We start from the raw sequence: 72089 nt of genomic DNA on the forward strand, positions 1-72089 counted from the left end.
TATTATATATATATATATATATATATATATATATATATATATATATATATATATATTGTAACGACCCAATTTTCACGACTAAAAATTACTTTTAAAACATTACTAAAACCACATTTATAAAAACCGTATCATAAGTCATAACATAATTTCATAGTATTAATTTCAACATAAACTTATTATCAGAGTAAAACGTCCCAGGCTAACTGACTATGGTGTGTGCACTACAACCTCTCCGAGCTCCTCTTTTGAAAGCCGAGTACTTGAAACCAAAAACTGAAACTGTAAGCACGAAGCTTAGTGAACTCCCCCAAACTACCACATACCATACAAACATATAAAGCACATATTGGGCCTTGCCCACTGCATCAGACCAAAGTCTGGAACTGACTGGGACCATGTCCCCTACATCGGACCGAAGTCCGGACTAACTGGGGCCTTGCCCCCTGCATCGGAGCGAAGTCCGGAAACTGACTGGGACCTTGTCCCCTGCATCGGACCGAAGTCCGGACTAACTGGGGCCTTGCCCCCTGCATCGGACCGAAATCTGGAAACTGACTAGGACCTTGTCCCCTGCATCGGACCGAAGTCCGGACTAACTGGGGCCTTGCCCCCTGCATCGGACCGAAATCCAGAAACTGACTAGAACCTTGTCCCCTGCATCGGACCAAAGTCCGGACTAACTGCATCGGACCGAAGTCCGGAACTAACTAAACATAGCATAGCATAAACATATCAACTAGCATGAACACATATATTGCATACTGCATCGGGCCGTAGCCCGGAACACATAACACATAAACCCTGTCTGAGCTACGAAGGCATCAAACATACTAACTACTGCATCGAACCGAAGTCCGGAAACTACTGCTAACTAAACGGGTCGGCATTGTGGCCTTAGACCCGTTCCTACTAGAAGGAAACTCACCTGCACTGCTGAAGTTCTTGCTGATACCTTTCTGACCGCTATCTGACAACTCCCGCACTGCTACTCCAATAACTCCCCGATCTACTAATACCAAATATAACACTTAGTCCCAAACTGCCCTTCAACAGTCAACTAAGTCAACTCTGGTCAAAGTCAACCTTCCAGGTTGACCCTACTCGCCGAGTCAGCCTACTGACTCGCCAAGTTCATAAGCTCAAAAACCCTTTCCTTCTCGACTCGCCGAGCCAGCCCATGACTCGCCGAGTCTACTGATTTCCGAGTCCAGTCCTGTCCGACTCATTGAGTCTCCACTCAACTCACTGATTCGAGTCTTAACTCGAAGGGTTTGGAGTTTCGCGACTTGACTCGCCGAGTCCAAGAACAGACTCGCCGAGTCCAAGGCAATCTTCAACAGACTCACCGAGTTGTTCATCCAACTCGTCGAGTTCATCTCCATCTTCATACTACTCGCCGAGTCCACTCGAAGGACTCGTCGGGTCTATTCAGTCCTTCATACATTCAGAGGCTTTTGAGTCATGCAGGGACTTCAAACTGTAGATCCACTCTTCCAAAGCCTATTCCTCACGTAAAGTTGCAAACTTTACGTGTAGCTAAGGAGTTCTAGGCCCAAAACACTCCAAACTAGGGTTTAAGGCAACCATGCTTCACTTACACCCCCCAAGACTGATACTTTATGACTCTCTAGACCAAAATACACTTAGATCTAAAGTAGCAACTTCAGATTTGGGCTCTAACTTCGAAATGGTTCTTAAACATGGCATAAAAACCCCAAATCTCACAAACAAGGGAAAACTATATTCAAAAGAGTGAAGGTAACGACTTATTACCTTCAAATGCTCTGGAAAGGCCCTTAAACTCTAGATCTACTGCAAATCCTTGAATCCCCAATGGTGTTCCTTCCTTCCTTCTTCTTCAAATCACCCAAAAATGGCAAGAAACTTGAACGAGCAATAATGGAGGCTTAGGGTTTTGGGTGCTAGATGAGAGAGGCTATAAGGAACCCTAATGGAGAGAATAAGATGCATAAATAGTGCCCAAAGTCCTGGATTTAGGGTTTCCCTCTTCAGACCGGACTCGCCGAGTCCATGAGGCCGACTCGCCGAGTTGGTCACTTACCCGATCCCCCGGTTCCCGCTCCGACTCGTCGAGTTCCTCCTTGGACTCGACGAGTTGACCCATTTGACTTAGGGTTTTCTTTCCTTTCTTGGTCTTTCTGATTCTGGGTGTTACATATATATATATATATATATATATATATATATATATATATATATACACACAGACACATCACTATTGCTTCAAATGCATCAATAACTAATCTACTTTCATTTTTCCCTATTATAGCATTGAACTTCGAAAAATCTTTGTATTTATAGCAATGTCATCATCATACAAGGCAATTTTCATTACTATGGTTGGATAGCCCTTTCATTAATAAGAAACATTAAAAGTACAGAGAATTTTCATTATGCAATGCCCTTATTAAGAAAAGATTGAAATTACAATGTTGTTAGTAGTGGTAGATGGTGGCGGTGATTGTGGTACATGGTGGTGGCGTTGGCAGTGACCACAGGTGGTGGTGGTGGTGGCAGTGGCAGTGGTAGGTGGTGGCGGAAAGTGGTGGTGGAGGTATTGATGGTAGGTGGTGGTGACGGTTGGTAGTGGTGGCGGTAGTAGTGGCGGTTGTGGTAGGTGGCTGGTGATGGCGATGGTGGTAGCAGTGGTAGGTGGTGGTGGTGGTGATGGGTGGTAGTGATGGAAGTGGCGGTAGGTGGGTGGTAATGGTAGTGGCGGTGATGGTAGGTGTTGGTGGCGGTGATGGAGGTAGTAGGTGGTGGCGGCGGTGGTGGTGATGGCATTGGCAGGTGGCAGTGGTAGGTGATGGTAGTGGCGGTTGGTAGTAGTTGTGGCAATGGTGTTGGTAGGTCACGGTTGTAGTGGTGGCGTTGGCGGCTGTAGGTGGTGGTGATGGTAGTGGTGGTGGCAGTGGCGGCGGTGGTGGGGCCAGGTGGTGGTGGCGATGGTGAAGGAGGTGGTGGGGGCCAGGTGGTGGTGGGTGTTAGTGGTAGAGGTTATGTTGTGAAATAAAGCAAGGGTAATAAGGTAAAATGCCACTTTCCTTCGTAGAAGATAATTAATTCCATCATTTTCTTCAAGGAAAGTGTTTTCCCCTATTTGATGGAAAGTTTTTTCATACAAAGCTGAACACATTGGAATGTGATGGAATTGGATTCATTTTCCTCCGAATTTCATTCCATTCCAACGAACCAAACGCATCCTAAATTGATTCCAAATTCAATTTGTAACAGCCCGGATTCCTAGGTATTATTCATTCTTATATTTTTGGTATTTTGAGAGGATACTCGGCGAGTTGGAGCTCAGACTCGCCGAGTATGATCGCGGTTTGGATGCGGGTTCGCACCTGGACTCGGCGAGTCCAAGGAGTGGACTCGGCGAGTCCATGCTGTTTAATGAAACCCTAAATCCCCGGGTTCGGAGCCTATTTAAGGGCACTTATAGCCTCCCATTGCGGCTACCAGTCTCTTGAGAGAACCCTAAGAGAGCTATTTCGTTTTGGGAGAGAAGAAGTCACTTTTGGGCCTTTGTATTCCTTGTTTAGCAAGAAGAAGGTGGCAAGAGCAAGGAGGAGGTGAGATTCTAGCAGATCCAGAGTCCAGAGGCTTCATTTTGAGGTAATGATTCGAATCTCCTTCAGTTTTAGGGTTGATCTTTAGAGTTAGGGTTTTATAATCCCTTTGAAGAGTGATTATGTGAAGCAAATGGTCCCTCTTTGAGTTTGTGACTTGGATCTGGACTCAAAGAGGTCCAGAGACCTTAACCCTTGGGGCTTTTTGGGTTATTATGGAGTTATTAGACCTAGGTGGTCATTTTTGGGACCAAATCATCTTTTGATGCCTTGTGGGGGTTATACAAGCATCAAGTTCCAAACTTTACGTGACATTCATGCTTGGGGAGGCTAGATCTATGGTTTGGGAAAGCAGATCTGACCTCAGAAGGTCAATAGATTTTGTGCATGGCATGAACTCGCCGAGTTGTTCTTGAGACTCGGCGAGTAGGGTTAGGGTTTCACGTAAAGTGTTCATCGAGTGGACTCGTTGGGTTGGGGGTTGACCCAGTGAGTCAGGGAGAGTCATTAGGGGGCTGAGTCAAGCCTGAACTCAACGAGTTGTTCTTGAGACTCGGCGAGTTGAGTCGTGGTGGCCCTGCGATTCATGCCAGGTGGAACTCGTCGAGTCAGGGAAGCACTCGACGTGTCAAGGGAGGATTCTAGGGAGTCAGTGAACACGTATAGACTCGCCGAGTCGCTCTAGTGCACTCACCAAGTCCGGTTAAAGTTGACCGTTGACCAGAGTTGACCAGTGTTGACTTGATAGGGGTAGTCAACCTTAGTTGTAAAAGTGTTAATTAGAGATATATTGTGTTATAGGAGGATTATAGCTCGGAGGATCTAGCGCGAGTGATTTCCGGGATTTGCGAGTTATCGAGATACGCGAGGTGAGTCTTCTCACTATACTTTACCTTGAGTAGGTAATCAGAGTTATGTGACAGAGTATTTGTATGCTATATGTATGTTATGTGTTGTACTGCATTATTTCTATGTGATTTATGTTGTGCATGTTTATAGAGTTGGAACCGGAAGGTTCCCAGAGTTAGAACCAGAGGGTTCACAGAGTAGGGTCTACGGACCCACAGAGTTACAGCCTTGAGTGGCTAATATGTGTTATGCGTGGTATTTTGGGGAACTCACTAAGCTTTGTGCTTACAGTGTTGGTGTTATTTGTTTCGGGTACTAGTGATGACCGTGGGAAGGCGCCGGCTTGATCAGTACACACACATGGGATTTTTATGTTATGTGATCTTGGGATTCTTTGTATGACATGGATTGGAGTTTCAAACATTGATGTTTTTATGGAAATTAAATGAATATGTTTTTATATTATGCGAAAAATTATTTTGAAACTCACGGTGTTACAAGTTGGTATCAGAGCCTTGGTTTGAGGGATTCAAGTACACCTTCGGGCGTATTTGAACTCAAACTGAGGATTTGAGAAGTATTTTCAAAAATAAAAGTAAAAGATTTTTTGAAGAACGCAGAGCAGAGTTGTGTGTACGATCAGTCCGCGCCCGAATGGTGATTTCCCAAAATACCCTCATGTTATGTGATATTGATATTGATATGATGTATTCTCATGCTAGAGTAGGCTAGGTACTCCTATTAGGACTAGAGTGGCCTGATTTGTGATGCGTTAGCCTAGGGAGAGGTGAGCTGCTATGAGATGCTTGAGAGTGAGTAGGTAGCAGCGAGGGGCTTATGAGAGATCTGTTAGAGAGTGGATTATGCATGATAGAGTACTTGGAATTTGGGATCCGAAGAGGAGGACTTGGGGTGTATTCTGATACGGTGCGGACAGTAGTATTGGGCCCGTACTACTGAAAGCACCGGAGCGGTGTACAACCCAAGTAGGAATCTTTGGAATGCCAAGGATCAAGGAGGAATGAGTTGTCGAGTGTGAGTATGCTCGAATGGATTCTAATTTATCGTATGTTGTATTTCAGAGGTAGATCATGGTGAGGACGCGTCTGATGCCTGAGAGCAGTGAGACCAGTGATGAGGAGATTTGCCGGATCATCCATGAGGAGGTGGCTGCGGCCATCAGGGCAGAGATACCAAAGATGTTCGGGTTTATTAAGACCACGTTGATTGAGACCTTCGACGAGCGTTATGCCGCTCTTTCTGAGGCTGCTGTTGCAGCTGCCACCGCAGCTATTGCTGCCGCGAGGCCGCAGGGTGGTGATGCGTTGCTGTTCCGAGAGTTCAGCAACACAAAACCGCTACAGTTTGATGGGACCCAGGACCCGGTGGCGACTATGAGATGGATTTCTAACATAGAGGGGTGTTTCTTCACTTGCTCATCTCCTGAGCATTTGAAGGTTCGGTTCGCAGTGAACCAGCTTCGCTTGGGAGCGAAGGACTGGTGGAAGTTTGTGACGGCGCACTTTACACCTGCTGAGCTTGCGGCAGTGACCTGGGAGAGGTTCACTGCCATGTTCCAAGATGAGTACGTTCCCCAGGTGGAGAGGGAGCGTTTGGCCCAGGAGTTTCTGACCCTCCAACAGGGTACTGAGTCTGTTACGGTGATTACCAGGATGTTCCATGAGAGGGCGATGTTCTGCCCTGAGCACGTGTCCACTGAGCAGGCACGTATGAGCCGATATTTGAGTATCTTGAGGCGAGACATTCGGGAGTTCGTGGCGAACTCCTCGTACCGGACATTTGCCAAGCTTCAGGAAAATGCCCGGAAGAGGGAGATTGAGCTAGAGACTCAGGACAGGGAGGAAGCAGAGTCTCAGGGGAGGGATCGGCGACCGGCGCAGTCTCAGCCGGCAGCCAAGCGGGCCAAGCCCGCTGATCCCAAACCAGGGAGCCAGAAGGGCCGCACTTGTGGGAAGTGCGGCAAGGGTCATGACGGAGTCTGTAGAGCGGGATCTTCCTACAAGTGTGGCAAGGAGGGGCATATGGCCAAGGACTGCCCCAAGGGGTTTGCGGTGTGTTTCCACTGCAACCAGACTGGACACCGGAAGGCAGAGTGTCCGCAATTGCGAGGATCATCTCAGGGAGCACCTCAGGGACCTGCCCCTGCCGCCATCAGAGCTACCGAGAGTCGGCCAGTGAAGGTCGAGGCGCCGAGGGCACGAGGGAGAGCTTTTCAGTTGACCGCGGAGGAGGTCCGCGCAACGCCCGATGTCGTGGCTGGTATGTATTCTTTCGTGTATTTATTTTGATGTTGAGATATTATGCTTATATTATGTTATGCGTAGGTACTTTTCTTGTGAATTCTGTACCTGCCTTGGTGTTATTTGACTCGGGTGCGAGTCCGTCTTTTGTATCTTTGGCTTTTAGTTAGCATATCAGTGTTAGTCGTGAGGCGTTGAGTCGGCCTCTGAGAGTTTCCATAGCTGACGAGAGGGTGATATATGCCACGGAGGTTCTCCGAGGGTGCGTAGTCGATATTTTCGGTGTTGAGTTCCCGATTGATCTGGTTCCTATTGCGATGGGTGATGTCTGTGTCATTGTGGGCATGGATTGGTTGAGCAGATTCGGTGCGGTTATCGACTGCGAGCGACAGCTGGTGACCATACGAGACCCTAGTGGGGGAGTTCTTGCGGTGTACGGCGAGGGTACACGTTCTGGATCAGCGTTTTGTTCGGCCACTAGGGCGAGGCAGTGTCTACAGCAGGGTTGTAAGGATTTTGTGGCGTATATGATGGATACGTGGGTGGATTCCGAGAGACCGCGGTCAGTTGAGGAGGTTCCGGTAGTGCGTGAGTTCCCGGATGTGTTTCCTGAGGAGTTGCCGGGTGTGCCTCCTGTGAGGCAAGTGGAGTTCAGTATCGATTTGGTGCCGGGGGCCGCGCCTATCGCTAAGGTGCCTTATCGCCTTGCACCTCCAGAGATGCAAGAGTTACCCTCGCAGCTTCAGGAGCTGCTGGGGAAGGGGTTTATTCGGTCGAGCAGCTCGTCATGGGGAGCGCCTATCCTGTTTGTCAAAAAGAAGGATGGTTCACACCAGATGTGCATCGATTACCGGGAGTTGAACAAGCTGACGGTCAAGAACCGTTACCCGTTGCCGAGGATCGACGATTTGTTCGATCAGTTGCAGGGAGCATCTTGGTTCTCCAAGATCGATTTGAGGTCTGGATATCATCAGGTGAAGGTGCGAGATGAGGACGTCCAGAAGACAGCGTTCAGGACGCGTTATGGGCATTACGAGTTTGTGGTGATGCCTTTCGGGCTCACCAATGCCCCGGCAGTGTTCATGGATCTCATGAACCGAGTGTGCAGGCCGATGCTGGATCGGTCGGTGATTGTATTTATCGACGACATTTTGGTATATTCGAGATCTAGAGAGCAGCATGAGGAGCATTTGAGGGAGGTTTTCGGAGTTCTGAGATCGGAGAGGCTTTATTCCAAATTCTCCAAGTGTGATTTCTGGTTGCGAGAGGTCCAGTTCCTAGGGCATCTCGTTAACCAGAAAGGGATATTGGTCGACCCGGACAAAGTTGAGGCAGTGATGAGTTGGGAGGTGCCGAGGTCACCCTCCGAGATCAGGAGTTTCTTAGGGTTGGCAGGTTATTATCGAAGATTTATCAAGGATTTCTCTAAGATCGCAGTGCCACTCACCAGGTTGACCCGGAAGGGTGTCGCTTTTTCATGGGGCCCCGAGCAGCAGGCCTCCTTTGAGACGCTTCGTCAAAGGTTATGCGAAGCCCCGGTGTTAGCCCTCCCGGAGGGGATGGAGGACTTTGTGGTATACTGTGATGCATCGATTTTGGGGTTGGGAGCGGTGCTGATGCAGAGAGGGCATGTGATAGCATATGCATCGAGGCAGCTGAAGCCTCATGAGACGAGATATCCCACACATGATCTAGAGTTGGGGGCAGTGGTGTTCGCCCTCAAGATTTGGCGTCTCTACCTGTATGGGGTTCGGTGTACGATATACACGGACCATAAGAGTTTGAAATATTTTATGGATCAGCCCAACCTAAATATGCGACAGAGAAGGTGGGTGGATGTGGTCAAGGATTATGATTGTGAAATCCTGTACCACCCAGGCAAGGCTAATGTGGTAGCCGATGCACTGAGCCGCAGAGCGGGATGTATGTTTGAGATTGACTGTGATAGCTCCAGTGTTGGACGCCATTCGTGGGGCACAGGCCGAGGCTGTGCAACCTGAGATGCAGAAGAAAGAGCGGGTTGTTGGTTTGGTTTCAGAGTTCGTTACCGATGGTCGGGGGCTTATGACATTTTAGGGGTGTATCTGGGTGCCGTTTGTGGGAGGAACGCGTGCCATTTTGATGGAAGAGGCTCATCGGTCGAAGTTTTCGATCCATCCTGGGGCCACTAAGATGTATTTGGACCTGAGGAAAGAGTATTGGTGGTCCTGTATGAAGAGGGATGTTGCATAGTTTGTTGAGAGGTGCTTGACCTGCCGTAGGGTTAAGGCCGAGCACCAGAGGCCGCATGGTAAGTTGCAGCCGTTGGAGGTTCCCGAATGGAAGTGGGAACAGATCACCATGGATTTTATCACCAAATTGCCAAGGACTGCCAGGGGAGTTGATGCAATTTGGGTGATTGTGGACAGGTTGACGAAGAGCGCTCACTTTCTTGTTATCAGCGAGAGTTCTTCAGCAGAGAAATTGGCAGAAGTGTACATGAGGGAAGTGGTATCTCGGCATGGGGTGCCGATCTCGATTGTGTCAGACCGTGATGTGCGATTCACTTCCAGATTCTGGAAGAAGTTTCATGAGGAGTTGGGTACTAGGCTGCATTTTAGTACCGCATATCATCTCCAGACAGACGGTCAGAGTGAGCGGACGATTCAAAAGCTCGAGGACATGCTCCGGGCATGTGTGTTGGATTTCGGGGGAAGTTGGGATGCATATTTGCCCTTGGCAGAGTTTTCCTACAACAACAGCCATCATTCGAGCATTAGTATGCCGCCCTTTGAGCTGTTGTATGGGAGGAGGTGTCAGACCCCCATTTGTAGGGGAGAGGTTGGACAGCGTGTGATGGGCAGTACAGAGATCGTGCTTCAGACGACAGAGCAGATCCAGCAGGTCAGACAGAGGTTGTTGACCGCTCAGAGTCGTCAGAAGAGCTATGTAGACAGACGCCGGTCCGAGCTTGAGTTTCAGGTCGGCGACCTTGTACTCCTGAAGGTCTCCCCTTGGAAAGGAGTGATTCAATTCAGGAAGAGGGGCAAGTTGGGGCCCCGATATATTGGTCCATTCCGAGTGATCGCGAGGGTAGGCCGGGTAGCCTATCGTTTGGATTTGCCAGTGGGGTTGGGGCAGATTCACGACACTTTCCATGTGTCGCAATTGCGGAAGTGTATAGCCGATGAGTCGGCAGTGGTTCCATTGGAGGATATTCAGGTGGATGCGAGCCTGAATTATGCAGAGAGACCAGTGGCAATCAGGGATCGGAAAATCAAGGTTCTGAGGAACAAGGAGGTACCCTTAGTTTTGGTTCAGTGGCAGCATCGGAAGGGGTCCGAGATGACTTGGGAGCCTGAGCGTGAGATGTGCGAGCAGCATCCGGAGTTATTTGCAGAGCGGGACTTCGAGGACAAAGTCTAGTTCTAGTGGGGGAGAGTTGTAACAGCCCGGATTCCTAGGTATTATTCATTCTTATATTTTTGGTATTTTGAGAGGATACTCGGCGAGTTGGAGCTCAGACTCGTCGAGTAGGATCGCGGTTTGGACGCGGGTTCGCTCCTGGACTCGGCGAGTCCAAGGAGTGGACTCGGCGAGTCCATGCTGTTTAATGAAACCCTAAATCCCCGGGTTCGGAGCCTATTTAAGGGCACTTATAGCCTCCCATTGCGGCTACCAGTCCCTTGAGAGAACCCTAAGAGAGCTAATTCGTTTTGGGAGAGAAGAAGTCACTTTTGGGCCTTTGTATTCCTTGTTTAGCAAGAAGAAGGTGGCAAGAGCAAGGAGGAGGTGAGATTCTAGCAGATCCAGAGTCCAGAGGCTTCATTTTGAGGTAATGATTCGAATCTCCTTCAGTTTTAGGGTTGATCTTTAGAGTTAGGGTTTTATAATCCCTTTGAAGAGTGATTATGTGAAGCAAATGGTCCCTCTTCGAGTTTGTGCCTTGGATCTGGACTCAAAGAGGTCCAGAGACCTTAACCCTTGGGGCTTTTTGGGTTATTATGGAGTTATTAGACCTAGGTGGTCATTTTTGGGACCAAATCATCTTTTGATGCCTTGTGGGGGTTATACAAGCATCAAGTTCCAAACTTTACGTGACATTCATGCTTGGGGAGGCTAGATCTATGGTTTGGGAAAGCAGATCTGACCTCAGAAGGTCAATAGATTTTGTGCATGGCATGAACTCGCCGAGTTGTTCTTGAGACTCGGCGAGTAGGGTTAGGGTTTCACGTAAAGTGTTCATCGAGTGGACTCGTTGGGTTGGGGGTTGACCCAGTGAGTCAGGGAGAGTCATTAGGGGGCTGAGTCAAGCCTGAACTCAACGAGTTGTTCTTGAGACTCGGCGAGTTGAGTCGTGGTGGCCCTGCGATTCATGCCAGGTGGAACTCGTCGAGTCAGGGAAGCACTCGACGTGTCAAGGGAGGATTCTAGGGAGTCAGTGAACACGTATAGACTCGCCGAGTCGCTCTAGTGCACTCACCAAGTTCGGTCAAAATTGACCGTTGACCGTTGACCAAAGTTGACCAGTGTTGACTTGATAGGGGTAGTCAACCTTAGTTGTGAAAGTGTTAATTAGAGATATATTGTGTTATAGGAGGATTATAGCTCGGAGGATCGAGCGCGAGTGATTTCCGGGATTTGCGAGTTATCGAGATACGCAAGGTGAGTCTTCTCACTATACTTTACCTTGAGTAGGTAATCAGAGTTATGTGACAGATTATTTGTATGCTATATGTATGTTATGTGTTGTACTGCATTATTTCTATGTGATTTATGTTGTGCATGTTTATAGAGTTGGAACCGGAAGGTTCCCAGAGTTAGAACCAAAGGGTTCACAGAGTAGGGTCTACGGACCCACAGAGTTACAGCCTCGAGTGGCTAATATGTGTTATGCGTGGTATTTTGGGGAACTCACTAAGCTTTGTGCTTACAGTGTTGGTGTTATTTGTTTCGGGTACTAGTGATGACCGTGGGAAGGCGCCGACTTGATCAGTACATACACATGGGATTTTTATGTTATGTGATCTTGGGATTCTTTGTATGACATGGATTGGAGTTTCAAACATTGATGTTTTAATGGAAATTAAATGAATATGTTTTTATATTATGCGAAAAATTATTTTGAAATTCACGGTGTTACACAATTAATAGACCCGATTTATAAAAACTAATTTACTTTTACCACTATTTTTCAAACTAAAATATTTCTATCATTGTTTTTTAATAAATAAATTCTTAGTCAGTGTATATATGGAATAGATCCAATTGTATCTGTATAATATTGTATAATCCTTTCCATAGTTTCAGGATCCAAATGTATATTTATATGGTCATTGTTTATTGAGAAAATGACGTTGATCTTTATACTAGTTCTTTATGTTCCTTCTGCTTACCAATATGCAGACATCTTCATAAAAGGTTTACCTAGACAGCTATTCCTGGATTTCAGAGACAGTTTGAGCATCCGACTTCCTCCCGCTCAAACTACGGGGGACTCTTAGTCAATGTATATATGGAATAGATCCAATTGTATCTGTATAATATTGTATAATCCTTTCCATAGTTTCAGGACCTAATTGTATATTTATATGGTCATTGTTTATTGAGAAAACGACGTTGATCTTTATGGTATCAGAGCCCCTGTATCATCATCTCTTCGACCTCTTTTCTTTTCTTCTTTTTCTTCTCCTGTTTCTTTGAATCAATCATGGGTGAAGGCGACACATCCATTCCCAAAACCAACTTCCACCCAGCCTTCACAGTTGGTAACATCAAGAATGCCATACCCCTCATCCTCAATCAAACAGACGATCACTATGCATCATGGGTAAAATTCTTTAACATTCACCTATGTGCTTATAATGTCAAAGATCACATCGATGAAGAAGCAGAAAAACCAACCGATGTTGACAACGCTACATGGGATCGTCTCGATGCTCTTGTCAAACAGTGGATCTATAGCACTATCTCTACTGAACTTGCCCACACAATCATGAAACCAGGTGCCTCGGCCCTTGATCTATGGAAACGCCTTCAAGAAATTTTCATCAATAATCGAACCGCTCGTGTTGTTTACCTTGAGGAACAATTCAATAATAACCGCCTCTCTTCCTTCTCCAATATCACAGATTATTATGCTCGACTCAAAAACCTTGCAGATCAACTGGAGAATGTTGGGCACCCTGTATCCAAAACCAAGATGGTCATTCAACTCGTTAAGATCTCACCAAAGGTCACTATGTCACTGTCACCACTATTATTCAACAGGCCGATCCCCTCCCCACTTTCAACAAAGCGAAATCCTCCCTCCTTCTTGAAGAAACACGACGCAACAAACCCAACCTGGAAATGGCCTGGATGGTTCCCACCTTACCCTTGGGCTGCACCCCCATCCCCGTATCCAACAGCACCCTCTCAGGCCGGAATCATGGGCTCTAGACCCATTTACCGCCCACCAACACCCCAACAACAATCGGACCAACTTGTAGCGCATGCCCACTTCACCACAGACCAACACTCGGCCCATAGCACCCCGATGACACCCACTGAGCTCATCGCAGCCTTCCACACCATGCAGATGCATCCTCCTAATCCATTTTGGTATATGGACACGAGCTCTACTTCGCACCTCACAAGCGATGCGGGTAATCTCTCAAACTATTCTCGTTTCAATAATAATAATTATATTCTTGTTGGTAATGGCACTCGAGTCCCAATTCTTGGTCGCAGAAACGCTATCACCTATTACCTTAACCATCCTTAAAAGCTCAACAATGTTTACTATGTTCCCAACATTATTAAAAACCTTGTTTCAGTCAAAAAGTTTAACCGTGATAATAATACATCTGTTGAATTTGACACTACCGGTTTTATTGTGAAGGATCTAGCCACGAAGACACCTATCACCCAATGTGATAGCCCCGGTGACCTCTACCCGCTCACACCATCCTCCATACCCGAGCATCCTCCAACTGTTCTTCTCACCGTGTCTCCCAACATCTGGCACACCCGTCTAGGACATCCTGCAGCTTCAACTTTACAACATTTAAATTCTTGTCTTTCATTATCTAGTATTAAAAACAATTTGTTTTCTTGTAATTCATGCTCGTTGGGAAAACATTGTCGGTTACCTTTTGATGATTCTGTTTTTGTTACACATTTACCGTTTGATATTATACATGCCGACATATGGACATCACCCATAACAAGTAAACTAAACCACAAATATTACCTTGTTTTACTTGATGACTTTTCCCACTACATATGGACATTCCCTTTAAAAGCAAAGTCTGAAACCTTTCTTACACTTCTTCACTTTCAAAAACAGATTCAAACCCAGTTCTCCACCACCATTAAATCTTTCCAATGCGACAATGGTCGCGAATTCAACAACGGACTGTTCAAAGATTTTTGTAAAAACCATGGTATACAACTACGGTTTACCTGTCAATATACATCCTCTCAAAATGGTAAAGCCGAACGTCTCATCCGAACTCTAAACAACATGATCCGAACTTCCCTTATACATGCCTCTCTTCCTCCCTCCTACTGGAATTATGCCCTTCATACTTCTACTTACCTCACCAATATCTTGTCATCCCGAGCCACTAAAAATCAAACACCAGCAGAAATACTTTACCTACGCAAACCAACATATAAACACCTACGCACCTTTGGTTGTTTGTGCTACCCGAATGCCTCCACCACCGACCCACACAAGCTCGCACCACGCTCCCAACCATGTGTGTTTCTCGGCTATCCTGACAACCATTGAGGTTGTCTTTTCCTCTCTCTATCTACCGCCAAACCTATCATCTCCCGTCATGTCACATTTCACGAGCATATTTTTCCATATTCCGATCTCACCAAATACCGAGCCGAATCATATGACTTCCTCGACACCACTGATCCATCTCCATATCTCACTTACCCTGACCTACTACTAACTTCAACCCCCAACCATGGCTCTTTAGTTGTTCCCAACCCTCACCCTTCACCTCCACCTATTCCACAAACCACTACCAATACCCCTTCAACCGATTCTCCCACCACCCCTCCCCGTTCACCTCTACAATCACCATCACCACCACCAACATCATACATGCAAACACGATCAAAAAGTGGGATTGTCAAACCCAAAACCATATTTACTCTACACACTCAACACATTTCCCCTATACCCCCAAACCCTAGGGTTGCCCTTATGGACCAAAATAGGCTCGATGCTATGCAAACATAATATAATGTTTTATTGAAACAGGGAACATGGGAGCTTGTGCCAAGACCAACGAATCACAATGTACTTCGTTGTCATTGGCTATTTCGCCATAAGTTCAAGGCAAATGGCACGTTGGAACGATACAAGGCACGCCTCGTTGTAAATGGAAAAACACAAGAAGTTGGGATCGACTGTGATGAAACGTTCAGTCCAGTAGTCAAGCCAACCACAATAAGAACAGTTCTTAGTCTTGTATTGGGACGAAATTGGGACATTCATCAATTGGATGTTAAAAATGAGTTTTTACATGGGAACTTGCGTGAAACGGTGTATATGCACCAACCACCTGGATTTTTTTATTCACGCTATCCTACTCATGTTTGCAAATTGCGCAAGTCTCTTTATGGTTTAAAACAAGCACCATGTGCTTGGTATCAACGTTTTGCGTCTTATCTACTAACTATTGGCTTTGTGTGCAGCAAAAGTGACAATTCTTTGTTTATCTACAAACAGGGCAATGACATCGCCTACCTACTTCTATATGTCGACGACATCGTCTTGACCACCTCCTCCACTACACTCAAGTTACGTCTCATCGTCGGATTAAAACAAGAATTTGACATGACTGATCTTGGCCCCTTGTCTTATATTTTAGGCATCTCTGTCACTCGAACCAACAACAGCATGTTCTTGTCACAATGCAAATATATTGAAGAGATACTTAGACGTGCAAATATGGAAGCGTGTAAGCCTGTCGCTACTCCAGTGGACACCAACTCTAAGCTTAGTCTTCATAATGGCGAACCGGTTTCTGATCCATCCCTATATCGCAGCTTAGCAGGTGCTCTGCAATACCTCACATTTACACGCCCTGATATAGCCTATGTTGTTCAACAAATATGTCTGTTTATGCACGCCCCAAGGCTCCCTCATCTCAATGCACTAAAGCGCATTCTTTGGTATCTTCAAGGTACTCTGTCGCACGGTCTGACATTGCATTGTTTTCCTACTACGCAACTTGTCTCCTATACTGATGCTGATTGGGGCGGTTGTCCCGACACCAGACGCTTGACTTCAGGCTATTGTATTTTTCTTGGCGATAATCTCATTTCATGGTCTGCTAAGCGACAGACCACTCTCTCTCTCGATCCAGTGCTGAAGCAGAATATCGCGGTGTTGCAAACGTAGTTGCTGAAGCGTGTTGACTCTGTAACCTCATGCTTGAGCTACACACTCCATTACAGCGAGCCACCATCGTCTATTGTGATAATATTTCCGCCGTCTATCTATCCGGTAATCCTGTCCAACATCAGCGCACCAAACACATAGAAATGGATATTCTATTTGTTCGGGAAAAAGTCGCAATTGGCCAAATACGAGTTCTTCATGTTCCTTCTGCTTACCAATATGCATACATCTTCACAAAAGGTTTACCTAGACAGCTATTCCTGGATTTCAGAGACAGTTTGAGCATCCGACTTCCTCCCGCTCAAACTATGGGGGACTCTTAGTCAATGTATATATAGAATAGATCCAATTGTATCTGTATAATATTGTATAATCCTTTCCATAGTTTCAGGACCCAATTTTATATATATATATATATATATATATATATATATATATATATATATATATATATATATATATATATATATATGGTCATTGTTTATTGAGAAAATGACGTTGATCTTTATAAATAAATAAAGAACTTACTGTAAGTGTGAGGAAACCGACTTTTAGAGACTCAAAACTTAAAAATCAAACTATACAATTGATTGGACTATATCCCTACAAGCTAAGAAACAATATTGTGGAAAAATATGTGTTTGATTAAGTTGTGGTCCTATTTGCACATTAAATAAGAAAAGGATATTGATTTTTCCACTTAACGATTTTACTCATCCACAGAAAAAATTGTGAATAGACATTTATACCCTTAATTTAATTACTAGTAATTATTGAAGAAGTTCACATCTTCGTCTGTCTCTGATTCCTTGTATTTTATCAATCCTATTATTAGTTTTCTCTGTATTTTATAGGGTTTTACCCTGTGTTTTGCGTTGTATTCTTTGAGCATCCAGTAGTGATTAAAATTGGTGTAACAACAGTAACTTATACGGTAAAATACTAAAAGTTATAAGTTGCTTGGAATAAAATTAGGTAAATATTGATGGTTAATTTCCCTTGGAAAATCTGAATCGGGGCTATTGGAAAAGTTTAGTCATCATGGTTGATTAGATATCAAGGTTTGTCCATATATCCTGATCATTGATGAACATAAATTTAACAAATCAAAGAGAAAAATTTGTATTAAAATGTCTGATTACTCAAATACATTAGAAAAGAATATACATAAGAGAGAGCAGAGTGATTATAAGGCATGAAAGAAAGTAAAAGTGAAAGAAGGTGGCAGGAGGCATTGGTGGCTGGGTAATTAAAGGTGAGATCTTTGCGCTGAATTCAAGCACTTGTTAAATTTAGCACACCTAATCAAAACAAACATATCACAAGAAACCTGCAATTGCTAATAGAATTTGGGATTCTGCTAAGTGATGGAGATGGAGCATTTTTAGTAAATGATAATTAAATGGAGGGGTATAAATGTCCATACACACTCTTTTTCATTGTATGAATAAAAAATCTCAGTGGAAAAATCACGACCCGAAGTAAGAAGAAGCAGTCGTCGGGTCTTCGTCTCTTTATGTGAATGTGGTGTATATATAAAAGCCGAATAGATGTTTGATAATATTCATTCACAAAAATAAAAATGGGTTTCTCTGTTAAGAAACCAATGGCAATGGTCCTCCTTTTGACTATCTTTCTTCTGATATCTTATGCGTATGCCCAGGGTGGTTATTCCAGGTAGGATAACTACACATCGATCTGTCTGTATTATTCTCGTAATCTTGTTATAAACAAAAGTATATGATGATACTTCAGTTGCTAGTTTATTCTTTAATTTCTTAATGGTATATATAAATAAATAGTAATAAAGTTTAAGGTCTGACTTAATTGCACATCGATCCAATACTACTAATCAACTAATCTGTGTCTAAATAATCTGCAGGGGCCCCCCCGTTTATGAGACGGCGCCTGATTATCCTGGAAGTGGTGGACAGTATCCTACACCCCCGTAATTATATGGATGTGCAATTCCCTTTGTATTCTGCAAATTCCAACACGTCTGCTTATAGTCTATATATATATATATATATATATATATATATATATATATATATATATATATATATATATATATATATATATATATATATATATATATAATTTGTGTTGTATTTGATCATCAGATTCATAACAACCATTATATATTATACGTCATATGTGACAGCATTCATATTATTATATATATAAATGAAAATGAACTTGTAATAATTAACCATGCATTCAGATTTATATCAAGCTTTTTATACATGTGAAAACTAATCTATAAGAAAGAAAAACAGCCGATTATAAACGGAATATTAAAAGAATAAGAGAAGGACTTCATATGACCACTTGTTTTTAACATTTCAACCCACCAAAGACCACAACATGTGGCACTTCCCTTCCCCGATGTCCCAATTCGCTAAATAAAACCAGACTTCTTAAAATAAAAATAAAATAAAATAATGACTAAATAACAAATATCTTTTGTAAAGAATTACCAGGCATACCGAATAAGTTTATTCTGAAGGCGTTTTCCATGCAATATTCAACATCTTTTTAATTAGCACATTGTTTTCTGAAGATAATAAATAAGCACAAATTTTAGGAACACGAGATTATTTCTGGAAATAAACAAGGTTAGAAGACATAATCACCCAACACAACACCTTTATTTGAGATTTAATGGTATTACTGTATATTTCTAGGGTATTTAATATATTACCTAGTTAAAATATTGCTCCAAAATTAGAAGATTGTAATTCTCTATTTTATAGCTATATCCCTGTATATATGTATGATTCTGTTGTGGAATGAAATCAAGGCAGAATTCAATTATGTTCAAGTGGAACTAAAAGTGAACCTTTAAACATTGACAGAAAAGCTAACTAATAACACAAAAAGAATTGAAGTGAAAATTATGTTAAATGCCGAAACACCTTTTAGTATTTTTTTATAAAATAATAGAATTGCTATTTACTGCAAAAGATTTTATGTATGAAACAATTATTAAGCGCTAATTATATAAACATCAAACTACATGCTCTAATTTCATAAACATTAGAAAAGGTAACATGACATTAAAAAAGATGTATGAAGAAAAATAAATAATTGACTATAAATATAAACATTATAGAGTTGTATATTAGGATAAATTAGGGGTGAGAATAAAAAAGAATGATTAATTTAGTTTTTTTAACAAAGAAATAAATAATGGAATTTTAATTCTTCCCTAGGAATGATTAAATCCTTTGAAAACAGGTTTTGGGGGAATTTGATGAGATCCAGCTCCATCCATTTTGTCAACCAAATGTGTAACTGAAGGAATCTCCCATTCCAATTCCTTCAAATTTCTATGGAATCCATGAAATATCAAACACACCCTAAATATCTCTTGGGATTAAAATAGAAAAGGTAGGAAAGAAAAACAACATGCTGATTTTGAACATTTCATGTTAGGAATAATATCTTTGCATGATAGATGTACTGTTATATAGCCTTAAAAAATTCTTTTTTTTCCAGAAAGAACCTCATCCACATCCTCTTTGTTGAGTAAACAGCCAAGATGCTGACTATGAGAAGCATTAAACATTTGTCAAAAAAATCCAAGTCATTCAAGTATTATTTTATAAAAAGATGGAAACAAATTATATATTCATGAAATGCACTTACATAAAATTCCCATGGATTTTGTTGATGATCAAGTGCCCCATCTTGCAATCATTTAACCCAATTGTGCTTCTCATTTCTGCCAATATCTTACTTGCTCTGTATCACATACAATTATGAAATTCACATATATATTTAATACTTTTTACATCATAATAAATTTGATAATTCAGAAATGCAAAAACCTCTCTGATATCATAAAACAGAAAAGATCCATCTTGCTGATAGGAAGGAGGATCCTTGTTCATTATAATTAAAACCATGTAGTTTTAAATGGGAAAATGAGTAACAATGCACTTTAAAAACTTAACAGAGCGATCAAAGGCTTCATGGACTGAAAAGTTCTTTATTGAAAAAATGGAACCATGTTGGTGCAAAATCAGGTTGAGAATCAGCAGGGGGCGAGTAAACAAATAATTTTAAAAATGATAAAGTTTAAACTCTTACAGCTGTGTGTAACTTTCACACAGTATAATTAGGTGAAAAACTTACACACAGGTATAGTTTCTATAAGTGATGGCTCTATGCATCATCAGTAATAATAATAAAAAAAAAACTAAACTACTCCAAGGTTTTAAATCAAACAGCTAACACTAAACAGATAACTTTATACCTAAACTGATAAATATATACATCAGCATTTATACCTCAACATTGTAACATGTGATGAATTAAACAATAAAGATAGATAAATGTGGTTGTCAAACATCTAAGTATAAGAGATTATGAACTAAACAATAAAGAAAGTTTAAGAGACCGATTTCAATTCAAAAACTAAACAATAAAGAAAGTTTAAGAGATTATGAACTAGCCAGAAGTGGATTAACATGCTACAAGAGTATGATAATAGTGAAATACCAACCTACTTTCATTTTTTTTTACTATTATGGCAATGTCATCAAGATACAAAGCAGATTTCATTGCTATGATTGGATAGATTTTTGAAAGTATGATGTCCTTAATACGAAAGATGAAAAGTGCATAATATTGTCATAATGTAATGCCCTTGTAAGAAAAGTTGAAATTACAACATTGTAAAAGAAAGAAATGAAAGTAGGATGCTATAATTAACAAACTAAACAAAATTGACTGGAAGCACCAAAGAGGACATCATTTAGATTTTAAAAGTAGAATGTAGTAAAGATACAATCTCTTACTGATTTAGATTTTGAAAACATAATGTTACAGTAATGAGTACCATGCTACAATTGGTTAGGCTTCGAAAAGAAACTAGTAGATTTTCTTAATAATAAAAAATTTGAAGTTATAACGCTATAAATGGCAACCAAAAAACAAACATGCACAGTTTTACAAAGTACAATGAGTTGATACAAAAAATATAATGTAAGTACAATGTCTAAATTGGTTTTGATTATGAAAGTATAATGTAATAATTGAAAGTAAAATGCTATAACTAGTTAGATATTCAAACTACAATGCGTTTATCAAAAATTAAAATTACAAAGTATAATGTTAACCAATATTACAATAACAAACCTTGCTAAATTTAGAATCTCAATGTTATCATATAAGAATTTGGCCTAAACAAATTGAATTGAAGAAAATACCTGAGCTTCCAAGTCCAAAACACTCTTACTTTTTGTACTAGATCCAACAAATGTTATCTATAACATATTTTCAATCATATCTTGTATTAGATAAAAATAAAATAATTAGATATTATATTTTCAAGAAATACTGAAACAAATGTGACATGAACTTTAAGCATACCTACTCTTCTTCCTCAATACCCCGAATCAACTCTGCAGCCTTAAACATCAACTTTGTTCCCGTTGAAAGAAATGTCACTACTCTTCCAATTGAGACACACATATTTATTATTTGAGACATTAATTAATTTGATATTATATTAATACTAATTTGATTAGAATTATAAATAAAGCATGCTTTACCACAGCTCTAGCTACCTGTACACCTGGCATATCTTTTCCATGCTTTGCCAGCTTGTAATTGGTGGATAGAAAAAAAAGGCATAATCACACAAAAACAACACCCTTATTTCAGATTCAATGGAACTAAAATTGTGCCTTTAAACATCAATAGACATTAAACACTAATTATATAAACATCAAACTACATGCTCTAATTTCATAAATATTAAAAAGAAGTAACATGACATTAAAAAAGACTAACGAAGAAAAATAAATAATTGATTATAAATATCTACATTATAGAGTTGTATATTAAGATAAATTAGGAGTGAGAATAAAGAAGAAGCATAAGTTTAGTCTTTTTAATAAAGAAATAAATAATGGAATTTAAAGTCTTCCCTAGGAATAATAAAATCCTTTGAATACAGATTTTGGAGGAATTTGATGAAATCCAGTTCCATCCATTTTGTCAACCAAATATGTAACTGAAGGAATCTCCAACAAATCAATCCTAAGGTTAAAGTGAAGATGTTTATGCCCTATTTCAAAACTTTAAGCCATAATTGTCTATTTACATGAACAAGAAGATTAATTGTCCATTAGAAAATTTAATTTAATTCAAGATTCCAACCACTAAAGACTTTAAGCCATAATTGTCTATTTACCCACACAAGAAGATTAATAGTAAAAAAGATATGTTTTACAGTCAACACATGTTTTAACCTCATAAACAAACCAATATACTAAATTATGGTAAACCTAACACAGATGAATACTATTGTCTAGTTAAAATTTTAAATTATAAAGTTGCATTTTGTAATTGCTACAAGAAGAATTTACCATTTTGGATCAACTTATTGTGGCTTCTCCTTAATCTACTTTGACAACCGAAGAATCTCAGGGGTCTGCATGTTTAACGGATCATAATATTGGAATGATAAACTGATAAGAACAAGTATAAGTGAAAATTAGGTAAGTTCAATCCACCTATGTAACTTCTGATACAGAGATAGCAATAGCTGCTTTAGCATCCTTCTTCAATGGAGCATTTCCTGAACTCCATGTGGTTATAAGTTAAAGTCCCAGCATAATCATCTCAACCTAACAAAGTTCCGAGTTCAAATTTGATGTAGAAGTATGGGCTTCAACTGATTTCTTAGGCATTTCATCGAACAGATGGAGGTTGAACATTTGTTTTGTTAGGATTTCGAGTATTTGGACCAGAATCTTGGATTCTTAGGCATAGATAGCTTCTGGTATTACAGGGGCACATCCCAAAATTAAGGGCAGCTGAACACCATACCAAGAGAGCTATCAACTAAATGACATTCAAGCCTTCAGACATGAAAAAGATAGAATATATTTGTTAGCCAAAGTAAACACATAATGATGCAATTTCCAATTTCAACATTTATATGTGAAAATAGGTCAACTGGTAAATAAAGAGATATCATACCATGGCTACCGATGATGTTTACTCTGACATTCTCTATGGATACTCCCATGATTTATGAATAATGAATATGAAGTAAACCCCCACCCAAACGATCAACAAAACTACATAAACAATATATGTAGTTTCCTTCTGTTTTTTAAGTTGCAGTTAAGAAAAACAGGGTAATACTCGAAGTCCCAATTTTAAGAAAAACAGATGAGAAGAAAGAGAATTCAAAAAGAAACAAAACCAACCTTCTAATTTTTCTTATCCATATATACACAGGAAATTACAACATCTAAATTAGAGAAGAACCTTTGAGAACTAATACAAAGGAGAAGAGAAAAACGATAAGAATGAAAACTTACAGCGATCTTGATCATTTCTTTGGATTATAGACACGGTGGTGAGTGTCCGGCGAATGATGCGGGTGCTTTGGTCTCTGAGAAGTGGAGTTACAGAGATCGCGGTGAATCTCTCCGGTGGTGTTTGGAGAGCGGGATGAATGCAGAGTGGCGAGTGTAGAGAAAGAACGTATATATAACTTGCGCCAATACACCGACCCAACCTTTCGACCTCCCAAATGTAACGGTTTTTTTTAAAACCTTTTCCTAATTTACAGCTTATTATACAATCAATATAATATACATTGTTTTTTTTTTCTGTATAAAACAACTTGAATGTATATCAAATTATTTAATTTCTATTTTGTATAAAAGAACTTATATTTATGATTATGTTATTTATCTATCTTTTATATTAAAGTTAGTTTTCTGAGTATATTTGAAATTTGGTCCTTAATGAATTCTTTGGATATGAATTTGGTCTTCATTTAGATTGAAAATACTACTTTTTTGCTTATATTTTATATTTTTTAATACTTTTTTTATTATTTATTAAACTATAGAAAAAGAAACACATACCCCATCCTTAAGACTCACATTTCCTAACCATCATTGAATCTTTCATGAAGTACGTCCTTCTTCATCTCTTCTTTTGAGTTTTAGATATGTTCTTTTTCCTCTAGCTCTCATTTTCTATACGTTGTCGGTACACCAATCATCATATCTCTTGAAACTTAAGTTGATCAACTCCCTTTTGCCACTTATTATTATTATTATTATGGTTCTCTTTATCTTTCACCATCATCCCACTAATGTTGCCCACTCACTTGTTTTTCTCTCATATCCTACTTAACTTGTTGTTAAGTCAAACCATGTAATTTGATGAGTCCATGGGAACTCCCATTGCCTTTTATATTTGAGCTGATGGTATTAGCGTATGTTTACGCTGCTGGCCACAACGTATGATTCTGAAAACCCGGCAGCGTGAAGTCTAACTATTGCACTACAAGCATAAAATACTCCCAACACCTGCTCTACCGCGAACAACCGCACTAAAATACTTCCTAGGCTCTTTTAGGAATCCATCCCCACCTCCTCTACCATCAACTGCTGAAGAACCCCTACCAATGCCAGCTAACCACTTCATGAATACAATTACATGCAACAAAGCTTAAATAATCCTTCGACTAAAGGACTCAACCCTACCACGATTGGACTTAGACAAGAGCTGCGCAATAGGTCCAAGTCCTTCCTTCTAAGATTATTTAACCTTCATAGCATGTAATTTAATGTGTTCATTTGATGGTTAACTCTCATCGACATAGGTCCCACAAAGCACAAAGCAAGCATCATTCGAGCAGAGGAGCCAACTGGCACTAAAACACCATAAAATCAGACATATTCTCATACGAAACTCTCGATCTCAAACTCCCAGCATCTTGGGCGCACCTTCGCCCTGCCCTCACTCTCTCAAGAACGATAAGCATCACCCTCATAGAACGACAATGACTTACCTGTCACTCCTTACCTTAAAACCAAAAAAATAAAACACATAAATAAAAAAACCATATTTTATTTTAAATAATTTGAAATTTGAAATTTATGGTCATTTTCATATCAAACCTCTTTTCCTTTCTCTAATTTTTGTAAACATTTTAGCCTGTTTTGTGGAAACTCTACATGACGAGCATCCAAAAATATAATCCGGATGATAGAAGTTGAAGAGCAAAATAGTCAGTTGCCTGGCTTTGGTTTTTGATAGTCATGTACTCCGATGGTTTAATTGAGACAACATACTGCCTCTCAGATTATGAATAAAAATGTCCACGCCTAGTCATTAACAGATTTATTTAAAATTGGCCAAAAGGGTAAATGCGTAAATTGTATTGAAATATAAAAAAACCTCTTTTCACATGCCATGTTCCACTCCCCCGACATTTGGTCACTAACAAATTTAGTTAAAAGTAGGCAATGTACGTTACTTTTTACACATACAACGCACCTATTGTTTTTTAACATAATAGAATACTTATATTTTCTACCCATAATATAGGCAATGTATTTTATTCGTTACAGATTGGCATATTGCTATTATTGGAAAAGAGATCTAAGTATGTTGCCATAAACTGTAATTAAGTGTGATGCTTTTATATGTAAAGAAATGTAAGTATGTTGCTATTGTAGGTAAAAAGTAAAGTATATTATTGCCTACATAGGTAAAAAAATAGTATGTTGCCATTTAATGAAACTTTACCCTATAAAAAATAAAACAAATGCATGTTACCTCTTTAATCCCCAAAGGATGCTATCGTGGCTTTCCCCATGCCAGTGATAATTTATCAAACTACCAAAAACAAAGAAAAATGATATCTTTGTCATGATAGAGTAAACTATTTTGTTACAAAAGTAGCTTTTCTTAATTTATTTTTTGATATATGCATTTCGAGCATAGGTTTGATGTTTTTCTAGTTGCTTTATTATTATTGTTTATTGTTTTAGGTTGTTATAGTTTTATATTAATCACAACACGAATTACTTCGAGAGGGTGAGAGGGTGTCCCATTTGCAAGAGATCGTGGAAGCTCCAATGAAGAAAAAAATTATTTAAAGAGGGTCTTGAAAGTTATTCATAAGAAATACATCTGACGATCTAAACAAAAAATGACTTATTATAAACAACAATAAATTTTAAACATATCAGACATCATCAGAAGCGACTTTTTAATGAAAGAGGTGAATTTTTTTGGGGTTTTAATTATGTTGCTTGAACATGGAAACAAATGAGACGAAGAATACAGAGGCAAAATGGTCATATTCAAATAGTTAACATCCGTGTTGTTAAAGTTGACAACCCATGGACCCAAAACATTATGAAACAAGTACCAAAATTTCTTTTTTAGAGAATCTTTTTAGGGATTAGGGTACAGTTATGCTCCTTAAATGTTTATGACAGATAATTTTTTAGAAAAGTGAAGAAACGAGCACCTCATTTTCAAAAAGATTCTATTATTAAGGATTTAGGGTCAGGTTATGCTCCTTTAATATGACAATAGTTATTAAGGAAAGAGAGAAATTTGTTTGAAATTTCATCATGCTCCTTGAAAAAGAGAAATGAAAGAGATAAAGATGACCGGGACAAAATGGTCATTTCATAAATTTAACATCTAGGTTGCATAAGATTCCCTTTTGGACCTAAACCACCACAACTTGACAAAAAAGACATGTTGTTTAACAGTATCAAGAAACGCTTGGACTATCCTACCTTCCACCTTTTTGGGAGGGATATAAAATTGTAAATTATGTCCCAATGACATCAGTCTCAATCTCAGTCTACTGATACATGCCAAAAGAAGAAGAGAATAAAGGAGAGGGGGTATTGGTTCATCGTTGGATGTATACTTTCATGTAAGGAATATCCACAAGGTTTACTTTTGAAACACGAATATTATATATATACATCACTATTGCTTCAAATGCATGAAAGTGGCGGTAGGTGGGTGGTAGTGATGGAAGTGGCGGTAGGTGGGTGGTAGTGGTAGTGGCGATGATGGAGGTAGTAGGTGGCGGCGGCGGTGGTGGTGGTGGCATTGGCAGGTGGCGGTGGCGGTGGCAATGGTAGGTGATGATAGTGTCGGTTGTTAGTAGTTGTGGCAATGGTGTTGGTAGGTCATGGTTGTAGTGGTGGTGTTGGCGGTTGTAGGTGGTGGTGATGGTAGTGGTGGTGGCAGTGCCGGTGGTGATGGGGCCAGGTGGTGGTGGCGATGGTGAAGGAGGTGGTGGGTGGCGGTGGGGGTGGGTGCTAGTGGTAGAGGTTATGTTGTAAAATAAGGCAAGGGTAATAAGGTAAAATGCCATTTTCCTTCGTAGAAGATAATTAATTCCATCATTTTCTTGAAGTGTTTTCCCCTATTTGATGGAAAGTTTTTTCATACAAAGCTGAACACATTGGAATGTGATGGAATTGGATTCATTTTCCTCCGAATTTCATTCCATTCCAGCAAACCAAACGCATCCTAAATTGATTCCAAATTCAATTAATAGACCCTATTAAAAAAAACTAATTTATTTTTACCAATATTTTTCAAACTAACATATTTCTATCATTGTTTTTTTAATAAATAAATAAATAAAGAACTTACTGTGTAAGTGTGAGGAAACCGACTTTTAGAGACTCAAAACTTAAAAATCAAACTATACAATTGATTGGACTATATCCCTACAAGCTAAGAAACAATATTGTGGAAAAATATGTGTTTGATTAAGTTGTGGTCCTATTCGCACATTAAATAAGAAAAGGGTATTGATTTTTCCACTTAACGTATTTGCTCATCCACAGAAAAAATTGTGAATAGACATTTATACCCTTAATTTAATTACTAGTAATTATTGAAGAAGTTCACATCTTCGACTGTCTCTCTGATTCCTTGTATTTGATCAATCCTATGATTAGTTCTCTGTTGTATTTTATAGGGTTTTACCCTGTATTCCTGGTGTTTTGCCTTGTATTCTTTGAGCATTCATGTTCAGGATGATTATCTAGTAGTGATTAAAATTGGTGTAACAACAATAACTTATACAGTAAAAGACTAAAAGTTATAAGTTGCTTGGAATAAAATTAGGTAAATGTTGATGGTTAATTTCCCTCTGGAAAATCTGAATTGGGGCTAATGGAAAAGTTTAGTCATCATGGTTGATTAGATATATATCCAGATCATGATGAACATAAATTTAACAAACCAAAGAGAAAACTTTATATTAAAATGTCTGATTACTCAAATACATATTAGAAAAGAATATACATAAGAGGGAGCAGAGTGATTATAAGGCATGGAAGAAAGTAAAAGTGAAAGAAGGTGGCAGGAGGCATTGGTGGCTGGGTAATTAAAGGTGAGATCTTTGCGCTGAATTCAAGCACTTGTTAAATTTAGCACACCTAATCAAAACAAACATATCACAAGAAACCTGCAATTCTAACAGAAACCTGCAATTGCTAATAGAATTTGGGATTCTGCTAAGTGATGGAGATGGAGCATTTTTAGTAAATGATAATTAAATGGAGGGGTATAAATGTCCACACACACTCTTTTTCAGAGTATGAATAAAACATCTCAGTGGAAAAATCACGACCCGAAGTAAGAAGAAGCAGTCGTCGGGTCTTCATCTCTTTATGTGAATGTGGTGTATATATAAAAGCCGAATAGATGTTTGATAATATCCTACCAACCACCTTTTTGGGAGGGATATAAAATTACAGCAGTTTGACTTGTGTGATGCTCCAATTTTGGTCAAAAAAGAAGAAATTTTTTATTCAAGCGAAATGCAACATAGCTTCATCTTTTGTATATCATCCATATATCACACAACAAGATTCAAAAATAGAGGGAACATCACACATATACCAAAAAAACAGACCCTCAAAAATCACAAAACCTCTTGGAGGTATCCTTATTTGATTAAGATTCAAGCATTTGACCTTATGCCCCCAAAAACCAAATTTCAATCTCTAATCCTGCAGTAGAAAAATTACAAACATAAGGCCAAATATTTTTCTAACATTAACAGTAGTTGGTTAACAATCAACACACCAAATTCATCCTAGTGTATATTGATTGGAATGGAAACCTAACTAAATTACACAGTAATTCACAAGTTTATATGCAACTTTTAGTTAAAACCAAAATACACTTCTATTTCTAATTGAGTTAAAAATACAAACACTAAATTATCTTTTCCTAATTGAATCTCTCATAGCTCAATAACTTGTTTAAAAGTTTAATTTATTGTGTCTATTTACTTCTCTCTACATAGTTTAATCCGATAACATTGTCACCCTCAAAACAACTCTTTAACTTAGTTGAGACATTTTATCGAACAGCTGAAGTGCACAGAGAACCAACCTACAACAAAACAATACCTTTTTGGGCTTCAAAAATATTTAAATTTTCCGGACAACACATGAACACTTGCTCGACCAAATCATCTTCGTTTGATGGATTCTTTAGTTTCGATTAGGTTACTTGATTCAAAAAACCAACAAAACAAAAACTAAATGGAGAAAGAGAAAGAAACCCAGAGAGGTCGTAGTGTAAATTAAGACTGCAATCAAGTAAAGTAGATCCTTGGGTAAGAGAAAATAAAACAGTTTCATGATCGATGAGTTAAAGATACAATTAAACACACTACCTAGAAATCAGAGGAGAAAGATCTGTACTCTTTTTTTTATCGATGAAGACGGTGAACCAATCTGACAAAGCATAAAGGTACAACCCAATAGCCCGATGAATCCAGTAAGGAAGAGAGACCTGAAAAATCTTGGTCGAATTAAAAAAAAAAAAAAAAAAAAAAAAAAAAAAAAAAAAAAAAAAAAAAAAAATCAAGAACGTTACCTATAGACGAAGAGAGAAAACGCAGAGGATTCTTGAACGGCTGGGAATGAAACGGTGGTGTCGATACAAGAAAAAGAAAAGAAGGTGGTGTTAAAGAAACCTGTTCTTCTTATTCTTCTTCATTTATATGTTTTTATCTGTAAAAAAAAATTAAAAAAAAAAGGTTTTAAAATGTAGTTATAAAATTAACGAGAATAATCAAATATAATTACAAAAATATGGATAAAAGGTATAATGTCTCAACATAAACTCAAAGTGATTTTATTGGGTTAACTGATTTTTTACTTGTTTAATCGATATGGTTTAGCTGGTTTTCTATCGGTAAAAACCGGTATAGTTGAATCGGTTTTTCACAATTCATACTTTTCGCAAACTTCTGAGTATTTATAAGGGTAAATTACACCGATTGTCCCTCGTGCACATACCAGAAAGCATGTTAGTCCCTATTTTTAAAAATTAACTCGGACCGTCCTTTGTTTGGTTAAAGCTTACATGTTTCATCCCTCGTTAATTTAATTTTGCTCGCTTCATCCCTTACAGTACCTGAAATGACCATTATGCCCTTTTGGTATTTATTTTCTGATTAGTTTAAGGTTCTTCTTATTGTTGTTAGTTAAAAAAAAAAAAAAAAAAATTACATATGATGACCCACTTAATCTCTTTATTTCCTTTCCAATTCATTTAATGTTCTTCAAGATCCCGATCACCATATTCGTTCACAAACCCGGTTTCTGGCACCATCTCCGTCTATAGACTTAGTGCCCGGCAGCAGCTCCGGTCACCATCTCCGTCCATAAACTCGAAGTTGCGACTCAAATACAAAACAAAAATCCAATCTACAACTTAAACCCAAAACAAAAATCAAACCAGACGAATTAAACCCTCACCTAGTATTCCGGCGACGCTATCAAACTCTTACCCTCTAGTATTCTCGCGATAACATTTATGTGTGAGATCGAGTTGTCAAGAGCTCGAGGATTGGGTTTTCAAATCTAGTTTCCGGCTATGATGGTGGTTGTCGGATCCATGGCCTCGTTCCTCACATGAAATCTGCACCACCATAGAAATCGACCCTCACCTCACCTACCCCAGTCGCCGGTTTAAAGCTCAAGACCACCGTCGTCCTTCCATCGAGCACCTGTTTCACCTCCTCCTTATACCACCTGTTACTTGGAAAATAACCATAAACCACCACCTCCTTCACCAACAACATCTTTCAGTACAAACACCAGCTGATAACAACTCCAATTCGAAAACCACCTAACCAGTAACCTCATCACCCCCAACAACTCCCACTGGAAACCCCACCTGCAAGAACTTCAAACACCAACTACAACTATAGAATCTTGAATAATCACCATTACTACCCAAATACCACCAATTGACCTCCTTTTTGTAGATTTGTAACACTCTCGCTAGATGTAGAGGTGTCCAATGACTTGCTTTCCAGTGAAGGCAACAGGAAAAAGGGAAATGAAAGGGGGAGGGGTGGATTGGAGTGTGGCGTGGTGATGAGGGTTTTATTCTGTTATCGGAGATGTCTTGGAGTGGCCGGAGATATCTTCGAGTCGCCGGAGTATTGGATTCGACGGTAATAGCGGTGGTGATGGGGGAAGAGACGAGTTATGAAGGTGCTTAGATTTAGAGTCAATTTCTTTTTCTAAAGGGCAACAAATAATTATTTTTTATGATAAAAAAATCAATAAATAACAAATAAATAGAAAATAAATCAAAAGATAAATAATTAAGGGCAAAACGGTCTTTTTATATTCGAAGGGACTAAGTGTGCAAGAAGAAACACACTCAGGGAAGGCCTGAGTTAAATTTTGAAAATGGGAACTAAACACGCTTTCTGGCATATGCACGAGGGACGATTGGTGTAATTTACTCTATTTATAGTTATTTACTGTGTTCATACCAATTATTGGTAGTTGAGATTAGTAATTCAGATTAATATTTACGTATAGATATTACCTCTTTTTTTTCTCCATTCAAATAAATTGAAACTATTGAAGTTCTCCTATTTGGAATAGTGTTGGGTCTAATTCCTCTTACTTTGGCTAGATTATGCAGTCGGTTCTGATTCAACAACAAACGGTTTTTGGATATAGAAAAACTAGCGACCAGACTAATTTCCCAGTTTTACCGGTTGAGCTGGTCAGTCATGTATTCAAAAAATGCTTATTTTATATCTTTATTTTCTAAAAAATTGCTTTTACAAAGTTATTATTTTTTTTACAAAGATAGTGAAAGAGTGTAGAAGGTTAGGGAGAATTTCATATATGTCATTCTTAACATCAAAATATCATATTTATCCAACTTAATGTCTAAATATCATATTTAACCTTCAAAAAATTTCTAAATATCATATTTACCCTTCATAAAATTTCAAAATATCATATATGTTCTTTTTAAACATCAAAATATCATGTATGCCCTTCTTAAATATCAAAATATCGTATATGCACTTTTTAAACATCAAAATATTAATGATAATATCTAAAATATCTTTCATCTACAACATGATAATAATCAACAACAATAAAAACTAAACAATCAAAATATACATTCCATAGAAATTGTTGAAGGTGAATCTTTTTGTCTGTCAAGAGGTCAACATTCCAACAGTTTAAAAGTTCACATTTCATTATCATAGACGTAAGGATAATATGATTAAATTTCTTAATTATTATAATAATTCTAAGCTATAAAAAATGATTATAAAATATTAAAAACATTATAAAAAAATATTTAGGCAAATATGATATTTTGAAGGTTTCTGAAGAATAAATATGATATTGAAAAATTAAACTGGATAAATATGATATTTTCTAGTTTAACAGTGACATATATGAAATTCTGCCAGAAGATTATTGAGCACCGGTTATTAAGCACCAATACACCGACCCAAACCTTTTGGCTTCCATTTCTAACGGGTCTTATATAAAACCAAACGTTTCCAAAATTAATACTTTCTACATTACACAATACTTAAAGAGAATAAATGTTTTAACCCAATGATTTGTCTTTCACTACGAAATTGGTCCCTTATTTTTTTTATTTTACATTTTGACAGCTTTTTTATTTTTATTAAATCCAAACTTCTTTTAGAAAATTTTATCATTTTTTAATACTTAAGTATCTTTTTAGAAAATTATTTTGTTACAACTTTGTTTTCTAGGAAGTTATTTTTATAAAATTAGTTTTTTTTACAAAATACTTTTTTATCCGCGTTTTGTGTATGTTTTTTAAGATTTTGATCAACTTCTTCTCAATCTGCTTTGACAACCGAAGAATCTCATGGAAAAGCTAAATAAGAACACAAAGTTATATATGCTGGAGACTGCTATGGTGGGATAGTGTTGAGGGTAATTTTATTAGAAAGTATAAATAAAGCATGCTTACCCCACCCTAGCTAAAAGTGAACCTTCAAACATTAACAGAAAAGCTAAATAAGAACACAAAGTGTTTTATAGTGTTGAGGGTAAAAACATACACTTTGATTCTCAGGGGCATAAATTCTTTGGTTTCTAAAACCTTTTCTTGTTACAGAATAATGAATGGAATCTGTCAAAGGAATTGGAATTGAGAATTGGAATTGAGAATATCAATTAATCTCAGAGTATTGTAAGGGAACTTGTGGTGCACAAAATCTTCCTTAATAAATGAATGGAATTTGTCAATGGAATTGGAATCTGTTTTCATAAACATATGACATTAAAATTGACTTATGAAGAAAAATAAATAATTGATTATAGATATCTACATTTATATTCGCACAAAATCCTTTGAAAACAGATTTTGGTGGAATTTGATGAAATTCAGTTCCATCCATTTTCTCAACCAAATGTGTAGCTGAAGGAATCTCCCATTCTAATTCCTTCAAATTTCTATGAAATTCATGAAACAAACACAGCCTAAGTTTCTCTTGAGATTAAAGTAGAAAAGGTAGACAAGAAAAACAACATGCTGATTTAGAACATGTCATGTTAGGAATAATATCTTAGGATGATAGATCTATCATGAACAAAATCCTTCAACTGAGAAAGGTTAAAAAGTTAATATTTATGGATAGTTATACTTATTATATAGCCTTAAAATTTTGTTTTTGTTTTTTTTTTCACAAAAAGAACCTCATCCACATCCATGTGGTTACAAGTTAAAGTCCCGACATAAACATCTCAAACTGATTTCCCAGACATTTCATCAAACAGATGGAGGCTGAACATTTGTTTTGTTAGGATTTGGACCAGAATCTTGGATTCTCAGAGGCGTAGATAGCTTCTGCTATTACTGTTTCTTTGGCTTGTTTGTGATCTTACAGGGCACATCCCAAATTAAGAGCAACTGAACAACATAAAAAGAGAATTATCAACTAAATGAATTCAAGCCTTCGAACATGAAAAAGATGGAATATATTTTTTAATGAAATTTAACACATAATGATGCAATTTCCATTTTCAATATGTATATGTGAAGAGAGGTCAACTGAGAAATAAAGAGATACCATACCACGGCTACCGATGATGTTTACTCTGACATTCTCAATGGATACCCTCATGATTTATGAACAGTGAATATGAAGAAAACCCCCACCCAAACGATCAACAAACCTACGTAAACAATATGTAGTTTCCTTCTGTTTTTCAAGTTGCAGTATAGAAAACAGGGTAATACTAGAAATCCCAATTTTAAGAAAAACAGATTTAACAAAAAAAAAAAACCGCCAACGAAAAAGAGGAAGAAGAAGACAGGGTAATACTAGAAATCCCAATGAGGAGAAAGAGAATTCAAAAAGAAACAACAACCGTACTTCTATTTTTTTCTTATCCATATATACAGAGGAAATTACAACATCTAAATTAGAGAAAAAAAAGAAAAAAAAAAAAAAAAAAAAAAACCCTAAAGAACTAAAATACAAAGGAGAAGATAAAAACAAAAAGAATGAAAACTTACAGCAATCTTTGATCATTTCTTTGGATTATAGGCACAGTGGTGAGTGTCCGGCGAAGGATGCGGGCGCTACAGAGATCGCGGTGAGGCTCTCCGGTGGTGTTTGGAGAGCGGGATGAGTGCAGAGTGAAGAACGTATATAACCTGCGCCAATACACCGACCCAACCTCTCGAACTCCCAAATGCAACGGTTCTTTTTTAAAACTTTTCCAAAATTAATAACTTCCTAAATTACAGCTTATTATATAAGCAATATATCATAGTATCATACTGTTTATTTATTATTTTTTTTCTATAAAACAACTTAAAATTTATTTAATTTATATATTTTTATAAAAGAACTTAAATTTATGATTATGTTATTTATCCATCTTCTATATTAAAGTTAGTTTTCTGGGTAAATTACAAACTTGGTCCCTATTGAATTCTTTGGATGTAGATTCGATTAGTTTAGTCTATCTTCGTTTATATTGAAAATACTACTTTTTCTTTTTTACTTATATTTTATAATTTTTATTATTTCTTAAATTATAGAAAAAAAACATATACCCCTACTATCCTTAAGACTCATCTTTCCTAACCATCATTGAATCCTTCGTTAGGTACGCCTCTCTTCATCTGTTCTTTTTAATTTTAGATATGTTTTTCTCCTCTCATTCTCATTTTCTATCTATTATCGGGACACCAACATTCATATCTCTTGAAACTTTCGTTGATCATCTCCTTATTGTCATTTTTTCTCTATTTTGGTCTTCTTTATCTTTCACCGTCATCCCAATGTTCCCTCTCACTCGTTTTTCTATCATCTCCTACTCAAGTGGTTGAATCAAACCATGTAATATGACGAGTCAACGGAAACTCACATTGCCTTTTATATTTGAGCTGGTGGTCTTAGCATATGTCTATGCTAATGCTCACATTGTATGATTCTGAAGACCCGACAGTGTGAAGTCTAACTCTTGCACTACAAGCATAAATCATGATACTTCGTAATAAGGATCAACTAAAGATAGAGTTTTCAAAGATAACAAAATACTCACTAATCCTTAGGGATTGCAATCATGGATGTACCTAGTCTTTATGTAAAACTAGTGTTTTGTTAATTTTAAAACTAATATCTTATGGGGGGGAGAAAACTAGGACATAGAGGAGGTGGCGAATAGAGTAAGTCGAATAATATCATGTAAGTAAACATCCAGTAAGAAAAAGAAGAGAGATGACATGTGTATCAAAGTCTTCTTCAATGAGAGGACGTGTAGATAAAGACAACGAACCGCTCTTGATGGAGAGGAGATGAGACGAGAGAAAGAGAGACGAATAAGACATGTAGAGAAGATAAATGGTTTAATTAGTCTTCTAGGAGCCACATCATAGTTATGTGGCAAGTGGCAACCCGGTCAAAACCTCCTGAAATGGTTAAATGGTGACAAAATTGGAAGTTTAAGTGGTTAATAAGCATGATTAGAACTTTAGTGACCAAATTGTGACAAAATTAAAACTTCCATGATAAAAAAAAAGTTAATACTCATTGTTTATTTAAGTTTCATATTTGTATATATTGTTATTTTTATATTGGAGGTTTTGTAGATTTTATAATTTTATATTTAATTATGATGTAATACTAATGTCATCCGGTTATTTGGACCAGTCGAACCGGTTGAACCATCAAATCAATAAGATGATTAGTCTGATTTTCAAAACATTAATAATGTATAATCTACGTATAAACTAGTTTTCACTAGATAACCAAATCAGTTATATAAATATTAATATATAACTAGTGTGCGAACCCGTGGGTAACCACGGGTCACGTTATTTGTTGTTTTTTTGCCACCGTAAATGGTAAATAAGGTAAAATATAATTCCAAGTAAAACACACCAATTATAAATTTGTATTACATAATTAAAGTTGATCCTTTCCAAGTAAAACACACCAATTATAGTAAGTTAAAATATAATTCCAAACATTTTTAATAAACATTTTTCTACTTTTCGAGAATGAAATATATGTGTTTTTTAAGACAATGTCAACTTATTCTTTAAAGATACGGTCAAAAGTCAAAACAATATTTGAAATGGACATATTTAATGGGCTGTTACATGCTATTTTTTATATACAAATAATTGTCAAATATTCCATGTGATGGACTTCTTGAATTACATCTCAGTTTTGTAATTTTGCAAAGCTTCTTTTTAGTGTTGATGGTTTGTGGTGCATTTGCAATTGATGGATATTGTCATTTTGACCTTTTTGCCTCTGTGAGGCTGAGACTCAGGGCTGGCCCTAGAGCATGGGCAAGTTGGGTGACCGCCTTGAGCTTATCAAAATCGGGGGCCCCTACGAGTTATGATTGGTATATGTATATAAGGTTTTAGATATAAAATATTATATGAAGAAATGAAACAAAGTCACTATTAATTGAGATGGTTGTGTACATAAATTTGTATGGTAGAGGCATGTGTTTGATTCTTGCGTTTGTCATTATTTTTTTTTAGTGCTTATGTTTTTTTGGTGTGGTTCCAATAGACGTCGCTTCATTTTTCAAGAATTATGTTTTTTTAATTATGAAATCTTCCTTATTTCATAGTTATGTAATAAAAAAAAACAAAAATCTGCCATCTTATTTAGAATGTTTATTCATGGAGTGATTGGAGTCTAATGTATTTTATCTACCATTGACCATTTTACCCCTGATACTGTTTAGAGGTATCATGGGCCTAATACGCTGTTGTTGATGTGCTGAAATGTTAAGTTACCTGTATAAAATTCATTTCCTAGTGCTCAGGTTGCATACCCAATTCTTTTTGGTTGGTGTCTTTACCATTTTGCCATTCAGCCCTTGGCAATAGTTTTTTATAATTCTCGTTAAATGTTTCAAATTTCTGTTTTTCTATTAATATTTTTAGTAATATATATATGCTGAATTATTAACATATTTGCTAAATTATTAACATAAAAAAATACATTGCTTTTGATTACATGTTGATCCATTGGCACTTAGACTCTTGCAGAGGTTGTTGGCTTTTGATCCAAAGGATCGACCAACTGCTGAACAGGTAATGTTGTTATTGACTAATCCTCAATTCAAGTTTTTTGTACTGAGGGTATTTATGTCAATTTTTCAGGCATTAGCGGATCCTTTCTTGATTGATTTGGGGATTATTCATCCATGTTGTATGTTCCCTGGTGCTATTGTGTAGAGCTAAAGCAATTGTGGATCTCTAATTGTATTTACAATGTTTATTCATGGAGGATAATGTATTTTACCTACTATTGACCATTTTACCCCTGATGCTGTTTAGAGGTATCCTGGGCCTAATACCCTGTTGTTGATGTGCTGAAATGTTAAGTTAACCACAGAGAACATACCAGGATTCAAATGGCAATAGACACGGCTGGATTCAAACTCTGGTTTTGTTACGGAAATGTCTTGAATCTAGTTCGTTTAAAAGTGTATTTTAAAAAAATAACATATAAATAAACCATAAAGTTAGTAAGAAAACCTTTTGCATTTATATTTGTGTTTGCAAGGAAAGTATGTAAATATAATATTGAGACTATATTCAAAAATAATAGAAACCAACAGCTATGGACATGACAGATAGGCGAATTACCAATTAAGTTAGCCTGGCCCAACTATTTACTAAATTCCTGTAAACTGAAATTTAGTGTTACAGATGGCCATGTGTATTTCTATATTAATAAGGCCCAAGTGTATACTTATCAAGTTGATATTTTGTTGAATATGAGATAACAACATATTATGTACGAAAATATAACTATATTGGCTGTTTTTTTCTAGCAATTTCATTATATTCTGCAATAAGAAACTTTTTTAACAAATGAAGTTGCAAGAAGTAGCAACATACTTTACATATTTTTTACAAATATAGGTATGTATTTTAACCTTTACTCATAATAGTAAAAATATTGTTACTCATAACAGCAATGTGAATACATTTTCTCCACACACAATAACAACATATTTTATAATTCTGAATCATAATAACATCATACCTACATTTCCTAATCGATAATCAGAATAGCAAATACATTGTTATTCTATGCAATTTGCTAATTTTTAAATTTGACCATTTTGACCAGTTGAAGATAGAATTGAACACAAATCAAAAGATTTGGAATGCAAAAAAGGCGACAAATGCAAAAATGCGACATATGACAAAATTTTATATGCTCCACATATTTTAAAAAGAAGACATAAAGGAAGGGTATATCAGTCATTTAGTCAAATGAGGGACGATTGGAATTGAATTCCAATACTTTTTAGAAAAGTAAATTTCGTATTCATTTCCAATCAAACACCAGAACGAAATGGAATTGAATTCTGATTCCAACGTAAACTCTTGAAGTTGATCCTTTTCATATGTTAATTTATTAATTATACCTTTTGGTTTCTTTTTTATTGCAGACAAAAACAAAGCTGTGTTTAATCTGGATTTATAAACGGAGGCATTCTTTTCTTTCACTTATACCGACAAGGAATCTTCAGGTTTACTCTTCAATTTTTATAAAAAAAATAATAATAATTGTTTTTGAATTTGAATTTGAATTTGAATGTTGGTCGTGAGGATAAAGCAAGGGTGTATACTGCTGAGATAGTATCTGATGTTTCAAATATTCACGAGAACGGAATCATGCTCAGAGATCTTAACACTGAAAACATACTCATGGATGCTAATGGCCATGTATTAAATTTACAAGGACGAAATATTATAAATGTACAAAATGTTGTGGTGCAACTCTAAAACTCTAGAAATTTACTGTTCCCAGATATGCTAGGATTTAATATATGTATATAATATGTTTATAAAACTTGACTTTTAACATTATTTTACTAAAATATAAAACTAAAAGTTTATTATTATTATTTTCACACTTTACAATAAAAGTTATATACAAATATACCATATCTTCTATATAATACTAAATAAGCATAATCTTTTTATAATTGGTACTGTTTGTCTTATAAGTTCATATATTTTGATAAATCTTATAATCTGTATATATTTTATAAGTGCGAGTAACATAACTCTTTTTATATTACCATAAATTAATATAAACTTAAGTAAATTAGAATATACCAACTATTTAGATTATAAAATAAAATTAATTAAATTTTAAATAATAGAAAAAATGAGAAAGTACTCAACCAAGTAATGATATAATTATCGTATGACACTTGTCATTTAAAAAAAAAAAAACAATTTAAAATTAAAACTAAGTAATATGATAATATCTCATGGGGAGGTGGTGAATAGAGTGAGCCGAATAATATCATGCAAGTACGTAAATATCCAATAAGAAAAAGAAGAGACATGACATGACACGTGTATCGAAGTTGTGTATTCTAGATTTGAAGTTGGTGCATGCGACCGGAACGTCAATGCGGAGGCCTCCTGACTTTCCCTTTCTATTTTTGTAATCGTCAACCCCTACATATACCACACACCGCCCATTTTTCTCATTACTTTCATCCTCACAATAATTTCTGTTCTCCCTTCAATCCATAATCCAATGAAGTTTTCTCTGGTTCTCGTTTTTGCTTCATCTCTCTTCCTCCATGGAACCACCGGTATGTATCTCTTTCCCTCTCATCTACATGCTTTATTTATATGCATCTCCATTATGCATGCTTCATAATTAATCGTTCATCGTAATATATATATCTATAGGTGAGATTTTATGCGAGGATTTGACAAAGAATAATTGCTCATTTGCAATCTCATCTTCTGGAAAGAGATGCGTGTTGGAGAATTTCGAAGATAAGAAAGGAAAAGTGGAATATCAATGTAGAACATCGGAAGTGGTGGTGGAGATATTATCAGAGTACATCGAGACAGACGAATGCATTAGAGCTTGTGGCGTTGATAGAAACGCTACAGGTATTTCATCCGACACTTTGCTCGATAAAAAATCCATCGTCACACTCTGCTCACCTGCGTGTTATCAGAAATGCCCTAACATCATCGATCTTCACTTCAATTTGGCCCTCGGTGAAGGTATTCATTAATTATTACCCTAGCTAGCTCCTTTCAATCTACACGTACATGATCGATCTCCATGTCTGTAACTTTTCATTTCGAAATGTATGATTACTTTTACAGGAGTATCGTTGCCGGATTTGTGTGAACAACAGCGTAGCGACCCTGATTGTAACATGATCGATCTTCTAAGCTCGAGTGCTGCAAGTGGTCCGGTGGGTAGTGGAACGCATCGCCTGTTTAGTGCAGCACCAGCCCCTTTTTCGTTCTAAGACATTTGGTTATATTTTGTGTTGGTGTATACATCCGATATATACGTGTGTGTGTGTGTGGGTTGTTTGAAATTTTGTAATAGATTGTTATCTGGCGGAATAATTAGCAAACTAGAGAAAGTAAATAGACGCATATACATCACTTGGTCTTTTTCATTGATCATTTGAATCTTTTGTAACCCATGTCTTTTTCTCTTATATGATGAGCAAGTTTTAGATTAATTAATTTGTTTTTCTCTAGTTTGGGTTGTTATGTTTTTGGATACATATAATCAGCTGTAATAAATACACTTTAGTAAATGTTTGATAATAAATTATAAAAGTATCAATTATATATGACTCCAAAAAATTATCTTTTTCATAACAAACTTATTAAGTGGCTAGAAACTAAAAATATAGATGAAAGGTATTTAAAATAGTTGTAGAAACTTATTAAGTAGCTAGCAACTAAAAATATAGATGAAATGTATTTAAAATAATTGTAGAAAATGAATACTTAACCACTTATTTAAGTGATCATGGGCCAAGTCCCACTCATAGTCGATGGTCTCCACAATCCAATAGTCTCTTGGTAACTAGTAACCAAACCAATTTGCCTTCAAAAGTATTAAAAAGCATGGCGGTCTTCTCATCGGTCATCAAGAAGTTTACTTATGTAACATTTCATTTTATAAAAGGAGAACACCAAAAGAAATTAAAACACCAAAACTTTAAATAATATCAACAAAAAGTTAACTTTCAAAAAAATGGGTACATGAAATAAACAACATGAGTACTGTGAACAAAATAATAACAATAGAATATGATAAGTATAAGTGAGCATCTATTATGTAATTTCCGAATATTCCTTATGCATAAGTTGGTGTATAAGGGGTAATAAGGAAACCTAGTTCAAGTAGGCTACTAGGAATTAGAGTAAGTAATGGTATATCAGGCCGGTAGTTCGAGAAAACCAATTACCGACCCGGTACTCATCAGGTCGGTGCTACAAGCATTGTCACTTGTTTCGGGCAAATATGAATTCGAATACATCGTACACAAGCATTAGAATCGTATCTCAAAAAATATGTCACATAGTACAAAACAAATAAAATAAGCAAGGAAATGACACGAAGTGCGACCACTCACAGACTGGGTAATAGGTGAAGGACCGGTCTAAGAAATAGGCGTTACTAACCACAGACAACCTATAAATACCCCCGGAGACATGATAACCAAGGAGGTAAGTAAAGAGAACACATATTCTTTAACGCAAAAGCAATACCAAAAAGTCGCAGTTTAACTTAGGCATCGGAGAGTTATGCTGGGGTCCAACCCTCGGTATGGTTATCTGACCTAGTTCTTGTTATTCTTACGCAGAGTGAATTCATGGACGCCTGTTGGACGACACCCTTTGGGGTGAAAGAGCTAAACATGTGCATGGAGTTCGTCGTATCAACATTGGCACCATCCGTAATATAAGGATTCCTAAGTGACAAACAAAGGAAATACCCGATAGTTGGATAGTAAAGCAACACAAATGAGCTATCCATTGCAGTTAAAAGATCATAATTTGTTTGATGCAGAAACAAATCATATTCCCCACCACCAAGAATATAGTCTGGTACTTATATATGAGCAAATATGCGACGTAGGCATTCATAGAATATGTTGTGATAGTGGAAGTTTGACCGAAATCATGTATGAACATTGCTTCTCACAACTACCGGAACAAATAAGAAAAAGGATGCAACAACCAGCAGGGCATCTAACAAGCTTTGTGGGGCATTTTGTTTGTCTGACTGGGATATTGTTTGTTCCATTAACTTTAATGGATTAGGCAATACAAACCAAAAATACACAGACGATAGCCTTCACAGTCGTACAATCAACATCGTCATACAACATCATATTTGGAAGAAGTGCAATGAGATAGTTCGGGGTGATCGTATCAATAATCCACGGTGTCGTTGGATTTCAAACGAAAAAACGGATTGGAATGATCTATAGTAAACCACCAACGGAATCCATTGCAATTGTGGAAAGTAGGGCGAAAACGAAGGAATTGGATACAACACAAGCAATTAACGGGCTAGAAGAAATCACAACCAATAGCAAATATACAGACCAAGGAGTACGGATAGGAGTCAGGTTACCATGTGTATTAGAAAAGGATTAAGGATACGTTTAAAAGAAAACATTGCCATATTCACGTGGGAGGCAGCAGACATGACAGGTGTACCCAGACTACTCGTCGAGCATAAATTAAATGAGTAAGCAGGAAGTAAGCCAATTCAACAGAAAAAAGGGTAATCAAAAGACAGGAATGAAGCAATAAATGACGAGATTGACAAACTAATAAAATTAGGAATAGTATGGGAGTCGATATTCCCATCGTGGGTGGAAAACCGAGTCTTGGTCAAAAAATGAGATGGACAATGAAGGATGTGCATAGACTTCACGGACTTAAACAAAGCTTGTCCAAAAGACTGTTACCCGTTACCATCCATCGATGAAAAAATCGAGTCCTTGCACGGGCATAAATGGAAGAGTTTTTTTCTCTCGTAATCAGTCTCATCTAAACTGGTTGTTGTGACATCCCCATTTTCACGGCCAGAAAAGACCGATTTTGTTTATGCTTTGTTCAAAAATCAGAGTAACATTTTAAATAAAAGTGTTGCAGAATTTGTTCTCAGCAAAACATCATAAGTACGTTATCAAGGCATTTCCGAAGAAAATTATTTTTATTCATTTTAAAACATTTGGTATGTCATCGTCAATACAGAAACATAAGCATAAACAGAACTTACATTCATTATCACTAGTGATTTATATCTCCTTAATCTCTCAGTGTAATGTAACTTCATATCAACACCTGTGATATAAATAAACTGAGTGGGTCAGGTTGGGAAACCTGGTGAGTACATAGGGTTTTCAACCCATAATAATATAATTATTATGTTTAATCATCAAACAATTAACCTAATTACTCATACCCATTATCTTCTTTACTCTTAAGGATTATCCTTTCATTCTTTCCTAAGGATTATCCTAAGGAATAGGCACGAAATCCATCGTTGTCAGGGTTTACTCAATAGGCACTAAATCCATAGTTTCCAGGGTTTGCTCAACAAGAACTAAATCCATAGTTGCCAGGGTTTGCTCATCAGGCACTAAATCCATAGCTGCCAGGGTTATCTCGTTTATCGACAATATCGTTTCTGAGAATCCACTCGCAATACATGTCAATGGGTTTCTACCTCGTTTATCGACAATATCGTTTCTAAGAATCCACTCGGAATACATGTCAATGGGTTTTTAGAGTACAGTTGGTGAATACACAGTTCAAATAACACCTACAGGTTGCGAGTCTACTAGTGTTCCACTGGACTGTCTAGAATAGTCTGTGGTTGTCATCCATACTCTGCTAGATGACGGAGCGAACACTTGGGTAAAAGGCTTCTCTCATGGTTTACCTCTCACCTTTATCTCATGGTCTATATCACGTCTCATCATTTTGTTTTTGTCACACATCAACTATTTCATCTACCCATGTTTTACCCAATACATTTTGTAGATATAAAATACATATACAGTTTAAATCATTTAAAACATGTATAAAAATCTTTCACCCAGCATAGACGACAAGTATACAGACAATATGAACACATAGCATGTAATTTATACTAAATACTTCATATCTATGAGTAAGATGAAAGTAACTATGCACTCACTTGTTAAAGTTTCCAAACTCGGGCAACGCTTCGCTTCTAACAATTCTATTTTCCTTCGACAAAACCTAGCATTATTATTGCTAAGTTTTAGTCTAATCTTTATTGCGACTAATTATTAGTCTTGATTCATCATTAACTCAAAGTCTACTTCATGATCTATCAAGTAAGGAACAACCAGATAGGATCATATCGGAGGTAGGGTCCGTTTGGTATACGAAGTATACTGTTTGGAAATCCCACTTTAAACACCTCACTAAATCAAAGCCTAGACATCATTTCCATAAGTAGATCAATCAGTATAACGACTTTGAATCACTGATAAATCTTATTTATAGGTTCATAATAACGATATTATATTTATATATAAGCTATATTTAAAGTATGGTAGGCGTAGCTCACTTACAGCGGGTTTTTCTCAAAACCGATCTTCGCTGGAGCAACGTTCCCGAGCCGAAAGGCTCTTCTTCTCGGAGCCATCGGGCACTACAGGGCTTCCGCCTCATGCTAGGGAGATTCCCTAGGCTTTTCGGGGGGGGGGGGGGGTGAGGAACGAAGAGGGCTTCACCTCTTATTTATAGGGGGATGGAGGAAGATTCATGTCGTGAATTTCTTGTTGTTCACATCGTGAGTGAGCTTGGGCTCCAAGTCTGAGCCAGGTGTTGACACGTGGCATCGCACATAGGGTGGAAATCAGCCGATTTTCAAAAATTTATAACTTTGGCATACGAGCTCTGTTTTTGATGTTCTTTATATCTACGTGTAGGTAAAAATAAGATCTACAACGTTAATTTTGACTCTATAGGCTAATTCTCGACCGACCTTAAATTTAACAGTACGAGTAGATTATATGGTTAAATGTTCGCGTAAAATTCATAACTTCTACATACGGACTCTGTTTTCGTCTGTCTTTTCACCGTTGAGTTCCTATTAATGAGATCTTCAACTCTCATTTAGGTCGCGTAGGCCAAAAACTGTTCGATCTAAAATTCAAGTTTCGGGTTGTGCACTGCTATGCCAAATCTTAGAAAATTCATAACTTCCTCATATGAAGTCAAATTTGGGCATTCTTTTTTTTTTTGTATGTTCTCGGTTTAACGTATACTACAACTTTTGTTTAGATCTTTAAGGCTAAAAAGTAGTTTATCAAAAAAATCACTTTTACGATTCTCGGTGCCATGTCGGTTTTGCCGTAAAACTTCGACGGGTCATAACTTCTTCGTTATAACTCGGATTTCGGCATTTTTTATATGTACGGAACCTTTGTAACATATACTACCACTTAGAAAAGATTAATCCTTATAAATAATCTTCCATCAAAAACTCATTTTTGATGTTTATTGTCTCTAAATTGACTAGCATGGATCTGTGGACGTTACAATTGTGGCACAAGAGGTTATCGGATTTGAATTTTAAGAACATATCGAAGATCTCTAGGAATCAACTTGTAAGGGGAATTCTAAAAATGCAATTTGTCAAGGATAAGATGTGCTCAGTGTGTGAAAAGGAAAAGAAAATCGAGTCTTCTTTCAAACCTAAGTCATGTTCTTCATTATCAAATATTTTCCTCTTCTTCACATGGATCTTTTTGGACCAATGTCGGTTAAGTCAGGAGTTGGGAAGAAATGCACTCTAGTCATTGTGGATGAATTTTCAAGATTTACGTGGCTAGTTTTTTTTAAGAAAAAAGAGTTATGTCGCTGATGAAATCATTGCTCTCATTAAGCAGTAAGAAGTTCTCTATGATCACAAAGCAAGGCAATTATGTAGTGATCATGGAATTGAATTCAGGAACTCCTCTCTGGAAGACTTGTGCTCTAACTCAAGAATATCTTAAAACTTCTCCGCTGTTAGAACTCCCCAACAAAATGGTATTGCAGAAAGAAGGAAAAAAACTCTCATTGAAGCTGGAAGAACTATGGTTGTTAAAGTTGGTCTTCCTCCGTCATTTTGGGATGAAGCTATTAACATAACATGCTATACTCAAAATCGTCCATTATTGTTAAGCTTCATGGAAAAAATACTTATGATCTACTAAAGGGAAGAAATCCAGATATCTCCTACTTTCATGTGTTTGGAGGTGCTTGTTACATCTTGAATCAAAGAGATCAACATTCTAAGTTTGAAGATAAAGCTGATGAAGGAATTTTTCTTGGTTATTCCAGCATATCCAAGGCTTTCAGGATATTCAATATTTCAAGGCAAAGTGTTGAGGAAACAGCTCACATCACCTTCTATGAAGACTCGTTCATTCATGATTAAGTTGATCATCCTTCATCAATGCTGAATGAACTTACACAGTCCTTCAGACCCGGTTCCTGATTTATTGCGAAATGATGTTGAGCCTGTTGTTCCAAATGTTGATCAATTTATCAGTTCACAATCTATCTCTTAAGATCAACCTGTCATCCTTAAAGAAGCTAAACCATCCATTCAGGAAAACTCTGCTCAAAGTATTACGAATGAAAGTTCTAATCCAAGAATTCTTCGAGATCATCTTGAATCTCACATCACTAGAGATGTAAATTATGGGATTCTCACTCATAGCAGAGTCAACAACAACTTCTACATGTTTGCAAACCTTGTTTTAATGATTGAACCAAAGAATGTCATTGATGCCTTGAAAGAAGCTAACTGGATCAAGGCTATACAGGATGAGCTGAATGAATTTCAACGTCATCATGTATGGACTCTTGTTCCAGAGCCTCAAGGAAAAAGTATCATTGGTACTCACTGGGTTTTCAAGAACAAAATGGATGAAGATGGGATTGTTATTAGAAACAAAGCCAGATTTGTGGCTCAAGGTTTCTGTCAACTGGAAGGGTTAGACAATAATGAAACATTTGCTCATGTTGCTAGACTTGAAGCAATTTACTTATTTCTTACCTTCACTTCCTTTAAGAACTTTAAATTCTATCAAATAAACATCAAGGCTACCTTCTTACATGGAAATATTCAAGAAGAAGTATTTCTAAAACAACCACCAAGGTTTGAAAGTGAAGAATTTCCAAATTGTGTGTATCGTCTTGATAAAGTTATCTATGGTTTAAAGCAGGCACCTAGAGCTTGGTATGACACATTGGCAAGTTTTCTCATATTAAAGGAAGGGCACAACTCGATTGCATTGCATCCATGGGAGATTTGTGCACATGATAACTTTTGATGATACTCTGATAAATGTTTTGAGTTAAATGGTTTATCTAAGTTTTTCATAAATTGTGAAATTGAATAAATACTTAATTTTTTTAAATGAAAATTTTGGTTTGAATTTTGGGGCATTACAAGTTGGTACAGAGTCTTGGTTTGAGGGATTCGGTTATACTCTTGGGTATGCCTGAACGTAAACTGAGGAATCGGTAAATTTTCTAAAACAAAATGATTTTCTAAAAAGGTTTTTAAAGTAAAAGGGTCTACGATGTGTGCAAACAACGAGCTCAAGTAAGTATTTCCCAAAATACCTATTCGTGTGTTATGATTGATGCTTGATATAATTATATGAGAATTACATGTTATATTAGAGCTAAGGATCCGATCAGTGTTGCATGGTAAGATGCATGATTATGAGAGATGCCTTATGCATGTTGTGTAGGCTTGTAGTAATGCATGCTAGCAACTAGAGATCTTCAGGATCTTCTAACATAGGGCTGCCTGTTTATGCAATGCTTTAAATTCTAGATGCTCGAATGCTGCTTTCTTTGTGCTTTATAGGACTCAAATTGATGTAAGTTAATTATTGCATGAATATGCTAAGTTACATGATGAAAAAGTTAAATAATCCCAAAGTGATTGAGTTTGCCTTATTGCGCATCTCTTGTATGAGTCCAACCGTTCTAGGGCTGTGTATTTTAGTTGAATGATTGTTTAGGATTTGTTGCATGTAATTGTATTCGTGAAGTAATTAGCTGACATCGATGGGAGTCCTTCAGCAGTTGATGGCAAGGTGAGCAGGGAATCCTAGGAGAGCCTAGTAAACGTTTTAGTGTGAGTGTTGCACTATCTAGTAGATTTTGGAAGGTATCATTATGAGAAAGTGACTTAAAGGATTCAAGATGATTCTGAGGAAAGTTCGGATATGTGTGGAAGGTAGTATCGGGCCTATATTGTTGAAAGCATAGGATCCGTACTCGAATCAAGTAAAGTCCTGGAATTTCTAAGGAGTCGGTTTAGGGTGGGAACATGGTTTAGGACCATGAAACCATTGCAGCATTTTGGTATTTATCGACCATTTAGTTATGGCTATCTGGGATGAAGGCGGGTCTAGAGATTGTTTGAGCATTAATAGCCATGTCAGTTTGGGATTGAATGGTGTAGATATATGACTATATGAGTAATTGATCTTAAGGTCTTGGGGGCCTTACTTGAGGTATTGCCAGTATGAGTCGCAGAAGCTTGAGGATTGTAGCCTGAGGTTGAGTGATCGGCCGACGACTTATGATGTCATTTTCTATGACGAGGATTCTCTTCTTCCAGTCTTTTGTGTTGAGAGAGAGAGAGATAGAGAGCATATGATTTCAGAATTTGGAGGAATATCTATTAGGGAAAACTAGATGGTTGTGGTATCTGCGACAATGGTGGAAATGCACAAGAGAATTCTTGTGGTTTGATAGCCTCGAGATATTTATGGAAAAAGAGACATTTTCGTAGAGACTATACAAGATGAGGACCAGGAGTATCAATTACATCTTAGGTATTTTTACTTTTAGCCCTTCATTTAAAAATCTTTTCAATTTGGTCCCTAGCCAAGTACGTTGGGTGTACTCTAGGAGTACGTTGGGAGTATTGGCTCGATGGCTTGGTCGCAAATGCACCCACTTATACGGGGCATATGTGGAGGTACGTTGGGTGTACAGTCACCAGGGGTAAACCCTAATTTTTAAGGTTTGTGCCCTATTTAAAAATCTTAAGTCACTCTTAGACCTTCTTATGACCCGAAACCATCGGTTTCTATTTATAGGGGTGTAATTTGAGGGTTCACGTCGTGAACATGGGTGGCTCACGTCGTGAGCTCGGCCTGGTCTCCTCCTGTAGACTTGACAACTCGTTGATAGGCTCTGGAACCCATCAGTCACAGGCTTACATCGTGAGCTTCTGGCTCACTTCGTGAGCTGCCTGACAGCCTCGAATTTTGTGTCTCGAACTTGTAAAATCCGTAACTTCCGCGTACGAGCTCCGTTTTCAACGTTCTTTATATGCACGCGTAGTTGAGAATTTACTCTACAACTCTCATTTAGACTTCATCGGCTAATTTTGACTTTATTTTTAATTATTTATTTTTAACAGGTCGGGACACGAAAAGTCCGTTAAAAATCCACAACTTCTTCATCCGCTGTCCGCTTTCGTCAGACTTTTTACCGTTGTGCTACTATTGACGAGATCTTCGATTCTCGTTTATATTTTTTCGGCTAAAAATCCCTCGATCTCTATTTCAAGTTTTTAGTTGTCTACCGTCATCCCAAAACTTAGAAAAATCATAACTTCCTCATATGAAGTCGGCTTTTGACGTTCTTTTTAAGCATGTTCACGGTTTAGTATAATCTATGACTTTTGCTTAGATACTTAAGGCTAAAAAGCATTTTATTGAAATTTCATTTTTTTTACGTTTGTCAGTGTTTTACCGGTTTTGGCACGAATTTTCGATTGGTCATAACTTCTTCGTTATAACTCAGATTTTAATGTTCTTTATATTTCTGAAAACCTTGACATGATAACTATCATCTTAGGTAACCCAATAGAGACTTTTGAACATTTTATTTTTTATGCTAATTTCATTATATCAAAAGAGATTACAATTCTTGACTTTTTAGATCATTACATTGACTCGAAATATCGGGTTGTCACATCATGCCCCCGTTAGAGGGAATTTCGTCCTGAAATTTAATGTAAGATAAATATTAGTGGATTAGGGAAAGAGATGCGGATACTTTTGTTTCATCTGATCTTCGCGCTCCCAAGTGTATTCAGGTCCCCGCTTTGTATTCCAGCGAACCTTCACAATGGGTATGCGACTTTATTTTGTTCTTTTAATTTGCCTATCCATGACCTCAATTGGTTCCTCTATAAAGTGGAGACTCTCGTTGATTTCGATTTCGTCGAGAGGGACGACGAGGGTCTCATCTGACAAACATTTCTTCAAGTTTGATACATGAAAGGTAGGATGTACGTTATTGAGTTCCTACGGTAGTCAAAGTTTGTATGCTACCGGGCCGATCCTTGCAATGATCTCGAATGGTCTGATATACCTTGGGTTTAGCTAGTTTCCCACGTTTTCTGAAACGTATTAACCCTTTCCAGGGTGAGACCTTCAATAACACTCGGTCCTAGACCTGAAATTCCAAGGGCTTCCGTCTTTTGTCTGCATAACTCTTTTGTCTGTCTCTTGAAGCCTTTAGTCGTTCCTGAATTTCTTCTCAGTTGTTTCTCTTATAATTTTCGGGCCTAAGAGGGCGCTATTGGGTACTTGTCCCTTGGCTAGTTGCGTGTCACCCACTTCAGCCCAACACAGTGGTGATCTGCACTTGCGGCCATAGAGGGCTTTGAATGGAGCAACTTTAATTTTGGAGTGATAGCTTATGTTATACGAGAATTCGACTAGTGGTAAATGGGTATCCCATGCTTTACCAAAATCGATTACACAAGCTCTTAGCATATCTTCCAAGGTTTGTATAGTCCTCTCACTTTGACCGTTAGTTTGTGGATGGTAAGCGGTACTCATGTCTAGTCTCGTTCCTAGAGACTTTTGCAGCGACTGCCAGAATCGCGAGGTGAATCTACTATCTCTGTCGGAGATAATGGATATTGGTACACCATGTAGTCGTACAATCTCTTGGATGTATGTTCGATCTAGCTTCTCCCTCTTGTCGGTTTCCTTTATTGGTAGAAAGTGTGTTGATTTTGTCAATCTATCGACGATCACCCAGATGGTGTCAAGCCCACCCGTTGTCTTGGGTAATTTGGTTATGAAATCCATGGTTATCCGCTCCTACTTCCACTCGGGTATTTCAGGTTGTTGTAGTAATCCCGAGAGCTTTTGATACTTTACCTTGACTTCGGCACAAGTCAGACACTTGCCTACATAGGTAGCGACCTCTTCTTTCATGTTCGGCCACCAATACAGTTTCTTGAGGTCCAGATACATCTTGTCTGAACCTGGATGCACTAAGTATCGAGTCTTATGAGCTTCGTTCATGACAACGTCTCTGAATCCACCAAACTTCGGTATCCAGATCCGATCCACGAAGTAACGAACTCCGTCGCCCTTGACTTCAAGATTTTTGTCCATTCCTCTTAAGGCTTCACCCGCCACATTCTCTGTTTTCAAGGATTACTTCTAAGCTTCCTTGATTTGTGTGGATAGGTGTGAATGGATCTTCATGGTTAAGGATTTCACCCGGCGACCCGAGTATTCCTTTCGACTAAGAGCATCAGCTACCACATTCGCTTTTCTTGGATGATAACGAATTTTGCATTCGTAGTCAATTAGCAGTTCAACCCATCGTCTCTGTCTCATGTTGAATTTTTTTTGGTTGAGAATGTGCTGAAGGCTCTTATGATCGGTAAAGATTGTGCATTTCGTTCCATAGAGATAGTGTCTCCAGATCTTTAGCGCGAAAACGACTACTCCTAGCTCAAGATTGTGTGTAGTGTAGTTGACCTCGTACGTCTTGAGTTGCCTCGAGGCGTAAACGATGACCTTTCCTCGTTGCATTAGAACACATCCAAGACCTTGATTAGATGCATTACAGTAGACCATGAAGTCTTCTGTTCCTTCTGACAAGGACAATATAGGTGCGCTGCATAGTGCTTGCTTCAGTGTTTGGAATGCAACGTCTTGTTTTTCCTCCCACTTGAAAGTTACACCCTTCTGGGTCAAGGTGGTAAGTGTTTTAGCAATCTTCGAGAAGTTTTGTATAAATATTCGGTAATAGCCAGCAAGGCCCAAGAATTGTCGGGTTTCCGTTGGGGTTCTTGGAGCTGACCAGTTCTCGATTGCCTTAATTTTAGAAGGGTCCACGTGTATCCCGTCTTTGCTAACCACATCACCTAGAAAATCTACTTTCCGAATCCAAAATTCGCATTTTGAGAACTTTGCGTATGAATTCTCTTTTCTTAGTGTTTCCATGATTTTGTCGGAGGTGTTGACTATGGTCATCTTTACTCTTCGAATAGATGAGTATATTGTCTATGAACACGATCACAAATTTTTCCAGGAATGAATGGCACACTCGGTTCATTAAGTCCATGAACACTGTCGGTGCATTTGTTAATCCAAAGGGCATTACTACAAACTCGTAGTGACCATAACGAGTTCGAAAAGCTGTTTTGGGAACATCTCCTTCCAAGACTCACAGCCGATGATACCCGGATCTCAAATTGATCTTTGAAAAATAACTTGCTCCTTGGAGTTGGTCGAACAAGTCTTCAATGTGTGGTAGGGGATATCGATTGTTGATAGTGAGCTTGTTGAGTTTCCGGTAATCGATGCACATGTGGAAAGATCCATCCTTCTTCTTTACGAACAAGATTGGTGCTCCCAAGGTGAGAAGCTCGGCCTGATGAATCCTTTGCTCAGTAGTTCGTTTAATTGGTTGGATAATTCCTGCATTTTAGTTGGCACTAGATGATACGACGAGTTAGCTACTGGGGTAGCTTCGGGAATTAAATCGATTCTGAACTCAACTTGTCGTTCTGGTGGAACTCCTGGAAGATCTTCAGGGAAGACATCGAGAAAATCGCAGACTTCTGGAATGTCTTTGATGTCTTTCATTTCTTTTTCTTTATCTACCACGTGGGCTAAGAAGGCATGGTACTCCTTACGTAGGTATTTCTGGGCTTTGACGCAAGAGATGATTTGTAAATTGGTACCAGGTTTGTCACCATAAATGACAAGAGTTTCGCCGTTTGGCAGATTAAGGCAAACGACCCTTTCGTGACGAAGTATATCGGCATGGTGCAGGCTTAACCAATCCATACCGATGATGACATCAAAGCTCCTTATAGTGATCGGCATTAGATCGATTCGGAAGGAGTGTTCGTTTAGAGTTAGTGTGCAACCTACATACATATCGTTTGTACTTTCTGTTCTACCGTTTGTCATTTCTACTGTAAATATCTTATTGAGTGATTGAGGGTTCTGTTTTAGTAAGTGTTTGAATTTATGACTCACGAAACTCCTCTCTGCACCACAATCAAAGAGTATGCATGAATAAGCGTTATTGATGAGAAACGTACCCGTAACCACCGTGGGATCAGCTATTGCTTCGTTCTGCCCTATTGCCAGCACACTTCCTATGCCGCCAGCATTCCTTGCCTTAGGGCAATATCTCTTGTAGTGTCTAGCCTTACCACACCCATAACACGCCTGGCGCACACCGACTCCAGGAAATTGGGTGATTGGTCGTGTCGGCGCTTTACAGAAACGGGCAGTGTCCCCTTTCCTGTTGCAGTTGTTACAGTGCATTTCCCGACAATGTCCGTTGTGACGGAAATTGCATTTGTTGCACTTCGGTAGGTTCCCAACATATTGCTTTGCTGGTGTAGGGGTAATAGGGACAGTAGTAGGGGCAGTAGCGGCATGGTTAACGAGAGCTTGGGCCAACTGTTTGGCACTATTGAAAGTGATTGGTTTGGAAGCTAGTACACTTCCTTGAATATGGGGTGACAGTTCCCAGATGTATCGCTCGATCTTCTTGCTCTCTAGAGCAACCATCCCTGGGGAAAAGGATTGCCAAATCACTAAACCTATTGGTATAGGTTGTGATGTCCGAGCAAGGCCCCAAAGTTCCTGCTCGAGCTTTTGTACCTCGCCCCTTGGACAGTACTATTGCATTAACATTTTCTTTAGATTCTCCCAGCCCATAGAGTTAGCCACTACCAGAGTTAGTGACTTGACATGGCCATTCCACCACGTCGGAGCTCTCTCGGAGAATGTACAGGCAGCAAACTTTACCTTGCTCCCTTCCAGACAATAACAGATCTTGAAAACCGCTTATGTTTTCTCTATCCACTGCGATAGAGCCATTATCCCTCCGGACCCATTAAAAGGTATGGGTTTGCCGTTGGTGAAGTCCTTGTATGTGCATTCCCCTGAACAACTCTGGTGTTGGCCATTCGTAGAGCTATTTATCCCTCCTCCAGACCCATTATTACTCATCTATGCCATTGCTGCTGTCACTGCAGCTATTACAACAGCTATTAAAACGGAATTATCCATCGATGGAGGTGGTGGTGGTGGAGGTGTTGTGTTGTTGACATGGCGAGTAGATCTATGAGGCAGCATTGTGCTGCTAAATAAATAACAATGAGAGACCATAAGTCTTTGATGATCGAAATCCGAATGTTAAAGAGTTAGCTATTTTCAATTATTCATGATTTAGGTTGGCCAACACAAGGTTTCGAGTTTGATTCATATTTAGAGTCTATATAATAATAGATAAATTCATGAATTGGAGTGATATGCAAAGGATTAATACCCAAAAGGAATATTTCATTATATATTAAACATATGCTTGGATTACATTCGAAGTTAGGAAAAATTGACCTTTCTAAAGGTCTCTGATTACAAGAAAGTTAAAGAAAAGTAATACTTTTAGCCGATAACCTATTTTATATCAAAATTTGGGAGTTTGGCCAGTACTACTTGCGACGTGGGTTACGCTTGGAGCTTGACTCCGCTTCTGATTGCTTTGCTCCTATAAGACGCCTGTCAAAGGCGACTTGCTGCTTCCTCATCTCTCTTATCTCAGAGAGAGCTGTAGTCAAATGCTCCTGGAGGGTGTCGGTGTGGAGTTGAGCATTTTCTTGCAACATGTCCAGGCAACGGATGTCAACAGTGTTACCATGAACCTCCACGTTGACTTCATGAATCCGGTTCGCTTGAACTCCAGATTGGTAGGATTGGTTAGCTAGTTTGCCCACAACTACCGGGAGTGCTCTGTCAGCTGAACTTCCTCCATTGACCTCGTAGAAATCCCGACACATACCGTAGGGAGGACGCAATCCTTGCAGCTGGCTCCAATGGTAGATGTGACTTCCCCAGACGGGAGTTGGTCCTTGAAAGTTTCCCCTAAATGCGGGAGGTTGGGCGACTCGTGGGTTGATTACTTCTGGCTCTGAGTCTGTCCCAGACTCCTCCTCCATGGGTTCCTCATCTTCTTCAAGGTCCTCCTCTACCCATCCTCCATTGCCCTGGTTCGGGTAGTAGGGATCCCCGGGTGGATAGAATCCAACCATTTCGACTATACGAGAATAGGGTTATAAGAATTGTACAAAATTTGAAACATGTAAGTCTAAATATGTAGGTTAACCTATTGCATTTACCAAATACTCCTATAGTATTTAAATTTGTGGGTTCGATACTTGTGTTATTTTGGTAAGTTTTGACTTGTTTCTCACTACGACCATTCCCCGACATACATTAGTCCGATCTCGGATAAATATAGTTGATCAAGCTATATTCGTCCCAAATCCGATTACATATTCTGAGGCCTACTCATAGTGTCCAACCTGTCTTAATACTTCTTGTATAGTTGTAACTATGAAAATAAATTGTTGTATGCATGTATTTGTGCTTTTACAACCCTAACAATTTAAGTTATATGAAACGCGGTTTAGGTGTAAAAATGTTTTATCAGAGAGTGTTAGTCCCTTTGAATTTATAGTTTGTATATCTTAATTGGTTCGATATACTTAGTTCACTATAAACAATGCTCTGATACCAATATGTCACACCCCCAAACCAGAACGGCGGAATCGTTCGAGGGCGGTTGACTTCATGTAGTATCGTAACAGTTGAATACATAGTAAAGAAAGTAAAGCAAACATCATATATATAATTGAAAAGTTACATTGCTGAATGATATTTGTTTCAAAACAAATTACAATATGATGAAAAAATGATTTTTAAACTAACGCCTTAGCGCCACTTCTCCAAAAGCTGATGTTTACTTGCATTACTGAATCCCTGAGAAATACAAGTAGTTTTGAAAGAGCATCAACAATTAAGTTGCTAAGTTCATAAGTATTTAGTGTCAATGTTTGTATATGTTTGAAAACTCCTAGAAAATCTCATATTTCCTACTAGTATAAAAGTAGTCTTCTACCAAGACCCGACTGTTTTTGAATGTTTGCTTCTAGAAATCCAAAGTTTTTCCATAAGTGTGTGGTAGTTTAAAAGTTCCAAAACTGTAATGCAATAGTGTTTTTCATGCCTAGAATAGTAGATGTATGTATGTATAGAATCAATAAGACATTTGATAACCCCGTAAATCAACGTGTTTTTAATACTCCATGTGAGTTTTATAACCATGCTATTGACCCAGACTGCCTATAACAACGTTCTTTAGGCGTTGGAATGTTATGACGTTTGTCACCCCAGACCTGCTGGTCTAACTGTAGCTAACAGTTTAGGTGCGGGATTGTCAATCCCGTATAGATCTACACACAAGTATCACGCTCTCCCTACAAGAGATTATGGTGTATAATACAGGACTTTAACTACATACTTGAAAGTACGGGAAGTTGAATGGCGCACAAAACTTAGTATCAAATAGATTTACATATGAAGATTTCATTTGTTCTTGTATATGAAAGTATTTCCTTGATATAGTACTTATAGTATTTAAAATCTCATGATTTCTTTGTAAACTATACCTATTATAGTTTTTCTAAAAGTGTTTCGTTTGTATGGTAAACCCTAGTGTAGTGTTGACTTTGTATGTAAAGTATAACATTTGTAATAACATTATTGAACATTTATACCCAAAATATAAATAAATTGTTTGATATTTATATAACATGTTTTATTCCAAAAGGACAGGGTGTTATCGCGATATATGGCATGAGAACGTTTTCGTATGATAGTTATAAATCACATATGATTGATTATATAACAAAAAGTATACCAAAAGATTGATGTTTTTCACACGAGGATAACTGTGTGTTTACTTGTATTCCCCCCCCCCCCCCCCCCTTAAAAGTGTATGAAAGTATTTACAAAGCATTTGAAAACATAGTTGTAGGGGTATGAACTCACTTGATAGATCGAAGTAGGTGAGACAAAAACCGAGCAGAAATTCGACTGGAGAAAGTTGATTTATCGGGATTCTCGGGAATCTCGGGAGCGCAAAACTTCCTTCGGAACTTGGATATGAAAACCGGGACTTCGGGATGGCTTCGAGGGTTTAAACGCAGAGCTTCGGCAGTAGAACGAAGAGAATTGAGCACCGAAACCCGAAACCATCGGTTTCTATTTATAGGGGTGCAATTTGAGGGTTCACGTCGTGAGCATGGGTGGCTCACGTTGTGAGCTCGGCCTGGTCTCCTCTCGTAGACTTCACGACTCATTGATAGGCTCTGGAACCCATCAGTCACAGGCTCACGTTGTGAGCTTCTGGCTCACTTTGTGAGCTGCCTGACAGCCTCGAATTTTGTGTCTCGAACTTGTAAAATCTGTAACTTCCGCGTACGAGCTCCGTTTTCAACGTTCTTTATATGCACGCGTAGGTGAGAGTTTACTCTACAACTCTCGTTTAGACTTTGTATGCTAATTTTGAATTTATTTTTAATTATTTATTTTTAACAGGACGGGACACGAAAAGTTCGTTAAAAATCAACAACTTCTTATTGCAATTTCATTTTTTTTACGTTTGTTAGTGTTTTACCGGTTTTGGCACGAATTTTCGATTGGTCATAACTTCTTCGTTATAACTCAGATTTAAGTGTTCTTTATATTTCTGAAAACCTTGACACGATAACTATCATCTTAGGCAACCCAATAGAGACTTTTGAACATTTTATTTTTGAAGCTAATTTCATTATATCAAAAGAAATTACAATTCTTGACTTTTTAGGTCATTACATTGACTCGAAATATCATGTTGTTACAAGATTTTAGACCCAGAATCATCTCCAACTTGGAAAGCTATTTGAGGTATAAAGCTCTTAGCTTGATGGTTCATTTTGATAGATCTAGTTAGGGCTTTTTTTGTGCTTTTTATGGTCCTTTAAACCATGCTTGAGAATATGAGCTACTCCAGAAGCTAAGGATGGTAGATCTTAGCATTTTTGAGGTCCATTGTTCATATAAAGCAATCTTGATGTGTTATATTGGACAATGCATGAGTTAGGGTTCTTATTATGGGTTTTATTGAGTATTGGGTCCCATTAAGACATGCAAAGGGGTAAAGTTGTCAAGTTTACATGTTAAGACATTATTTAGGATCATATTTGAGGAGTGGACTTAGTTTCTTAAACGAGTAAGCACTTAATGGTATGTTGGGTTAGCTGTGGTGTATGATGGGCGTACCCAGCTTGTACACAGTGGGTACTGGCCAAAGAGGGTGTACGCATGTCGTAGGTTTGAGTACGCTAGACGTACTTAGCAGCCATGGAATTTTGTTGACTTTTGAGATTTAGGCCATATTTGGACTACTAAGGTTTTGGGCTTTGTTGGGCCACTAGTCTTTCTGAATTTGGGTCATTGTTAGACTTTGGGCCTTCTTGGATTTGGGTCCATAATGGGCTTTGGGCATCATTTAGGAATTTTGGCTATATTAGGCTTTTGGGTGTCATTGGGTGGGGCCTCGATTATGGTTTATGACCTAAGTATTAATTAGGGTATTATTTGATGATATTTAGTGTGAATGTTTTCACGATCAGCAGTTCGAACTTTATCTGGTTGTTTCAGCAGTTTGAGGTGAGTCTCCTCATAGTATGCTAGTTGTCACTGTACTTATGGGTCGAAGGAACCAATGTCAACCCAATGGATTATGTTATAGTTTGCTAGTTGTTTTTGTGACTCTTGCATTCCTTTTATGTGCTTGTATGTATACCGGGCGGGGCCTAATGAGTGTGTTGGGCGGGGCCCATCACATGTTACTGATAGATCTGTTCCGAGCGGGGCTCAAAACTGGGTGGGGCATATGGTTGTAAGTCATGGCCCATTGTATGTTTGATGTTTATGGTATGGGGAATTTTGGGTAATTCACTTTACAGTTTTCAATTTATGTTTTAGGTACTTCCGAATCGAAAGGGAAGAGTTCGGGTGATCACATCGCACACACACCATGATTTTTGTCCTATATAACTTTGATGTATTGAGATGATTGATTAACTTACTCTAATTTTACTTTATGTTTTTGTAAACATGTTTGGGCCATACATTGGATTGATTGACTTACTCATTAGATATGGGCTTGGCGTGTTTTGGGCCTCAAATTGGGCCATACATTGGATTTTGGTTCTTTGGGCCTTAATGGGCCATCAAAAGTCAGATAATTTGGGCCAAGAATATGTTTCGGCTTAGGGTAAGGCCCATTAGAGGGATTGGGCTCAATTTAGCAAATTAGGCCATTAGTGGGCCACTAGTGGGCTTGGGAAGTCTACCTAGTATTGGGCCTTTCATATTATGGTTTTTGGGCCTTAGTTTTGGACCAGTTTAGATAAGGGGTAAAATGGTCATTTTACCCTAAGGAGGATTGTTGGTTTGGACTAACTGTTATTATGGTAATGGGAGCTCGGGGAGTCGATAGAATAGCAGTTCGGGGATCTGCCAGCTAGCAGCGAGAGGTTTATTCATAGGATTCTATAGTCAGCTTGTGAGGTGAGTTTTCTCCTGTAGGAACGGGTCTAAGGTGCCAATTTCGGTGCATTTTATGTATGTTAGTGTGTACCGGATTCAGATCCAATGTCGGGGTTAGCCTAATGTAGTTTATATGCTTCCGGATTATGGTCCGATGTCGGGCAAGGCCCAAGGAAGGTTTACATGTATGTTTCCGAACTACGGTTCCATGTCGGGTGGTACCCGAGAAAGGAATGCATGTTTAGTTATACTTGTTGTCTTTGTGATACTTGTATGTGCCTGGTAGGGAGGTGAGTATGGGTGGGGGCCGTATCTAATCACTAGCTGAATGTGGACGGGGTTTCATATCCCGTTATTAGCAGAGTAGGGGCAGGGACTTGAGACTAGTAGTTATAGTGTTGTGCTTGTATGTTATGTACTAGCATGATTATGATTATATGTTTGTATGTGTATAGCGGGTGGGGCCTAGTAGAAACAGATATATATACCGAGTGAGGCTCGATGCCAGGCAGGGCTTGATACCGGATTCGTCCGATGTCGGGCGGGGCCCGATGCATGTGGTTATATGATTATGTGTATGGTATGTGGTAGTTTGGGGAGACTCACTAAGCTCCGTGCTTACAGTTTTCAGTTTTGGTTTCAGGTACTTCTAGTAGCAGAGGAAAGAGCTCGGGATGACTGCATTGCACACACCACGAGGATTTAGCCTGGGATGTTTACTCTGATGATTTGATATGACACTCTGATAATGTTTTGAAATACTTTGACTTATATATTGATGAAATGTTTTGATACTAACTAGTAAAAGAATATGTTAAGTTACATATTGCGAGGACTAAATAATTTCATAAGGTTAGGTCTATCTCTATTGCACAACTCTTGTTTAAGTCTAACTGTTGTAGGGTAGGACCTCTCATTCGAAGAATTATCTAGTCTTAGTGATATGTAATAGTTTTTGCGAGCTAGTTAGGGGGAGATAGCAAGGACTTCTTATGCAGTTGATGGTGGAGAGTGGGTCGTTGATTACCCTAGGGCAAGCCTAGGATGAGATTAGCGCGTGAAGCAGTAGTAGCAGAAGGGAATTGGTGGAGTCAAGGCAATTCTTGAGGAAAGTACGGATAGATGTGGAAGGTAGTATGGGCCCGTGCTACTAACAGCAGAGGATCCGTACTCAAATCAAGGAAGGCTGATATGAAACCGGGAAACTTTTAGTGTATGTGTGACAACCCAAAGTTATTCCGTTACATTACCCCGTTACCGTTAATGGAATATTCCACTGTGTAAAAGTTCCGTTAATAAGTGGTCACCAGATAAATAAATGTTCTATTTATTTATGTTTTATGTCGTTATAGTCGTAATAAAGTAAATAAAAACACTTAAGTTGCATTTCCATTTAATTGGGAAAAGTTAGTTTTTATTATTACGACCACTAAATCGGGTGCGACCAAAAGCCCCGTATAACGACAGTATCGGGTAGATTTCCACTGAGCCCCAACTTCAACCCCTATATAAGGGTGAGTGGAGCCAGTGGAGACTTTTTACACTCTCCCCACTCTCCCTCTCTACAACTTAAATTCGAGCCAAAAATCATCCGTTTCGAGCCTCAAACGAGTAGGTAAACTATCCTAACTCGTTGTATAACTTATCTAGCCTACAATTTCGAGTTTAAAACATAAAATAGGGACATAATCATGTGTTTACGGCCCAAGAACACTCTTGGGCCGTGAACACCATTTAATGGGGTTTTTAAGCCCCAAAACCCCTCCAAATTGCCCCTAAGGCTTAGATATGACTTTTAGGCTTACATATTCGGACTTAGAACACCTTGAAATGAGTTTTTGAAGAGTAAACATGAGTTTACTGCCCAAGAACATGCTTGGGCCGTAAAATCCTCTTCATGGGGAGTAAACTCAAGATTTTGTGCTAGAAATGCCCTAAACACCCCCTATGGCCTTGGAAAAATACCTTGAAGCAATACCAACATTGTAGAAGCCTTAAACTTCAATAAAACTAGGGGAGTAGGAGTTCACGGCCGTGAACTCCCATAGGGGTGGTTCATTGGTCGTAAACTCCCAATTTATGCCTAAATGGTGCCCTAAACTCCCCATTTGACTTGGAAAAATGCTTAGGAATTTACCCTCTACCATTTAAGACTTGAAAACACCAAAAGAATGAGTGTATAGGAGCTTACGGCCGTAAGCTCCCTTGCTTAGGGCCGTAAACTCCTCAAAGGGGCCATTTGATGCTTTAAACCCATTCACACATTTGATATTTGAGTCTAGCAAAATTCCACAATTGATATGAGACACTTTAGCACCCTAGAACACCCTCACCATGAGTTTACAACCGTAAACTCATGGGGAGTAGTCCCAGGGCCGTAAACACCCTATGGTGAGTTTACTCTTGGAGAGTAAACTCCATTCCTAAGTCATACTAGCCCTTAAATGTTACCTGGGACACCCCAAACACTTAACCAAAGTGTTTTCCGCTCCCTAGAGTGCGTATACTTGTTTAATTAGTATTATATGTACTAATTGTATGTAAACATATGTTATCATATGTTAAATAGGTCACTAAGTGTGTCCAAGTCCTTACTTGACACCGAGCACCCAACCGGCACCACCGTCGGATCCACTTACACCAGGTGAGTTCATACCCCTGAATGAACCTTTTAAATGTTTTTACATGTTTTATAGGGGGGAATACAAGTTAAACATGCCAGTTATCATATCAATCACATGTGATTGATAACCCGCATGCACAAAGATTTACCACACTGTAAACTGTATTACCAAGTAGGACACTATAAATGGTTTTCAAAAAGGTTTTCACTTGTTTCAAAACTCTTACTTATGATGTTTTATCAAAGTTCATTGTAAACTGGTTTATGAAAAGTTTCCAAAGGATTTCTAAAGGTTTTTTTTCAAGAATAAAGGTTTTTTTCTATGTTTTAATACTCCTTCTTAGTTAAAGTTCCTACTTGATAACGCTTTCACTTCGTGATGCGTTTATACTTGTTATTGCCTCTATTTCGCTTATACTTGTAGTCGCTTATGCCTAATAGACGCTCTTACTTCACTTGTTGTCGCTTCCACTTCATGATACACTTATACCTGCTAGACTCTTATACTGGTTCACACTCTTACTTAGTGATACGTTTCTACTTCACTTATACTCAATACGCTCCTACTTCACTTGTTGTCGCTTCTACTTCGTGATACACTTACATTTGGCACGCTTATACTTCACGACTCGGTCATTCCACACTATACACTTATACTTCACGATATGAATCCACTTGTTACACACTCAAGCGTAGTTAGATGTATGTTTGTGCTTGTCTAGATGCATATAAGTAATGATTGAAGGACTTAGGAAGGCTTGTCCGCCCTATTTCCTTTTCTTCGTTGAGATGTGGTCTGGTGGGATCGGATGGCCATCCGAAGGTCGTTTGGTTCATTAGTTATATGTTATGTATATGAGCATAGACATATAGGTTTACTCTAGTCAGTCTAGTTATGAGTCTCTACCTCTAATTCAGCACTTACATATGAAACCCACTACCCACTATTAGGGATGCATCTTCGGGACACGGCCTTCTCCGTCGTCTAGATGGTAACCAGAGTCTCCTGTAGGGAGAGCGGACATTGTGTGTATAGATCTATACGGGATTGACACCCCCGCACCCTGACTGCTAGCTACAGTCCACGGCCAACCAAGCCAAGGGGTGAAAAATGTCATATTCTCTAGACGCTCGTAAGGCGTCAGGTACTCTAGTGTCGGTTAGTATGGTTACGAGTATCCCATGTTACCTTATAATTCATGGCCTTAAGGTAATGGTTTTTCACCAGCAATTTACACTGTATGCTGGAACCCACTCTCGGAGTCACACTGTTTTAGACCTTGCTAGACATATCATTCATTTGGTACCGTCTGGGGTATGTATTCACTATATTCATTGTTTTAGACCTTGCTAGACGTATCATTCAGTTGACACTGTCTGGGGTCTGTGTTCACTGTTTTAGACCTTACTAGCTGTACCTTTCAGTTGGTATCGTCTGGGGTCTGTGTCTCTTTCTGTTAGACTGAGCCAGGCGTGTCGTTCATTCGATACTCTCCTGTAGTCTATGATTCCTTTGCCTTAGTCAGCAGTCCTCACTGCTGAGGCATATGTTATTTTCCCTGATATTCTCCGACTTTCTTAAAAAGCAAATCCCGTATTTTGATAATGAAAGTGTTTAAGGGAAAACTACTTTTTACCACATAACTCTGACCAGTCTTGGTAGAAGACTGCTTTTAAATAGAAAATATAGGATTTTCTGGAAAGGACTCTATTTCACTGTATACTTGAAAAACTACTACTTATATAAAGTTATTTGTATAAAATGTCACTAAATACTTATGAACTCACCAGCATTTGTAAAAATGCTGATACTCGCTTTTCAAATAACTTGTATTCTCAGGTCAGCATTAGACAGGTACATTCCCGGAGCTGTTGTTGAAGATAGCTTATTACCAAACTGTACTTATATTATTACCTGTATTACTTTGTTGTACTGTTATGTAAACTATGTAAAACTATTACTATTAATGCAATGTTTTGTTGTACTTTGATTACTATAATGCATGTGTTGTGATACTTGACATGACGTTATCCACCCCAGAACGTTTCCGCCGTTCCGGTTTTGGGGTGTGACAGTATGTGTGTGTGATCCCTCGATAGTGATGAGTATTCTGATGGTTGTTATGATATGTTGCAACATGGTGACGTTACGTGGCAGACTAGTGGGCAGTTCAGGTGTCGGTAAGGGATCGGGCTCGGGCTATGGAGCCGAGCAGCTGGATGAGCAGATGAGAGAGTTTATTTCAGCTAAGATTACGCGCAGTGTTTTAGACCAGACTCCTGTGATCTTTGGTACGGTCAAGAAGGGTATTATGAAGTTTTTAGACAAGAGATTGGGTGCAATCCGCACCGAGATGGCGCCCATGATGGGGGCGCGCACATTGACATTTAGGGAGTTCAGAGCCTGTGGAGCTCCAGAATATCATGGGGCTAAGGACTCCATTGCTAGCAGCCGGTGGTTGGCAAATGTCGCCAACACCTTCCGTTTTAGCTGGTGTCCCGAGGGGGACACAAGGTCCGACTCGCCTCCTGTCTTCTAAAGGACAGAGTGCGTGATTGGTGGGAGGAGGTTGGACATGCTATTGGAGATGAGGCCGTGTTGGACGCGATGACATGGAGTGACTTCTTGGCTAGATTCAATTCCAAGTTTACACTAGTTATTAAGGTGCCGCAGTTAGCACGGGAGTTCCAAGACCTCCAGCAGACTATAGAGACAGTGGCGGAGTCACCGCCAAGTTCAGAGAGAGAGCCCTTCTTGTTCCGCAGTATGTGGCGGACGAGGAAATAAAAAAGGCTCGGTACCACGAGATACTGAGTAGCGACATTAGACAGTTTGTGAGCCGGTCCAGCTGCAAGATGCTTGAGGATATGATCGCTCGAGACAAGGTGTAACGTCCCAAAATTTAAGACTAAAAATTTCTTTTAATAAAACATTACTTAAAGCATAATCATCAATCCAAAACATCATCATAGTATTACTTTCCAAAACATATTTTCATTATCAGAGTAAAACATTCTCAGACTGTCTAATCTATGGTGTGTGCCATGCGATCACCCTGAGCTCTTCCCTCCGCTACCTGAAGTACCTGAAACCAAAACTAAAAACCATAAGCAAGAAGCTTAGCGAGTTCCCCAACCTACCACATACCATGCATAACCACATACTGCACATACTGGGCCACGCCCGCTATTCTGGGCCTCGCCCCCTACTTCGGGCCTCGCCCGCTACAACGGCCCCGCTGCTCCAGGCCCCGCCTGACTTCGAGCCCCGCTCGGACATAGATCTGTTTCACTTAGGCCTCGCCTGTCACAGGGCCTCGCCCACTAACATATAATAGCACATAAACATATCACAACACATAAGTTAAACATATACTAATGGATTCTGCCCTAAGGCCTCACCTATCCTGGGCCTCGCCCTTGTCCTGCTACTGATGAGTCATGGAACCCCGTCCATGCTCCTACTAGTAGTGAGATTCGGGCCCAGCCCACACTCACTATTTCCATAACTTGGGCCTCACCCGTGATCTACTGCTAATGAGATGTGGAACACCATCCACACTCTCCTACTGGTGAGATACGGGACCTCGCCCACACTCACCTCCCTACCAGGCACATACATCTATCACACAGACAACAAGTATAAACTATCATATAAACCATTCCTTGGGCACCCGCCCTCTGTCATTGGACCTCGTCCTGGATATCATACTAGCAAAATGTGCCTAGGGCTAACCCCCGAGTCTTCTACTCATAACTACATGGGCCGGCATTGTATCCCTAGACCCATTCACACAAAGGGAAACTCACCTGGTACTGTTGAACTTGCTGATAAACCCTCTGGATGCTGACCAACAATTCCCTGAACCGCTGCTCCACTAGCTCCCCAAGCTACCAATATCAAAACATATATCACTTAGATTAACTGATCTCCAAAAGTCAACTCTGGTCAAAGTCAAAGTCCTGGTCAAAGTCAACCTTCCAGGTCAACCCTAATCGTCGAGTCTGCCTACTGACTCGCCGAGTTCATTAGCTCATAATCCTTTCATTCGTGACTCGACTCGCCGAGTCAGCCCCTGACTCGCCGAGTCTACCGATTTCCGAGTCCTGACCTGTCCAACTCACTGAGTCCCCACTCGACTCACTAATCCGAGTCTTAACTCGAAGGGTTTGGGGTTTCGCGACTTGACTCGCCGAGTCCAAGGCAATCTTCAACAGACTCGCCGAGTTGTTCTTCCAACTCGCCGAGTTCCTGCCCAACTTCATCAAACTCGCCGAGTCCACCCATGTGACTCGCCGAGTCGCTCCAGTTCTTAATCCATTCAGGGGCTTTTCAAGCCATGCAGGGGCTCTAAATCATAGATCCATACTTCCAAAGCTCAATCCTTACGTAAAGTTGCAAACTTTACGTATAACTAAAGAGATCTAGGCTCAAAACACTCTAGGGCTAGGTTTTAGGACAAAAGGGCTTCACCAACTACTCAATATCTGATGCTTTACGACATATTGGACCATCCCAACACTAGATCTGAAGTGGCAACCACATATCTAAGCCCCAAACCCGAATTGGGTCTCAAACAACCATAAAACCCCCAAATCTCATAACAAAAATAGATCTAGATGCAAAGGAGGGAAGATAGCAACTTATTACCTCCAAGATGAACACAAACTGAAGTAGATCTCAGATCTACACCTCTCCTTTGAAGCAACCCTCTTGATCTTCAAGTTCCTTTTAAAGGTTCCCTCCTCCAAAGTTATTTCTCTCAAATGATGGAAGCTCACACGAAATCTAGGGTTTACAGGCTCTCTAGGATGATATGGAGGCTGAGGAAGGGACATAACACCCTTTATATAGGATACAAATCCCAGGATTAGGGTTTTCCTTGTTCAAAACAGACTCGCCAAGTCCCCTTATCCGACTCGCCGAGTCGGTTACTTAATCGATCCCCTGGATCCCGCTCCGACTTATCGAGTTCCTCCCTGGACTCGACGAGTTGACCCTTTGACTTAGGGTTTTCTTTCCTTTCTTGGCCTTCCTAGTTTTGGGTGTTACACAAGGAGAGGGAGATTCGCTTAGAGGCAGATAGGAAGAGGAAACCAGACGATGTGTAGACATCCGCGGGATCGGTCAAGACGCCCAAGACATCAGATTCTAAATCGAGAGGTCATCAGGACCGTAGCCGCTGTGGCAAGTGCGGCAGGACACACGAGGGTGCGTGTTGGAGCGGTAGTGGTGGTGATTCTGGTTGCTTTAAGTGTGGTCGGATCGGTCATTTTAGTAGGGATTGTACCGCTAACACCACACAGGGATCAGACCTGATCTACTTCCATTGCAGTCAGCGGGGCCACAAGAAGGCCCAATATCTGAGTTTGCTTGCAGCGGGACAGGTGATAGCACCTGCCCCTGCAACATTGAGGATCATAGACGGCTGTCAGGGCCAGACAGAGGCGCCTGCGGCGAGGAGCAGGGCTTTCCAGTTGATTATAAAGGAGACACGAGCAACTTTCGATGTTCCAGGTGCGTATCTTTTGCTTTCCTATCAGTTTTTATTTATGATTTTATTGTTATTTTCTCGCATCCATATGAGTAGTTGTATCTTAGGATTATACTTCTTCTTTATGTTTGTATTATATGTCATCTGCATCTCATGGTTCTTAGGGTACTAGTGTGGGGACGTCTCCGTATAAGATGGGTTTTCAGGATGTGGCAGTTGTAGCAAGTGTGACTGGGACCCGGGAAGTGTTCCGACAGTCTTCAGGGGTCTTACTGCTTTAGCTTTGGTTAGTTTTTGGAACACTAACAGTGGTAAGAGTTGGTTGCCAGCATGATTGATCACTGGATGATACAAAGAATTGAGGATCTTTCCAGCCGGGTGTGCGGTAAGATGTTAGTTGAACCAAAGTGGGGGGGAGAGTTTTCCAAGGGTTCAGGAACCAAAGAAAGTGTGGATTTAGAGTGGGTTTGCATTCTCGTCAAGAAAGAAGACAGCCCAAGTGGCTGACTGGTTTAGGAACATATGGGTTGGAAGTTGGGAAACTTCCCAACATAGGATTCGCGTCTTTTGATATTTGATAGTTGGCTTTGGGAAATTAGGTTGACGAAATTTCCGTCAAAACGCAATTTCAGTCAAGATGTTAGGTCATGTGCATGACCAGCATGGAAAGTGTTGTAAGACTGCGGGATAGATTTAGCATTCACTAGCAGCCAGACAGCGTAGGAAATGTTGTAAGAATGCGGGATAGCCGCGACATTCATTAGCGGCTAGTTAGCAGAGTGTAGGCGGGGGGGGGGGGGGGGTATCTCCTAGTCAGCGGAGTGTGGGCGAGGCTCATATCTTATAGTTAGTGTGATCAGAATAAGGAAAGGATAGGTAGGTAGGATTCGAGGTGAAGTGGTACATGTGTAGCCCTAGACAGGTGAGACCTGGGAGAAAGGTCACTCCGTAGTGTGGTTTGGGTAAGACCTGTGGGCAAGGCCCGTTCGATCATAGCATGGTAGGTGGAACCTGGCAGAGACCGAGGGGTCGAGATATAGGATCGGGGATTCTAGGATTTATAGAGCCAAGAGTGGCCATGTCGATAGAGCAGTTTCGATAGCCTAAGTTTCATCAGAAGTCGATGGGAGCGACTGAAGGGGTGTTCATTGGTTCAATAATCGGCTGGAATCCGATATTCCAGATAGTGGACATATAAGTTTGGACCTGGAAGGTCCCGGTTCCTTCAGAAGGTAGATAAGAGACAACGTGATGTTCTGGAAGAAGTAATGATTATGAGGGTTCTTGTGTGTAGGGTAGCTTGTGGATCGAAAGAGCGAAGACACTTACAACCGGATTAAATAATCTCATAGCAATTGATTTAACTCTGTTGCGCAGCTATCGTTTGAGTCTAACCGTTGTAGGGATGAATCTTGTACTCGAAGGATTATTTGAGACTTCAATCAAGTATAATTGTCCTACAGATAGTTATGTGTGGATAGTCTATTAGGGAGACAGATCAGCATGGGTTTGAAATATGAAAAAGCAGAAGTGATTTGTTGAAGCTGAAGTTCACTTCCTTTAGGATGGAAGTTCGATTGAATTTCGGTTGTTTTGGGAAGAATGGATTACGCATAAAACTACCAGTTGCGTTCCTCGGATCGTTAGTTGGATTCAGGTGTGAGTATGGAGCGATTTCGAGGACGAAATCCAATTTAAGTGTGGGAGAATGTTAACACCTAGTTTTGAAAGTACTCGGTTGTGACGTCAGAGGACAATGGTATAGACGTAAGGTGACGATTTGGTCTTTTATGGGGTCTCAGGTCTAATTCAGGAGGTTTTAGGTTTTGGGGAGTAGCTAGGAGCGTAGGGATTCCCACCACCTTTTCGTGGATATAAAGTTCGTCAGAAACAGACTTAGAATGAAGGAGTTACGGCACTTTGAAGTTATTGGCAATATTAGTCCTTAATGGAGAAAAGTGGCAAGAAGGTACCATGCATGCAAGGTGGCCAGCGCGGAAGTACACCCATCATAAGTTGGGGGTACGCCCATCGTAGAGTAGTAAGTGGATGCGGGTGTGGGAGGAGTACGCCCAGCATACAAGAAGTATGACCAGAGTTCCTAAACCCTAATTTTGGGGCTAAGCACTATATAAAGAACATAATGCCCTAGATATCAGCCTCCTTCTCATTCTTAGACAGCCACCACGAAACCCTAATCCTTCCTTGAGTGTTCTTGGAGTCAGAAGGCCGTTAAAGAGAATTTTGGTGTTGTGAAACCATTTTCCAAGCAAGTGAAGAGCAAAGCAAGGTGGTGGTTCAAAGGAGAAGCTGTAGATCCGAGATTGTTGTTCCATTTCAGATAACCTTGAGGTATAAAGCCTTGAACTTTTCTCAAGTATGCTTAGATCTAGTGTAGTGTTGTTTTGTACCATTTTGGTCCCAAGAATAGATCTTTATGGTTCAATTTTGATTCCTAGGCTTAGAGTTGCCACTCTCAGTGCCAAATGAGTCCTTAAGACAGAAAGTTGCCGTCTTGGATGTGTTAATGGGTTCATGCATGAGTTAAGGTAACTTTCATGGAAATAAAATACCATTTTTGGAGTTTGGGCTTAATAGGGTCATGTCAAGTTACCAAGTCAGTGACTTTATGGATTAAGACGTTGAAGTGCGTTGGGCGTACATGCAGGTACGCGCAGCATACTCACCATGCAACCTGTACGCTTAGCGTACAGAGGAGTACGCCTCGCGTACTCATTAGATATGGGCTTGGCGTGTTTTGGGCCTCAGATTGGGCCATACATTGGATTTTGATTCTTTGGGCCTTAGTGGGCCATCAGAAGTCAGATAATTTGGGCCGAGAATATGTTTCGGCTAAGGGTAAGGCCCATTAGAGGGATTGGGCTCAATTTTGCAAATTAGGCCATTAGTGGGCCACTAGTGGGCTTGGGAAGTCTACCTAGTATTGGGCCTTTCATATTATGGTTTTTGGGCCTTAGTTTTGGACCAGTTTAGATAAGGGGTAAAATGGTCATTTTACCCTAAGCAGGATTGTTGGTTTGGACTAATTGTTATTTTGGTAATGGTAGCTCGGGAGTCGAGAGATCAGCAGTTCGGGGATCTACCAGCTAGCAGCGAGAGGTTTATTCATAGGATTCTATAGTCAGCTTGTGAGGTGAGTTTTCTCCTGTAAGAACGGGTCTAAGGCACCAATGTCGGCTCGTTTTATGCATGTTAGTGAATACCGGATTTAGATCCGATGTCGGGGTTAGCCCGATGTAGTTTATATGCTTCTAGATTATGGTCTGATGTTGGACGAGGTCCGAGGAAGGTTTATATGTATGTTTCCGAACTACGGTTCGATGTCGGGTGGTACCCAAGGAAGGAATACATGTTTAGATATATGTGTGTATATATATATATATATATATATATATATATATATATATATATATATATATAATTGTTGTCTTTGTGATACTTGTATGTGCCACGTAGGGAGGTGGGTGTGGACAGAGGCCCGTATCTCATCACTAGCTGAGTATGGATGGAGTCCTATATCTCATTATTAGCATAGTAGGGGCGGGGCCTTGAGACTATCAGTTATAGTGTTGTGTTTGTCTGTTATGTACTAGCATGATTATGATTATATGGTTGTATGTGTATAGCAGGCGAGGCCCAG

General features: G+C 38.9%; 1 protein-coding gene and 4 long non-coding RNA genes across 10 annotated transcripts; 2 read left to right on the top strand and 3 right to left on the bottom strand.

Annotated features, from left to right (window-relative positions):
• Positions 1–17247: 17247 nt before the first annotated feature.
• LOC145051821 (uncharacterized) lies at positions 17248–18104 on the top strand. Its single transcript, XR_013683833.1, has 2 exons — positions 17248–17768; positions 17974–18104. It is a non-coding gene; the product is annotated as an uncharacterized LOC145051821 (long non-coding RNA).
• A 207-nt stretch (positions 18105–18311) lies between these two features.
• On the bottom strand, positions 18312–23636 carry LOC145054954 (uncharacterized). Of its 4 annotated transcripts, XR_013685032.1 has the most exons (8): positions 23088–23636; positions 22619–22966; positions 22472–22536; positions 21668–21703; positions 21471–21547; positions 21308–21364; positions 19743–19838; positions 18312–19642 (listed from the first exon to the last, which is right to left on the bottom strand). It is a non-coding gene; the product is annotated as an uncharacterized LOC145054954 (long non-coding RNA). The 4 variants fall into 4 exon arrangements; XR_013685030.1 differs by having other exon boundaries at positions 21471–21703; XR_013685031.1 differs by having other exon boundaries at positions 21668–22536.
• Positions 23637–28688: 5052 nt separating this feature from the next.
• On the bottom strand, positions 28689–29926 carry LOC145054955 (uncharacterized). Of its 3 annotated transcripts, XR_013685035.1 has the most exons (4): positions 29796–29926; positions 29593–29711; positions 29324–29505; positions 28689–28918 (listed from the first exon to the last, which is right to left on the bottom strand). It is a non-coding gene; the product is annotated as an uncharacterized LOC145054955 (long non-coding RNA). The 3 variants fall into 3 exon arrangements; XR_013685033.1 differs by lacking the exon at positions 29324–29505; XR_013685034.1 differs by lacking the exon at positions 28689–28918 and having other exon boundaries at positions 28925–29505.
• Positions 29927–33813: 3887 nt separating this feature from the next.
• On the bottom strand, positions 33814–34946 carry LOC145051822 (uncharacterized). The gene is made up of 3 exons (XR_013683834.1): positions 34752–34946; positions 34308–34408; positions 33814–34142 (listed from the first exon to the last, which is right to left on the bottom strand). It is a non-coding gene; the product is annotated as an uncharacterized LOC145051822 (long non-coding RNA).
• Positions 34947–40284: 5338 nt separating this feature from the next.
• LOC145050769 (uncharacterized) lies at positions 40285–41023 on the top strand. The gene is made up of 3 exons (XM_078998965.1): positions 40285–40342; positions 40443–40769; positions 40875–41023. The coding sequence occupies exons 1-3, from the start codon at positions 40285–40287 to the stop codon at positions 41021–41023; spliced, it is 534 nt and encodes a 177-aa protein (XP_078855091.1).
• Positions 41024–72089: the final 31066 nt, after the last annotated feature.

The sequence above is a fragment of the Lactuca serriola genome, chromosome 5 (assembly GCF_051521515.1).
Source record: "Lactuca serriola cultivar US96UC23 chromosome 5, Lser_US96UC23_V15, whole genome shotgun sequence".
Lineage (NCBI taxonomy): Eukaryota > Viridiplantae > Streptophyta > Magnoliopsida > Asterales > Asteraceae > Lactuca > Lactuca serriola.

Coding starts and splice junctions, on each gene's coding strand:
- LOC145050769 (XM_078998965.1), top strand. CDS start 40,285: ATGAAGTTTTCTCTGGTTCTCGTTTTTGCTTCATCTCTCTTCCTCCAT. Junction 40,343..40,442: donor CTTCCTCCATGGAACCACCG/GTATGTATCTCT, acceptor ATATATCTATAG/GTGAGATTTTATGCGAGGAT. Junction 40,770..40,874: donor CAATTTGGCCCTCGGTGAAG/GTATTCATTAAT, acceptor TTACTTTTACAG/GAGTATCGTTGCCGGATTTG.